Source organism: Gorilla gorilla, chromosome 14 (assembly GCF_029281585.2).
Source record: "Gorilla gorilla gorilla isolate KB3781 chromosome 14, NHGRI_mGorGor1-v2.1_pri, whole genome shotgun sequence".
Classification (NCBI taxonomy): Eukaryota; Metazoa; Chordata; class Mammalia; order Primates; family Hominidae; genus Gorilla; species Gorilla gorilla.
The window spans coordinates 55,735,479-55,792,671 of NC_073238.2; the positions used below are offsets into that span (position 1 = coordinate 55,735,479).

The 57,193-nt window shown below is 43.2% G+C and overlaps 1 protein-coding gene across 4 annotated transcripts; it reads left to right on the plus strand.

The window, feature by feature from the left end:
• Nucleotides 1–12,409: 12,409 nt before the first annotated feature.
• On the plus strand, nt 12,410–25,831 carry RGCC (regulator of cell cycle). 4 transcript variants are annotated; one of them, XM_004054430.4, is made up of 5 exons: nt 12,410–12,744; nt 13,273–13,458; nt 21,812–21,919; nt 23,766–23,828; nt 25,438–25,831. In XM_004054430.4, exons 1-5 carry the CDS (start codon nt 12,696–12,698, stop codon nt 25,443–25,445), a joined length of 414 nt encoding a protein of 137 aa, XP_004054478.1. In that variant the 5' UTR covers nt 12,410–12,695; the 3' UTR covers nt 25,446–25,831. The 4 variants fall into 4 exon arrangements, 3 of the variants coding, with proteins under 3 accessions (XP_004054478.1, XP_063553350.1, XP_018895428.1); XR_008670947.2 differs by lacking the exon at nt 25,438–25,831 and adding an exon at nt 14,035–14,230 and having other exon boundaries at nt 12,429–12,795; nt 23,766–23,797; XM_019039883.3 differs by having other exon boundaries at nt 12,432–12,795.
• The last annotated feature ends 31,362 nt before the right edge of the window (nt 25,832–57,193 follow it).

The window sequence follows — 57,193 nt, forward strand, 5'->3', positions numbered from 1 at the left end:
GAATAATATCACAGGGTGTACATCCCTGTGACACCAGGAGTAACATCCCCCTAGAATATAACGAATAATATCACAGGGGGTACACACCCTGTGACTTCAGGAGTATCACCGCCCTGGAATATGAGGAATACTGTCCCCGGTTATTAACCCCCTGGGACCTGAGGAGTAACATCCCGCTGGAATATTATGAATAATATCACAGTGTGTACACCAACTGTGATATTAGGAGTCCTATTTATTTTTAGGATATTAGGAGTAATATCACAGTAGGTGTACACAAATAGTTTGTACACCTTCTGTGATATTAAAAGTTATATATCCCTAGGGTATTGTGAATAACATCACAGTGAGGGTACACCCACTGTGATATTTGAAGTAATATCTCCCTAAGATATGAGAAAAAATATCAAAGGGTGGACCCCATCTGTGACATCAAAAGTAACATCTCTGTGGATATTCCGAATAATATCACAGGGTGTACACAGCCTGTGACATTAGGAGTAGCATCCCCATAAGATATTCCGAGTAATATCACAGGGTGTACACCCCATGTGACATTAAGAGTAACATCTTCTTAGGATATTATGAACAACATCACAGGGTGTATGACCCCTGTGACTTTAAAAGTATCATCCCCCTAGAGTATTATGAATAACATCATGGGTGTACACCCCATGTGACATTAGGAGTAACATCTCCCTAGGATATTATGAAGAATATCACTGGGTGTATACCCTCTGTCATATTAGGAGTAACATCTTTCTAGGGTATTATGAATAATATCACAAGGTGTACACACACTGTGATATTCGGAGAGATAACTCAATGGGATATAAGGTATCATATCACAGAATGTACACACACGGTGTACACCCACTGTGATATTAGAAGCAATATCTCCCTATGATAGTATGAGAAATAGCAAATGGAGTACACTCTCTGTGATATTAGATGTAATGTTTACCATGGATATTACAAATAATATCACAGGGCGTACACACATGAGGTACGCCCACTGTGGCGTACCCACTGTGGTATTATTTGTACTGTCTTAGAGAGATATAACTCTCTAATATTACACAGAGAGCTATGACTCTGTAATATCTCTGACATATTACAAATAATATCACAGTGGGTGTACACATAGTGTACACCCACTGTGAGATTTACAGCAATATCTCCCTATAAGACTACAAATATTATCAAAGGGTGTACACCCCCTGTAACCTTAGGAGTAACACCCTTCTGGATATCAGGAATAATACCATAAGGCATACACACCTTGTGACATTTTGTACACACTTTGTGACATTAAAAGTCACATCCCCCTAGTATATTATGAATAATATCAAAGGCAGTTGATGCACATGGTGTACACATCCTGTTACATTAGGTATAATCTTTTTCTGTGATTTACGAATAACATCACAGAAGGTGTACACACATGGTGTACACTCCAGGTGACATTAGGAGCAACATCCCCCCAAGATATTAGAAATAATATTACCAGGGTTGCATACACATGGTGTACTCTCCCTGTGACATTAGCAGCAACATTCCCCTAGAATATTACGAATAACCTCAGAGGGGGTGTACACACATAATGTACGCACCTTGTAAAATTAGGAATAGCATCTCCCAACAATGTTATGAATAATATCACAGAATGTGTACACACATGGCGGATACCCCATGTGATGTTAGGAGTTACATCTTTCTAGTATGTTAGGAATAATATCACAAAGGCATTCACACATGGTTAACAGCATAAGGAATATTAGGATTAACATCCCTCGAGAATATTACAAATAACATCACAGGGGCTGTGCACACATGGTGCACATGCCCTGTGACATTAGGAGTACATTTCCCTGACACATTATGAGTAATATCACAGAGTGTGCACCTTCTGTGACATTTGGAGTAAAGTCCCCTAGGATAGTACGAATAATATCACAGGGTGTACATCCCCTGTGACCTGAGGAGTAACATCTTTCTAGGATATTGTGAATAATATCACAAAACGCACAGCCCCTGTGACACGAGGAGTAACATCCACCTAGGATATTAGGAATAATATCACAGGGAGTACACACCGTGTGACAGTAGGAGTAACCTCCCCCGAGGATATAACGAACAAATACAGAGGATGTACACGTGTCGTGACATTAGCAGTAACAACCATTTAGGATATTAGGAATATTATCACAGTGTGAACACCCCCTGTGATATTAGGAGTAACATTCCCCTACAATATTGGGAACCATATCATACGGTGTACACCCCCTGTGACATTAGAGGTAACATTTTGTTAGGATATTGTGAATAATATTACAAGGTGTACAGCCCCTGGGATAATAGGAGTAACATTTCCATAAAATATTATGAATAATATCACTGTTTGCACACCACGGGTGACATTAGGAGTAACAGCCCCCAAAACTATTATGAATAACTTCACAGAGTGTACACCCTCTGTGACATTAGGAGTAACATCTTTCTAAAATATTACGAATAAAATCGCAAAATGTACACCCCCTGTGACATTAGAAGTAACATCACCCGAGGTTATAAGAAATAATATCAGACTGTGTACCCGCATTGTGACATCAGTAGTAATATCCCTTACTACTGATTTTTACGAATATTTTCAGAGTGTGAACACCTTCTGTGACATTAGGAGTAACATCACCCTATAATATTGGGAATAATTCCACACGATGTACACCGCCTGTGACATTAGTGGTAATATTTCTTTAGGATATTACGAATAATATGACAGGGTGTACAGCCCCTGTGATATTAGGAGTAACATATCCAAAAAACTGTACAAATAATATCACTGTACACCACGTGTGACATTAGGAGTAACATCCCCCCAAACTATTATGAATAACTTCACAGATTGTACACCCTCTGTGATATTAGGAGTCAATGTCTTCCTAGAATGTGAAGAATAACATCACAGGATATACACCTCCGTGACATGAGGAGTAACATCACTCTAGGATATTATGAATAATATAACAAAGTGTACACAATGTGTATGGTGGGAGTAACATCCCCCTGGGATACTACAAATCATAGCACAGAAAGCACACCCCCGTGACAATAGGAGTCACATCCCCTTAGGATATTATGAATAATATCACAAGGTGTACAAGCATTGTGACATTAGTAACAATATCCAGCTAGTATATTGTGAATAATATCACAGCGTGTACACATTTGCGATATTAGGAGTAACATCTCCCTAGAATATTACGAATAATATCACAGGGTGTACACATCCTGCGACTTTAGGATAATCACCCCCCTGGATAACTACAAATAATTTCACAGGATGTTAAAGCCCTGTGACAATAGGAATAATATACTTCTAGGATATGACGAATAATATCACAGTGTGTACACCCACTGTGATATGAAAAGTTATACCTCCCTCAGATATTGTGAATAATATCACAGTGGGTGTACACCACGTGTGCACACCCACTGTGATTTTTAAAGTAATATCTCCTTAGGATATTATGAATAATATCAAGGGGTGTACACACCCTATGACATTAAGATAACACCCCTTTAGGATATTCGAAATAATATCCCAGGGTGTACACCCCATGTGACATTACGAGTAACATCTTCCGAGGATATTACGAATAAGATCCCAGGGTTGACACCCCCTGTGATTTTAAAAGTAAAATCCCTGTAGAATATTACTAATAATAACACAGGGTGTACACCCCTGCGACATTAGGAGTAACATCCTTCCAGGATATTACAAATAATATCAGAAGGTGTACACACATGTTGACATTAGTAGTAATATCCCTCTAGTATATTGTGAATAATATCACAGGGTATACACACCTGTGTCATTAGGAGTAACATCCCCCTGGAATATTCTGCATAATATCACAGGGTGTACACCTCTGTGACTTTAGGAGTATCATCCCGCTAAAATATTACGAATAATGTCACAGGGGGTTAGCCTGTGTAATATCACAGGTTGTACACCCCCTGTGACATTAGGAGTAACATCTTTCTAGAACATCACAAGTAATATCACAATGTGTACACCCCCTGTGACATTAAAAGTAAAATCCCCCTAAGATATTCCGAATAATATCACAGGGAGTACACCCCGTGTGACATAGGAGTAATAACCCGTGAGGATATAATGAATAATATCAGACGGTGTACACGTATTGTGACATTAGTCGTAACATCTTGCTAGGATATTATGAATAATACCAGAAGGGGTACACCCCGGGTGACATTAATTTCTGTAACATTCCCCTAGAATATGACCAATAACATGACATGGTGTAGAACACCTGTGATTTATGAGTAACATTTCTATAGAATATTACAAGTAATATCATTCGGTGTGCACCCCGTGTGACATTAGGAGTAACATCCCACGAAACTGTGACAAATAATTTCAAAAGGTGTACACCCTCTGTGACATTAAAAGTAACATCTCACTAGGATATTACGAATAATATCACAGGGTATACAGACCCTGTGACATGAGGAGTAATGTCTTTTTAGGATATCACAAATAATATAACAAGATGTAGACACACTGACATTAGGCGTAACCTTCCTTCGTCTAGGAGACTACGAATACTATCGCAGTGAACACACCCCCTGTGACAATAGGAGTAACATCCCCGTAGGATATTATGAATAATATCACAAGGTGTACACACATTGTGACTTCAGTGCTAATATCCCTCGCATATACTGTGAATAATATCACAGGGTGTACACGCCTGTGATATTACATTAGGAGTAACATCTCCCTAGAGTATTACGAATAATATCATAGGGGTACTCTCGCCTTTGGTTTAGGAGTCATATTGCCCTAGGATATTACAAATAATATCACAGTGTGTACACTCACTGTGATATTAGGAGTCCCATTTTCCTAGGATATTATGAATAATATCACAGTAGGTGTTCACACATAATGTGTATACCATGTGTGTACACCCAATGTGATATCTGAAGTCATATGTCCCTAGGATCTTATGAATAATATCAAAGGGTGTACACCCCATGTGACATTAAAAGTAATGTCCCTTTTGGATATTCCGAATGCTATCACAGGGTGTGATATTAGGAGTGTGATATTAGGAGTAACCTCTTCCTAGGATATTACAAATAACATCACAGAGTGTACACCCCTGTGACTTTAAAAGTAACACCCACCTAGAATATTACGAATAATATAACAGGGTGTACAAACCTGTAACATTAGGAGTAACGTCTCCCTAGGATATTACGAATAATGTCACTGGGGGTACACCCTCTGTGATATTAGCAGCAACATCTTTCTAGGATATTACGAATGATATCACAGGGTGTACACTCACTGTGATATTAGAAGGAATATCTCCCTAGGATATAAGCTATCATATCACAGAGTGTACACACATGGTGTACACCCACTGTGTTATTAGCAGCAATATCTCCCTATGATATTATGAAAAATACCACAGGGTGTACCCACTGTGGGATACTAGAAGTAATGTTTACCATGGATATTACAAATAATATCACAGGGTGTACACACATGGGGTACCCCCACTATGATATTAGGAGTTATATCTCTCTAAGATATTACCAATAATATCCCAGTGGGTGTACCCCATGTGTGTACACCCACTGTGGTATTTAAAGTAATATCTCTCTATAAGATTACAAATAATATCAAAGGGTGTACACCCCCTGTGACATTAGGAGTAACATCCCCCTACAATATTGAGAACAATATCACACGGTGTAGACCCCTGTAACGTTAGGAGTAACATCCCCCCAGAATATTACTAATAATATCACAAGGTGTACACGCATTGTGACATTAGCAGTAATATCCTGCTAGCATATTTTCAATAATATCACAGAAGGAACACACCTGTGACATTAAGAGTCACATCCCCCTAGAATAGGAAGAATAATATCACAGGGTGTACACCTCCTGTGACATTAGGAGTATCATCTTGCTAGAATATTATGAATAATGTCACTGGGTGTTATCTTCTGTGACATCAGGAGTATAGACCCCTGGGAAATTATGAATACTATCACAGGGTGTACACCCTTGTGACATTAGGAGTAACATCTTTCTAAAATATCGCGAATATCACAATGTGTACACCCCCTGTGTCATTAAAAGTAAAATTGCCCTAGGACACTACGAAATAGAACACAGGGAGTACACCCCGTGTGACATTAGAAGTAACATCCCCCAAGGATATAACGAAGAATATCAGAGAATGTACCTGCATTGGGACATCAGCAGTAACATCTCTTCAGGATAATACGAATAATATCAAAGGGTGTACACGTATTGTGAAATGAGTAGTGAACTCCCGCTAGGATATTACGAATTTTATGACAGAGTCTACAGGACCGGTGACATTAGTAGTAACGTTTTCCTAGAATATTACGAAGAATATTAAAGGGTGTACAGGATCTGTGATTCACGAGTAACATTTCTATAGAACATTACACGTAATATCACGGTGTGTACACCCCGGGTGACATTAGGAGTAACATCCCACAAACCTATAACGAATAATTTCACAAGGTGTACACCCTCTGTGACATTAAAAGTAACATTTCCCTAGAATATGACGATAATATCACAGAGCGTACACCCTCTTGATATGAGGACTGACATCTTATGAGGATAATACGAGTAATTTGATAAGGCATACAAACCCTGTGACATAAGGAGCGACATCCCTCCAGGATGTTACGAATAATATCAAAGGGAATACACCCCGTGTGACCACAAAAGTAACCTCCCCTTAGGAGATTAAGAAGGTGTACAAATATTGTGACACTATTATTAATGTCCCTCTATATTATAGTGAATAATATCACAGTGTGTAGAGTCCTGTGACATCAGCATAACATTCCCCTACGATATTAAGAATTATATCGCTGGGTGCACACCCCCCGTGTGACTTTAGTAGTGGCATGATCCTAGAATATAAAAAATACTGTCCCACGGTGATAACCAAGTGTGCCAAGAGAGAAAATATCCTAGGAGTAACTGAGTAATATCTTATAATGTCACACGGGGTGTACTCCCTGTGTTATATTTCGTAATACCCTAGGGCAATTCTACTTTTAATGACACGGGGGTGTGCACATGCAGGCAGTAATATCACCCCCCTCTCCCCCGCTGGATATTATGAGCCACATCGCAGGGGGTCGGGCGCCCCCCGCGATGCAGGGAGTAATATCACTCCCCTCTCCCCCCCGGATATTACGAGCCACGGTGGTCACACAGCCTCTTTACTTTATTGTGAGTAATATCTCCTCCGCCTCTGGAAATTACCAGCTATGTCTCAGAAGGGTGTACATCTTCTGCACTATTGGTAGTAATAACATCCTCTTCCCCCTGGATATGAAGAACAATATCACAGGAGTGTTTCTACCCCCAGCGCCATTGGGTGTAGTATCATCCTCTCTCACGTTGAAATTAGGAACAACATCACTGGGGGCTTGTCCACCCCATGTGATATTGAAAGTAATATCATCCTCTTCTGTCCTGGATCATGGAAAAAATATCACTGGGGTGGTGTACACTTTCCGCGGTTTTGTGAGTAATATCATCCTCTCTGACTTGCAATCTTAAGGGCAATATCACAGGGTGGCTGTACACACCCTGTGCTATTAAGAAGAATATTATCCTGTCCCGCCCTGCATATTAGGAAAAATGTCACAGAGTAGGTGTACAACTCCTGCGATATGGGAGGTAATGTCATCTTTTCTTCTTCTGGATAGTAGGAACAGTATCACATGGGTTTGTACACTTTCTGTGATATTGGGAGTAATATCAACGTCTCCGCCTTTGACCATGAAGAACAATATCACAGAATGGATGTACACCCCCTGTGATATTGGGAGTCATATCAGCCTCTCATCTCCATGGATATTGGGAATAATATCCCAGGGTGGGTGTACACCTCCTGCTGTATGGGGAGTCATATCGTCCTCCCCCATCCTGGCAATTAGGAACAATATCACAGGGTGGGTGTCCACAACCTGGGATATTGGGACTCATATCACCCTCTCCCCCTCCGAATATTAGGAACAATATCACAGAAGGGGTGTACATTTCCTGCGATACTGCGAGTAGTAGCACTCTCTTCTTCCGTGAATATTAGGAGCAATATCACCGGGTGGATGTACACCCACTGCTGTATTGGGAGTAACGTCATACTCCACCCCCTGGATGTTATATTCGGATCAATATAACCGGGTGGGTGTACACCTACTGCGATATTGAAAGTAATATCATGCTCTCTCCCTTCCGTGGACATTAGGAACAGTATCACAGGTGGGTGTACACCCACTGCAGTATTAGGAGTAATATTAGTATGAATTATTATACCTTGATTATTTACATGAATATGAATTACCAATATTAATATTAAGAAATAATTGCTAATAAAAAGTTTTCAGATTATTAATATTAATATTATTAGGAGCTAATATTACTGTTTTCTAATGAATAAGATCAGTATCAGTTATTAATATCAGGTGTTATTAATAATTAATATTAATAATTTATTTTATCATTGGTAGAACTATGTAATAGTAATCATGATTATCAGTATTGACTTTAAAATATCAGTTATTAATATTGATATTATTAATATCAATCAATTATTGATATTATCAATCAGTAATTGATGTTATTAATATCAATAATTGATGTTATTAATATCAATCAATAAATGATGTTATTAATATCAATCAATAATTGATGTTATTAATATTAATTAATAATTGATGTTATTGCGATAAGTAATATTGAGACATTCCTCACAATATTGCAGAAAATGTACACCCCTCTGTGATGTTGTTCGGAATAGTCAGGGGTTAGACGATGGCATTACTCCAAATATCGCACTGGGTGTACATTCCTTCTGTGATCTTGTTGCTAATATCCAGGCTGGGAGAGGATGGTATTAATCCCAATAATCCAGAAGGTGTAGACCTCCCCTGTGATATTGTCCCTAATATCCAAAGGTGGAGAGGAAGATATATCACCCAATTTCGCAGGGGTTGGACACCACCCCTGTGATATTGTTTCTAATGTCCACGGGTAGAGAAAATGACATAACTCACAGTATGGCAGGGGGTGAACACTCCCTCCATGATATTGTTCCTAATACTCGGGGGGAAGAGTATGATATTACTCCCAATATCATAGGGGGTGTACTCCCAATATCCCAGGGGGTGTATAGTATCCCGACCGGTGATAGACTCCGCCACGATGCAGGGAGTAATATCACGCCCCTCTCCTTCCCTGGATATTACGATACACATCGCAGGGGGGCGGGCGACGCTCGTGACGCGGGGAGAAATATCAGCCCCTCCTGATATTACGAGCCACATGGCAGGGGATGGACACCCCCAGTGATGCGGGGAGTAATATCTACCCCCCCTTCCCCATGGATATTAGGAGCCACATCGAAGGCGCGTGGACACCCCCCGCTGATGCGCAGAGTAATATCAACCCCCGTCCCTCCCTGCATGTTAGCAGCCACTGTGGACACACAGTGTATTTACGATATTTCCAGTAAGATTATCTTTTCTATTGAACCTTATGAACAAGATCACAGGGGGGTGTACACATCCTGCGATATTGGGGGTAATATCATTCTCTCCTCCACAGCATACTGGGAACAATATCACAGGGGCGTGTATTCCCCCTTTCTTATTGGGAGTCATATCATACTTGCCTTCCATATATTAAGAACAATATCAAAGGGGGGGTGGACACTTTGACGATATTGGGAGTAACATCATTCTCTCTATCCCTGGATATTAGTAGCAATATCACAGGGGGATGTATATTTCTTGTGATATTGAGAGTAGTATTATTGTCTTCCCCGCTGGATATTAAAAACAATACCACATGGGGCGTCAAACCACCTGCCAAATTTGAGGGAATCTTATCCTATCCCCTGCACCCACCGCGCCCCGGATATTACAGACAATAACACAGGGGTAATGTACACCCACTGCTTTATTGGGAGAAGCATCATCCTCTCCTCCCTTGGATATTAGGAACAATATCATGGGGAGGGGATGTACTGCCTCTGCGATATTGGGAGGAAAATTATCCTCTCTTCCCCTGGATATTAGGAAGGGTATCAGAGGGGGAGAGTGTACATCCCCTGTGATATTCAATGTAATCTTATCCTCTCCCTCCCAGGGTATTAAGAAAAATATTACAGGAGGGTGTACATCCCCTGCAATACTGAGAGTCATATCATCCTCTTTCGCTCTGGATATTAGGAACAATATCACAGGGTTGTGTACTCCCCCTGTGATATTGGGAGTAATATCATTCTCTCTCCCTGTGGATATTAGGAAGAGTATTACAGGGCTCTGTACACCCCCTGCGCTATTGGGAGTAATATCATCCTCTCTCCCTCTGGATAGTAGGAAGAGTTTCATAGGGGTGTGTACACCCCCTGTGATAGTGGGAGTAATATCATCCTGTCGCCCTGAGGAGAGAAGCCACTTCGCTACTGTCTCCTGTCTCTGAAGAGGAGGAGGAAGTAAAAGTTGGAAAACAACAGGAATGAAGTCAGTGTCAAGACCAGCCGGTGGCACTGAGGAGCCGGCCTGAGGTGAAACGATTAACCCCCGTGACTCTAAGTACATGTGCTCTCAATCCATCAAGACCCTTTCACGTGGAACCCCTTAAAGCTGTAAGCCCTTAAACGGGCCAGGAACTCTGTCTTCCTTCGGGGAGCTCGGCTCTTAAGAAGCGAGTCTGCCGAAGCTCCCAGCGGAATAAAAAGAAACCCTTCCTTCTTTAATCTGCTGTCTGAGGGGTTTATGTCCGCCACTCGTCCATGCTCCATTTCTTTGTTCCCTGACCGGGAATCGAACGCGGGCAGCAGCGGTGAGAGCGCCGAATCCTAAGCACTAGACCACCAGGGGAACTGAGAACCTTGTGGGAAATAGATTGCCCACCATTAGAAGTGGGTCGGCCATCAGAAGGAAGCCTGGACAGGTCCCTTGTTTCTAAGGCGTGGCACAAGGTAACTGGTAAAGGATACCTAGACCAGTTCCCATACATAGACACTTGGTGACAGCTGGTGCTAGAACCCCCACAGTGGCTGAGGGCACGCAGCAGCAATACTAGTAGCAAAGGGGCAGATAGCTAAGGAAGGATCCCGCTCCACTCACCCAGGGAAGTCAACTCCTGAAGTTCTGTTTGACCCCACATCAGAAGATCCATTGCAGGAGATGGCACCAGAGATCCCAGTGGTGTCCTCCCCTTACCAGGGAAAGAGGCTCCCCACTCTTGAGCCCACAGTGCTTGCGCCTCCGCAAGACAAGCATATCCCTAGGCCACCCAGAGTAGACAAGAGAGGAAGACTATTCATATGATTAGTGGTCATTAACATATACTGTTTTGTGAGGTGTATGTTTCAATGTTTTGCTCATTTTTAATTTTTACCAGGTTGTCTATTTGTGATTACTTTGTAGATGGGTCTTTCTATATTCTGAAAACAAATCCTGGCTGGGTGCGGTGGCTCACGCCTGTAATCCCAGCACTTTGGGAGGCTGAGGTGGGCAGATCACCTGAGGTCGGGAGTTCGAGACCAGCCTGGCCAACATGGACAAACCCCGTCTCTGCTAAAAATACAAAAACTAGCTGGGAGTGGAGGCTGAATGTTTCACTCCGTTGCATGTTAATTGCTCTACATTTAATTAGCCGTCTGTGGTGAGAGGCGAGAGGCTAGCGCCTAGCTCAGCGCACAGTCCAGGGCGTTCGCCCCCGCAGGCCGCGGGGCAGGGTGGCTCGTTACTCCGTGGACACTGCAAGGCGCCCTGTTCGCGCTGCGTCCACGCAGTAGTTTCTTCCCATAATAAACCCCTTCTAGATAAAGTCAGGCTGGCGGTAGCGCCCTGGACCGTAGTTCAGGCTCCCGCGCTCCGCGGTGGGAACAGTTCAGGACTCCCCCAACTCCTGCCCCTCTCGCCCCCGACCCTTTCCACTCCGCCCGCCCACCATCTCGGAAGTCCCCTTGGGACAATGCGTCCCCTCCGCGTCCCCGACACCCGACTGGGACACGGCCGCGGGCTCCTTCGTCCCTCGCCGCCAGCCAGGGAGGCTCTGCATGCCCACCTCCACTTCACAGCCGAGGAAGCTGCGGCTCGCGGAGGTGCCTGGCACGCGGCGGGAAGCAGCGGAGCTCGCGCCCAGCAGTCAGCTCTGGTGACGCCGAGGACACCGCGTGGGCCGGGTTGTCAGGGCGCGGTGGCGAGAGGCGGGTAAATATTTGGGGCTGTAACCGGGGCTTCGGCGACTCCTCGTCACCGCGGTTCCAGGGCGGGCGCGTGGCGAGGGCGGTGCCTGGGGGCAGGGGCCTCCTCGGAGGGCGGCGGGGACAGACCCGTCGCCCCGGCTCCGCAGCCCCGCCCCGGCCCCGCCTCCGCTCCGGCCGCCGAAGGCTATAAGATCTAGGAGCCCGAGCCGGTGGTAGGGCGGGCGCGGACCGTGCTGGGAGCGGCACGGCTGGAGCGCAGCGCCGAAGGGACTGGCAGGGCGGAAGTGTGCGGGACAGCAAGCCCCCGAATAGCCCCGGCTGCCACCTCGCAGGACCCAAGGCCACGCGCACCGGGCCCAGCTGAGCCGCCTCATGAAGCCGCCCGCGGCGCAGGGCAGCCCCGCGGCCGCCGCGGCCGCAGGTGTGTGCGGGGTCCGGGGTCCCCTTAAAGTCTCGGCTCTGCAGATGGCGGGTGAGAAAGGAGGGGCCCCGTGTCGTCCCTTCACAACCCCCACCCTTCCATCCTCCCCGGCGGGAACCTGTCCCCGGTTTTCCCGCGCGGGCGGCTGCAGCCTCCTTCCCGGCCCGGGTTGGCCCCCATGTCCCACCTTCCCGCCACCACCAGCTCCGCGCGCGCCCGGGGTTGGGGGGAGCGGCGGGGACAGGTAACCGGCAGCGCCTGGGGAGGAGTCTGGCCGCGCCAAGTCGCTGGGTGACCCTGGGCCTGGCGAAGGCTCAGTTTTCTTGTCTGTAAAACGGCCTTGGTAATAGAACGCACTTCGGGGGTGGTGGAGAAGATTACAAGGTAACAGCGACTGCGTGGCTGTCACTTGGCAGAGGCGCCAAGTGTCAGTTATCTTCGGGAACCGTGGCGGCCCCTCCTGGCCCTGGGAGGTGGTCCCGCTGCCCCCCTGACTTCCGTGCACTGAGCCCGTGGCCCTGCCCGCAGCCCCGGCCCTGGACTCGGCGGCCGCGGAGGACCTGTCGGACGCGCTGTGCGAGTTTGACGCGGTGCTGGCCGACTTCGCGTCGCCCTTCCACGAGCGCCACTTCCACTACGAGGAGCACCTGGAGCGCATGAAGCGGCGCAGCAGCGCCAGCGTCAGCGACAGCAGCGGCTTCAGCGACTCGGAGAGTAAGTGCGGCCCCCGCTAGGATGGCGCCGGGATCTCCCAGCTCCCAGGACCTGCCCCGCGAAGGCTGCGGCCTCAGTTTTCTTATCAGTAAACTGAGGAATGGTTTCCTGAAGCTCAGCGCAGTAGGCCGAGTGGTGGCGGGGCCCCTGACGATAATCACGGGAAAGGTCGCTGGAGGGCAGGTTGGTTCACCTGCCGCCCACGGGTGTGTCACCAGGCAGGCGAGTTTAAGCAGCTTGTCCCGACTCAGCCAGACAGGACTCCCTGGACCTGCACCAGGCCTTTCCACAGTTTCTCTCCTCCTCTTCTCCTTTCCGTGCCTCTCCCCTCTCAGCTGTAGCTTTGCAGATGTGGAACAAGTGCCAGTGGAATGAGGGGGCACAGTGGGGACATGGGAGGGCGCAGAATGGAAATATTCATGAAACCAGGAAAGGTTTCATAAGCCCAAACTGCTGTTCTTGGGATTTATGAAATAACTGCTTGCATTGTCTTCTGGCCCTTAGCTCTCAGACTTGTTGCTCCATTGCATGCAGTTATGAAAATCTTTGGCACTGCTGAGTTCAAGTATTTTTCAGCCAGGTCCTCCACCAGGCTGGAGGGGGAGCCAGAGAGCACATGGGCATGAAGGTGGTTCCTGGTGACCTTTCTCACAATGGAGACTACCCCAGGGTCTCTTTGTCCTGAACAACTTTGTCAACAACAGCAACAACAACAAAAACAACAAAAGAGACAGCTTTTTCCAGGAACTCACATGTCCTGGGAGGATTGCAGGTACCTCAAACAGCAAATTAGGTGCCTTTTTAATATTACATGATTGTTGGTTTCAAATCCAGAATTGCTTATTGTTTTTCAAAGTGCAAAGTCAATTTTAAACTCTTCTGTGTTATTCTTCAGGCTTTAATCCTTAGATGGGTTACAGGCATGAATGTCACTCCTTTTGCTGCCCTTAACTCAGGACGTGAAAGTAATGGCCTTTCCGTGTGATTCTCTTATTTTGAAACCTGGAGCTGTTCCTTGTTCCTGGGCTAAGATTCAGGGCTAGACTTGAACATGAGCTGCCCTTCTGCAAAGGGATAAATGCGCTCACCACCCTGGTCAGGGTTTGACTCAGAAAGCTGAGTTCCAGCTTGTTTCCTTGGCAGCACTGCCAAAGAGTTAGACCAAGCTGCAGCTTTTGAGGTGAAAGGGGATGGAAGAAAGTACTGTTACTTTTCCACTTAGAATTTTTGGACTTTGTTCTTAATGAATAGGTTCATTTTCAATTTCAAAGCAAAGTGTTAACATTTTTGAAATTTGTCTCAATTCCTAAGGCCAAACTTAAATATGTCTCCTCCTACTGGGGCATGGAGCAAGTTATTCATCAAATACAGATTCTCCCATGGAAAAGAAAGCTAGGACAGTGTGTCACTGCTGCTCTGTGGCAAAGAACAGCTCCTTTCTAAGCAACAGCTTCACTCTACTAGAATAGGTCTGAGCGTGCCCATTCATGGCTGATTGCAACTTCCACTGGGTGGGATTTCAGATCTAGGATCTGTTTTCAGATGCCTTAAAGAGAAGACATAGAAACATATTCTTAACAGTTTCAGGGGAGATAGTTGGGATAGTTTGTAGTTTTGCTTAGGTTATATGTGTCTGTTTTCTGCTTTTGTTGTTAACGGACTAACCCTTAGTTTGGTGGTTAGAGAAGTGATGAGAAGAACATAAAGAAAGCTCAGATGACATTTGTCTTTGCTTTAAATGTGTAGTTTTTCTCTCACAAGGCTAGTCAGAAATATTGTTGGCAGAAGCTGTGTGTATCTAAATAGTAATTTCTTAAGGAAGCATAATATGTATATCTTAATTGCTGCCAAGAATTGAGTACAGACATTTGTTATCCTCGTTTGTCTGTTTAATGCTTTTCTATGGGAGAGAATGCTTAAGAGAGGTAGATACTACTGAAATTTAGCTCATCAAGAGGGAGACACACCAGGATAAGGATAATAACAGCAGCTCACTTTTAGCAAAAGCTTGTTATGATGATGATGATGATTTATTAGCTGGAATGGGAACCATGTCTTCACGAATAGACTGAAGTCCTTTTGAGCCCAGATCACATGCCTGTTTGTCAATGATGGCTGTTTATGAAGGTGTCTCTTTGAGGTGGTGGTCATCTGGCAGGGTCAGTAGAGCTTAGGTTGAGCCTTGTCAAGGCCCTGGGTGATGAGTGGGATTTAGTTTCTCTAGCTGTGAAATTGAAAGGATGCTATTTAATAGAGCTATTAGGGAGAAAATATTTGCTCTGTTGAATACTTTCAAAATATCATTACAATGTACATGCTGTGCTATACCATATAGATACATTGGAGCCAGTGTCTCGCATGAAAATATTTTGGATGAATATGTAAACCAATGTTACCTTTGTTTTTTGCTCTAGTTTTTACAGCTCTGTCTGAAGGTGCACCAACCTTACCAGGAAGATCAAACAGCAAGCCTGTTCTTTGAAGAATACTTCTTCATTATCATTAAAAAAAAATTTAGGTTGCTTGCACCCAAAGGCAAAAAATAGCCATTCCTCGTACTGAAAGAAACAAGTTACTCAGATAGGAAAGAAGAACAGATATTTAATAAGGAAATATTCCTTCCTGTTCCCACTTTCAGGGAAGCCTCTTAAGACATGAAGAGGATCAAAATAACAATTGCAGTATAACTTCACATGGTGGGGTGGGGGGTGTGGAATTCAAATGTAGTTGATCAAAATAGAGTTGTTACTTTCCTTTAGACTTGATTCCAACATGTAAAAAAATCAGGCACTTTAGTGGGAGTGATTTTAACTTCAGTAGTAAAAGGGCAATGCAATTAAGAGTTAGGGTAGTGTTTCTCAAACTTCATCCTCAGAGGTGCTTTAGAAATTGACTACCTTTGGTTTGAATTTATTTTTAGAAATACATCTTCTTTTCAGTATTTTTAAAACTGTAAAAGGTACACCATGATTTCTCAAATGTGTTAAATGAAATTTTAACTCATTATGTTTCAAGTTTTAACCAGTGTGTTGACTTTATAAGAAGTTTATAATATTAACTTAAACTTTAAAAGGTGGTATGCACTTATATCTTTAATGTATTGGGGTTTCACATAATTTTTCCTTTGAGGTGGGGAGTGTTTTGCTGCTCAATAGAAAAGGTCTGAAGTCTATTGTGTATGCTAGGGTTATTATGATATTGTAGGACCATTTAGGAAATGAGGAACTGGCTTCTTTAGCATCAGCAAGACTTAGAACACCTGCGTATCTTTGCCTAGGCTATTCTGGCCTGGCCCTGGGAGAGGGGACCTTGTGGGCCCTGGAGAACCAGCATGACAGATGGCTTATGTGGCTTAGAAGCCACTGAGGTAGAACCTGAACTTGTTCAAGCCATGAGAGAATAAGGCCAATGAGGAGCCTTCAGGGTTCCCTGGTACTGTGTTAGCAATTCTGCATGGGTGACGGGTCTTGTGATGCTTGGCAAGGCATATAGAGGGACAGTGCGATCCCAGAAAGGGAGCTGGGACAACAGTGGAGAAGTTGAGGAAAGATGCTCTTTCTTATTTTGCCCCCCTTTGGCGAGGCTATCAGAATTTAGATTTTCAGGAGGAGAAGTCAACCCACACCCCAGCCATTCCCTGTGGCAAAAGGGAGGTAGGTCCAAAGCTTTCTTTTTCTCAGTTAATTACTACAGTTTGCTTGCTTTAAACGTGTGGGATCATTCTATATTTACAGGAGCCTTGGGTAAGGTTTACTGTCTGTGGTTTTACTTCCCCCTGGAGCAGCACGTTGACATGCTAACCCTAAATTACCTTTCTCCCAACCCCCCAAGCTAAAAAAACACACCTACCTTTTAAACAAGCCTCTATTTTGCAGCAGTGTTTCTCAGACTCTGTTAGTTGTATATTTCATATGCTTTTCTTTCTTTTGATGGTGCCTTAGAAAACACGGTCCCAGAATTTGAGGTTCCTGACTTCAGTACACTAACTAGACTTGCCAGGGATGTTTCTAATGGGAATTTGAGATACATGTGAGATGGTGCTTTAGAGCTGATTGAAGCCGATATTGTAAGGCCCTCAAATATCCAGCCTTACCACCTGCCAGGGTTCCCCAGATTATCACTGTTCTAGGTCCCTCGAGCCCCTATTAATAGCAGCACCTGATACCCACGTGGGGCAATAATACATGAATATGTGATCAGCCAGCAACACATTGCTGTCATTTAATCAGACTAACTGGCTATTACTTTTGCAAGGAATAGAGTTCCAGGGGAGGGAAAAGAACAGGATGTCCGGCTTTGCCTACCTTGAAATCTGTCTTGCGTGAGATTTTGCCCATTGTATGTTCTTAATAAAACTCTGTGGAAAGAAATTTTATTGGTTAAGGGTAAAGAGAGGTCTAGAGCTTGGGGTACCTCTATGTTGAGAGTTTGTTCTTGGGAGGTTTGTTCTAGGATGCCACTGAAGAGAAAGTTCTCTTAAGAATGTTGCTGCTCTCTCTCAAGAAGAGGGAGAATCTTGATTCTGTTTATTCTCTGTGATTACCTTTTCTCTCTCAGGAGTGCTATTCTGCACTTTACTAGGAACTTTAGAGTTAAATCATTAAAACCACAGGCATTATACACAGAGCACCTAGGTTATTGTTCTTCTTCTAACAAGGAAGAAACAGAGTGACTCTACAGGGTCATGCAGTTTTCACGTGGCCTCTAGACACCCACTCGACAGTGACATAGATGCTAGATGCCCACTCGCCAGTGGTGTAGCTTTGGGGCCTTGAGGGCTCTCTTTTCATCTGTGCCATACACAACATGTAGATATCATCACAGGGTGCGCCTCAGCTGCAGCAGGTTTGGCTCAAGGATGCTGGCGGTCGGCTTCTTCTTGATGGTCGAAGGTTGAACATTTCAAAACTTGGAGTTGGGTCTGTCCCAGATTGTACACCTCATGGAAAGGGAGTGAAGTCATGGTGTGGCAACGAGCTGGGGCGTGAGCTAATGTGTATCTGTGTGTGTGTGTGTGTGTGTGTGGTGGGCAGGGCGGGGGCGGGCAGGAGGAAGTGAGTGTAGCTGTGCTGCCATGCCTCTGTTTGCGTGTGTTTCTATATAAATAGATATTGTAACTAGTATTTTTCCTCCTCTTCCTCCCTCACTGTGGGAGTGGCTGTCAGTTTGTCTGTATATTTTCTCAGTTTGGGAAAAATTCTCACGTCAAGAAGGCATTTAGCCTGTGAACCTAAAGGATCAGAGGACAGTCCTGGCAATATTCTGGATCTACGGCTCATTCTCTACAGATTCTCTCCAGGCCCCATGAGTTACGCTGAGTTTTTCCTGAATCTTTGCTGGATTCCTTTTTTCCCCTGCTAACATCCTCTTTTGTAATGGCCTTTCCATATCTAGATTGTTCCTTCTTCCAACATTCAATAGCGTTTGGCCTCCTTGCCTGTGAGGTGAACAAATTGTGGTGTCTTTCTCCCCTGCAGAGGAGTGTACGTGGATGGAAACTTGCTGGAGAGTAGGGGCAGAAGAGAGCTGAAGTTCAAAGTCAGGGTAGGGCCTGTGGTGCATGCCGGGTGGGTGGAGTGAGCAGTGGTGTGGAAAGTTGCTCTCCCAGGCCAGCTGCTTGTGGGAGATAGAGAGCGGAGGTGTGGTCCCTGCGATCTGGGCCAGCCAGCCTCAGGGCCCAGGGATGGGGGCAAAGCTCTCAGGTATCCTTCATAGCCACGGATAATGTGCCAAGGGCCTGGTATTTTCTGGCTCAGAGTCTAGGCATGAGGCCTGCCTCCTCAGGACCTTCTGTGGTTTTCTTGCCCCTAAATTTTGCCTTATCTTCTCCCCATGAGTTTCTCAGGCTGTATTTGTGGCGATTCTCCTGGTGACTGCATGGTGACAACAGTAAGGCTTCCTTGCAGGTCTGCAGTGGGTGTGGCCAGCTTCCTGTGTGTAGGGGAAAGGGCTTCCCTTGGGAGAATTGGAGAGCTCCTTTGGAGGTGGGCTTGGTTGAGGGAGCCAGCAGGAGGGCTTCCCGAGTAAGGTTCCACGGAGTCCAAGGGTCCTGAGAAGTAGTAGCAGGAGCACCACAAAAAAGTGTCCCGTGGTCAGGTACACCGGGGAAATGGGGCTGGTTTTGTTTAACCGTAAGTCTTTTCAGGATGTTGGAAGTGGGCATACCCACGGGAATGACCAAGGCTGTTTGGTGTTTCTCAGGTGTACCTGATCACACAGCCCTCGGAGGACCAGCACTCTGAGGAATGTATTTTTGGGGAAGTGTAGGTATCAGGTCCAGGGTTTTGGATCTCAGTCCATGTTCATCCTCAAAGCCCAGTGATGGTGGTCGTTTCAGGTGAGCTGGGCTGGACTTCTGAAGGAAGCAAAGATTGTGAGGGTTGCTCTCAAGGGTCTTCTGGGCATGTTTGGAAAAGTGGACAAGATGACGGTGTCAGCGAAAAAGAGCAGGGGGCAGGTGGGCCCCTGGGCAGGAGAGGGTGGGGGGAAAGGGAGCCAGAGTGAGGCACCTGAGAAGTTGTGGCAGCCTCTTAGGGACAAAGCTGAATTTCCCTGAGACTAGAAACCTTCTTCCGAAAACTCTGATACTTTTTGTACTGGGCCTATCTCTTGTCACTTAGGGAAATTCCTTTTCAGTTAATGGGACCAAAGAGAGATGTTTTTGCCTCCTCCTAAGCTGGAGATAATTGGCTTAAAGTGGAAGAATCCCGAGGAGGCGGGGACCTGGTAAGGCCCCCATCATTCAGCTGCCCTCTCACACCTGAAGAGCCACTTCTCTGCTCCAACTGTGGCTGGCTTTGTGTTTTGTTTTAACCAGGAAGGCTGTTCCCCGTGACCTCAGGGGCCACATCCTGCTTCTGCTGCCTGCCTTGCCTTTGCACCCTTTGAGTCAGTGCTGCTCAGCCAGCAGCCCCTTTCTGAGTCACAGCCACACAGCTGGGCCAACCGTGCGTTGGTTTCCTTCCCCTTAGCAGGACTTAGAGAATCTCAGAACTTTAGAGCTAGAAGTGCCTTTAAGGATTATTTAGTCCGCCTTCCCATTCTATTGATAAGTAAGCTAGGCCCAGAGATACCGTCTAGCTCAAAGGCACCCTAGTACTTAGTAGTTGACTGGATGGTCCCCTTGACTCCCAGTTCAGCCTTGAACTTCTGGGGCCTCATCTTGCTGTGGTTCAAGTCTTTGGAGGTATGAGAATAGAGGGAGCCATGATGTCACTCCAAGTGTCTAACAGATGAACTTCCAGGAGAAGATGTCTTTATCTTTGACCTTCTGGCTTATCTGAAGAGTACAGACTCTTAGGAAAACCTCTCTTAAGTAAAAGAGGGGATTATTAAATTATAGGACAGCAAGACAGCAAAGATCTCTCTTGAGCAGGGAAAGAGGCTTAAGTCATGGGATACTGGATGTTTGTATTTTAGGAGGCTCAGAGGGCAGAAGGGACATATTTCACTTGAGATGATTCCTTTTGCCTAAAATCCTTACCCCCACACTCCCACCATCAACCAAGCACTGGTCATGATGATCCTGTCACCCCCTTCCTGTATTGGGGAAGCAAGGGCCTTTGGTATACTTGATTTGACACACACACACTCACACACACACACTCTCTCACTTCTCACTCACACTCTCACACTCACATACTCTCACACACACTCATTTTCTCACACACACACTCCACACTCACACACACGCACACACTCTCACACACTTTCTCACACACACACTCATACACTCACACACTGACTTTCTCACACACACATATTCTCACACACACACCCACACTCACACACTCATGCACACACACACACTTTCACGCAAACACTCACACACACACTTTCTCTCTCACACACACACTCCCTCTCTCCCCTGTCTCGAATCATTTTGGGGGCATAAACATAAAACCTGGAAATCAACCTGTTTTCTAATCTTTTTTTTTGAGACAGAGTCTCACTCTGTCACCCAGGCTGGAGTGCAGTGGTGTGATCTTGGCTCACTGCAAACTCCACCTCCCAGATTCAAGCGAGTCTCCTGCCTCAGCCTCCCAAGTAGCTGGGGCTACAGACACACACCACTATGCCTGGCTAATTTTTGTATTTTTAGTAGAGATGGGGTTTCACCATGTTGGCCAGGCTGGTCTTGAACTCCTGATCTCTGGTGATCCACCTGCTTCAGCTTCCCAAAGTGCTGAGATTACAGCCGTGAGCCACCCCATGCCTGGCTGTTTTCTTTACTATAGATTTGCAGCTTTGGCTTATTTTGAAGACAAATTGTTGGTTATCAATAGACTATAAAGTGCTAAGTCTATAATCTCATGAGTACTATTTCCAATGAGTATATTTTCCTTCCTGAAAGGTGCAGATTCACTTTATAGGAACAGCTTCAGCTTCAGTGATGAAAAACTGAATTCTCCAACAGACTCTACCCCAGCTCTTCTCTCTGCCACTGTCACTCCTCAGAAAGGTAAGGTCATTAGTTGGAATTTGAGTTTTTTGCTTTTTTATTCCTCTCCCCTTCTCAATCCCTTCTCTGTCCCTTTTATCCCTAAACAATCTTTCTCAAATGTACAAAACAAATAGGTAAGACTAATGTCTTAATACTGTAGAGTATACAGTGGAATTTTTTATTTCTCAGGATTTTAATCAGTGTGAACATGAAATCAGATAATTTGGGGCAGAAAACCTGAAGTCACAGGGAGAAAGAAAATTTGGAGACTAGACTGTTCTCTCTCATGTGATGTAATCAAGACTGTGCAAATGACAGTGTTTCTTAGGAGTCTCCTCCCAGACTTGTTGGTTCTAGAATTTAAAACTCAGCAGTTTGCCTTTGCAGATAGTGGGATTCTTTTTATTGCATTAATTATTTAACCAATGCTTTCAGATGACCAATTTAGCAATTAAATGGGGTTGTCATTATTAGATAAGCTATGATCTAACATGATTTAAAATAGCAGCTCCAGCCTGTCTCTACTGTGGTATTAATAGACCTAAAATGTCTTTAAAGATGCATGAGCAGTTTCTTATTTTTTGGAACTGGTAAAATGTCTCCAGCTAGAGAGTTGAATGTTCTGTTACATTGGACAAGTGCCTTTTTTGAAAACAAAAGGAGCTTTTTTTCTTAAGAAAAGTTATACTTGCTGAAAATAGTTGCAGAATGCAATAAAAATGGAACATAGTTAAAAAGAAATGACAATTCCATCACTCTTTTCACTTTGGCAATAAGACCGGACTTCACTCTTTTTTCAAAAGAGGCATTTGAAAGTTCCCTTCTCAACATAGCAACGTTAGCACCCACTGGGAATTCTGCCACTATCCAGCCCTCAGTCTGTAATGAATCGGTTGAATTCAGAGACAGAGCAGTCTAAAAAGTGGCTTAAAATGTGCTCAGATTTGTTACCTGATCCTCAAGAGGTAGGAATTAAAGAGGGAAAAAAAGCCCCTAGTGGCAAATTGACTTAAAAAGCTAAGAACAATTAGCCATTTGTAGCCAGCAGGTGTTAATTAATAAAACTGTCCAGTACTGCATTTCAGGGAAGGCATGAATGATGTGATGAACTCTACAAAAATAAAGTCAGCTATATGAAAAAAATCTCTACATCTCAGGCTCTAGAGAGAACCAAATCAGAATGAGGACTCGTTTCCTTGTGTGGGCACCTGGAGGGGATGAGGCTGTCCTGGACCCAGAAGACTCATGGCACCTTCCCTGTACCATTTTGATAAGAAACAGTGAACTCTTCATTCATTTCATATTGGAGGAACTCTGAGGGCTGCAGCGTTGCCTTGGGGGGACAGCACAAGCAAGAATGCATCAGAAGGCTAGTGCCGCAGGAATGACACAATCTAGGTGTCTGCTCTGCACAGTGCTATGCTTACTGAATTTTTTGACTAATAACTCATATTCTACACAATACAAAAACCAGACTCCTTTTATCTTCCCTTCCTGCTCCTCACTCTCCTGCAAACATTTAAGACAGTGAAGGAAGATTCCTCTTCTAGGTGAGGGAGAAGTGGGGTGGGATGTTTGGAGAGGGTGGTGATGAACTAAAAAATAAAGAAACACTTAGGCTAGTCTTCAGAATCAGTTTCTGAGTTTACTGTATCAAAACACTGTAGCACACACTTAGGGTTGGCCCAGGACACTCTTCAATAAAAGTCTCTGAAGATAAGGAGGTAGATGTAAAATAGAAATAATCCATTCTATAACTCTGGAAGTTCCAACTTCCTGGAAAACTCAATATGGAGTCATCAGCTGTCTTTGTTATGGAAACTGAACTCTCTCTCTCTCTCTCTCTCCCTCTCCTGTTTCACAGCTAAATTAGGAGACACAAAAGAGCTAGAAGCCTTCATTGCTGATCTTGACAAAACTTTAGCAAGTAAGTACATGTCTGATATTAAAAACAAAAAAACAAAAAACTAACAGACACTTCTGATAAAGTGTTGTAATGTTAACCAGCTTGCCCTGGGGCAGAAAGTTTCATCCTAAGGCTTCTATAGGTTTAGAAACAGGACCCTAGGCCGGGGCAGTGGCTCACGCCTGTAATCCCAGCACTTTGGAAGGCTGAGGTGGGTGGATTACCTGAGGTCAGGAATTCAAGTCCAGCCTGGCCAACATGGTGAAACCCAATCTCTACTAAAAAATACAAAAATTAGCTGGGCATGGTGGCGCACACCTGTAGTCCCAGCTTCTTGGGAGGCTGAGGTAGGAGAATCACTTGAACCCGGGAGGCAGAGGTTGCAGTGAGCCGAGATTGCGCCACTGTACTCCAGCCTGGTGACAGATCAAGACTCCGTCAAAATAGTAATAATAATAATAATAAGAAGAAGAAGAAGAAGAAGAAACAGGACTCTAGTGGCTAGGAATGAAATTCTGGGATAAGCTTGTGTTAAAGTAGACCATGTGCGTTTCCAAACAGTGAGAACTGGTCACTAGCAAACAATGGCATTTTGTTTGAGAAATGGAGAGCGAGCAAGACTGGAGCATTACCATCATGATGGCCTGTCAGGCTTTTCAGAGAAGAAATGAACTGATTAACCACAAGTGCATTATTCCAACAAGCCAAAAGTCTTCCATCCCATGGGCCAGGGTAATTTTCCCAGGTTAGATCCAGGGTTTGGGTGAAATTTAACTTTAAGATGTGGGTGCCAAAAGAGAGAATTGGCTTGTGGGGCCTTTCACCAGAGACCCATGCCAGTGACTGAATGACCTGGATTAGGTATGCATACTTGCAAGCCTCTTATTTGGGAATTACACTAATGGTTACCTGTTTTGTGTGACCAAAAATGTTGAGAACTGAAGACATCAAATTATAACTGCAGTATAGGGGCCCAGAAGAAGGGACCCTCACAATCTATCTACACACTCTATTTCCAAAGGATAAGATTGCAAGAGCCAGGAGGACCAACTCCAGCTTCTGGGATGGAAGGTTCAGCAACTCTACTACGGGGGGTCCTGTTTAGTCACAGAGTGGGCTAGGAAAATTTTGTCCCAGCCCCTTAATTTTCCAGGGTAAGGGTTGATTTTCTGTGAGAAGTATTTAATGCTATTCTTTGCTAAAGAGCCAGGTAAACTCTGAAAAATTAAATCCAAAGCTGGTTATTTAAAAATAACTATGTTCTTAACACTCTTGCAGACAAACCTAAATATCAGATAGAAAGTCCTTGTATCATTTCTATTTGAAAATTGAAGATTTTATTGCCTCTTTTCTTGGGTACTGCACCATCTTACATCAGAAGACCAGGGCTTGTTTTGACAGGGATTATTATAATTGCAGCATAATTTGTATTAGACCCATGTAACAAGCCTGTCTACTTCATGGAAATTGCAGTGGGTTGCCCAGTCATTCCAGTTAATCAGACACTCATCGTGTGGGAAGCCCGGCATTGAGTTTGGTGCTTTGATGCACGTCTGAGACAGTGTGATGTGGTTAAGCATAGGAATTGTGAGCCTCTGAGTGGATAACCTTACCTATGTCTCATTTACAGGTATGTGAAACAAGAAGTTCTGGGTCCTTTCATCATAACGGAGAAGCTTCAGAAAGTTCCGAGGACCTGCTAAAATCAGCTACTAGAATCTGCTGCCAGAGGGGACAAAGACGTGCACTCAACCTTCTACCAGGCCACTCTCAGGCTCACCTTAAAATCAGCCCTTGATCCCATTTCTGGGCAATTTAGACAGTGAAACTGACTTTGTTTACCTGCTTGCAGCATATTAGAACAGACGATCCATGCTAATATCGTATTTTCTCTTAAAACATAGCTTTCCTGTAATTTAAAGTGCTTTTATGAAAATATTTGTAATTAATTATATATAGTTGGAAATAGCAGTAAGCTTTCCCATTATAATATATTTTTGTATACAAATAAAATTTGAACTGAAGTCTGCTTCCTTTTCTTTTTCTTTATTTTTAAAAATATATTTCCATTCGAATAATATTCTAGTGGGAGTAACATGCCTCTTGTTTCCTTAGCAAGGCCCCTGGGTGCTGTCTGATTGCACGAGACAAGAGGACAGTAAACTTAAAGTGTTCCTTTAGCTCATTCAGTGCTCTGGAAGGAAATGCTGGCAGACGGCTGCTGGGAAATTTTAATTTCAGGATTGTGATTTCATTGGAAGTTAGGTTTCTATTCTGTCTCTGCCCTCCTTCTCATATCTTGGCACCATTGCAGGTGGCATGGACTCTTTCTTTGAATTAAGGGAAGTACCAGTTCTTAGAATCCAGGACTTAAATACGAGGGAAAGTTGAGATAGCTGGAAGACTTGAAAATGATGGTGCTTTTCTAAGATCTGTGTGGAGGAAGATTGATGGTGCTGGTGTTCATGGAATGTCCAGCCAGCCTCTGGTGTGAAGAGTTTGACGGGTGGGCTTTGCACATAGAAGCCACTGACCGCTTCTCCCACTTGCCTTTGTGGGGGCTGGAGAGAGGCATAAAAATAAGAAAGCTCATAATTTTCTTATCTATGCTTTTCTGTCTTTAAAACCTCCTCTAAAATAACCAGGCATTACTTTCATAATCAGAATAAAGTTATTTTAAAACTTGAATCCCTATATTCCTAAAGGACATAAATCCAAAACATAACTACTTATAATTTTACTTGTATCTTCAAAAGCTGACTACTATATTTGATCTGTTTTTTAGGGAATCGGGAAACTAAATTGCTTTTCTTTAACTTTTTTCTTTTCCTCAAGCTTCCAGGAAAACTTTTGGGTTGAACTCAAATATTTTCTTTATTTCTTTTTTAAAAATTGAGATCTAATTCACATACTATAACACCCAGTTCAGCGGTTTTTAGCATATCCACAGGTACTGCAGCCATCACCACTATCTATCTACTTCTCTGTCTCCACGAACTTGTCTATTCTGCATCTTTCATATAACTGGAATATGTAATCTTTTGTGTCTGGCTTCTTTCACTTAGCATAGTATTTTCAAAGTTCATCCATGAGTAGCATGAATCAGTACTTCATTTCTTTTCACGGCCAAATCATAATCCACTGTGTGGATATGCCACCGTTGTTTATCTGTTCATTGGTTGGTGAAGATTTGGGTTGTTTCCACTTTTTAGCTAACAAATAATATTGTTATGAATACCCATGTATTAGTTTTTGTGTGGACATATGTTTTCATTTCTCTTGGGTATATAACTAGGAGTGGAATTCCTGGGTCGTATGTTAATTCTGTTTAACTTTTTGAGAAACTGTCAAACTTTTCCAAAGCAGTTTGGAAAAACCATTTTACATTCCCACTAGCAATGTGTGAGGATTCCAGTTTCTCTAAATCCTTGCCAACTTGTTATTGTCTGCCTTGTCATTCTAGCAGGTGGGAAGTGGTATCGCGTTGTGGTTTTATTTTACATTTCTTTTTTTTGTTTTGTTTTGAGATGGAATCTTGCTCTGTCACCCAGGATGGGTGCTAGTGGCGCGATCTCGGCTCACTGCAAGCTCTGCCTCCCGGGTTCACGCCATTCTCCTGCTTCAGCCTCCCGAGTAGCTGGACTACAGGCGCCCGCCACCACGCCCGGCTAATTTTTTGTATTTTTAGTAGAGACAGAGTTTCACCGTGTTAGCCAGGATGGTCTCAATCTCCTGGCCTCGTGAGCTGCCCTCCTCGGCCTCCCAAAATGCTGAGATTACAGGCGTGAGCCACCACGCCCGGTCTATTTTGCATTTCTCTGTGACTAATGATGTCTTTTCATGTGCTTACTGGCCATTTGTATATCTTCTTTGGAGAAATGTCTATTCAAATCCTTGGCCCATTTTAAAATTAGGTTGTCTTTTTAACTTTTTTTATTTTTAGTTTTTGTGGGTACATAGTAGTTGTATGTATTTATGGGGCACATAAGTTGTTTTGATATGGGCATGTAATGTGTAATAATCACATCATGGAAAATGGGGTGTCCACTCCCTCAAGCATTTATCCTGTGTCACAATCCAATTATACCATTTTAGTTATTTTTGAATGTACAGTTAAATTATTATTGACTATAGTTACCCTGTCATGCTATCAAATACTAGGCCTTATTCATTCATTCCAACTATATTTTGTGCCCATTAACCATGCCTACCCTTCCCAGCCTCTGGTAACCAACCTTCTACTCTATAATTCCATGGGTTTAACTGTTGACTTTTGGATCCCACAAATAAATGAGAACATGCGATGTTTGTCTTTCTGTGCCAGGCTTATTTCACTTAACATAATGACCTCCAGTTCAATCCATGTTGTTGCAAATGACTAAATCTCATTCTTACGACTAAATAGTACTCCAGTTTGCGTAAGTACCACGTTTTCTTCATCCATGCATCTGTTGATGGACACTTAGGTTGCTTCCAAATCTTGGCTATTGTGAATAGAGCTGCAACAAATATGGGAGTGCAGATATCTCTTTGATATACTGATTTCCTTTTTTGGGGGACATATACCCAGCAGTGGGATTGCTGGATCATATGGTAGGCTCTGTTTTTAGTTTTCTGTGGAATCTCCAAACTGCCCTTCATAGTGGCTGTAGTAATTTACATTCCCACCAACAGTGTACAAGGATTCCCTTTTCTCTACATCCTTGCCAACATCTGTCATTGCCTGTCGTTTGGATAAAAGCCATTTTAACTGGGGTGGGATGATATCTCATTGTAGTTTTGATTTGCATTTCTCTAATCAATAACGTAGAGCACCTTTTCATATGTCTGCCATCTGTTTGTGTTCTTTTGAGAAATGTCTATTCCAATCTTTTGCCCATTTTTAAATCAGATTATTAGATTTTTTTTCCTATAGAGTTGTTTGAGCTCTTTATATATTCTGACTATTAATCCATTGTCAGATGGGTAATTTGCAAATATTTTCTCCCATTCTGTGGGTTGTCTCTTCACTTTATTGATTGTTTCATTTGCTGTGCAGAAGCTTTTTAACTTGATGTGACCCCATCTAGTCCATTTTTGCTTTAGCTTCCTGTGCTTGTGGGGTATTACTCAAGAAATCTTTGCCCAGACTGATGTCTTGGAGAGTTTCTCCAATGTTTTCTTTTTGTAGTTTCATAGTTTGAGGTCTTAGATTTAAGTGTTAAATCCATTTTGATTTGATTTTTGTATATAGTGAGAGAAGGAGGTCTAGTTTCTTTCTTTGCATATGGATATCCAGTTTTCCCAGCATCATTTATTGAAGAGACTGTCCTTTCCCCAGTGTATGTTCTTGCCACCTTTGTTAAAAATGAGTTTACTGTAGGCGTGTGGATTTGTTTCTAGGTTCTCTGTTCTGTTCCATTGGTCTATGTGTCTGTTGTTATGCCAGGACCATGCTGTTTTGGTTATTATAGCTCTGTAGTATAATTTGAAGTCAGGTAACGTGATTCCTCCAGTTTTGTCCTTTTTAAAATTTTTTTTATTATACTTTAAATTCTGGGGTACATGTGGAGAACACGAAGTTTTGTTACATAGGTATACATGTGCCACGGTGGTTTGCTGCACCCATCAACTCGTCACCTACATTAGGTATTTCTCCTAATGTTATCCTTCCCCTACCCTCCCCCAACCCCCAATAGGCCCCGGTGTGTGATGTTCCCCTCCCTATGTCCATGTGTTCTCATTGTTCAACTCCCATTTATGAGTGAGAACACGCGGTGCTTGGTTTTCTGTTCTTGTGATAGTTTGCTGAGAATGATGGTTTCCAGCTTCATCCATGTCCCTGCAAAGGACATGAACTCATCCTTTTTTATGGCTGCATAGTATTCCATGGTGTATATGTGCCACATTTTCTTTATCCATTCTATTATTGATGGACATTTGGGTTGGTTCCAAGTCTTTGCTATTGTGAATAATGCTGCAATAAACATACGTGTGCTTGTGTCTTTATAGTAGAATGATTTATAATCCTTTGGGTATATACCCAGTAATGGGATTGCTGGGTCAAATGATATTTCTAGTTCTAGATCCTTGAGGAATTGCCACACTGTCTTCCACAATGGTTGAACTAATTTACACACCCACCAACAGTGTAAAAGCGTTCCTATTTCTCCACATGCTCTCCAGCACCTGTTGTTTACTGACTTTTTAATGATTGCCATTCTAACTGGTGAGAGATGGTATCTCATTGTGGTTTTGATTGCATTTCTATGATGACCAGTGATGATGAGCATTTTTTCATGTCTGTTGGCTACATAAATGTCTTCTTTTGAGAGGTGTCTGTTTATATCCTTTGCCCAATTTTTGATGGGGTTGTTTTTTTCTTGTAAATTTGTTTAAGTTCTTTGTAGATTCTGGATATTAGCCCTTTGTCAGATGGATAGATTGCAAAACTTTTTTCCCATTCTATAGGTTGCCTGTTCACTCTGATGATAGTTTCTTTTGCTGTGCAGAAGCCCTTTAGTTTAATTAGATCCCATTTGTCTATTTTGGCTTTTGTTGCCATTGCTTTTGGTGTTTTAGACATGAAGTCTTTGCCCATGCTTGTGTCCTGAATGGTATTGTCTAGGTTTTCTTCTAGGATTTTTATGGTCCTAGGTCTTATGTTTAAGTCTTTGATCCATCTTGATTTTTGTATAAGGGGTAAGGAAGGAGTCCAGTTCCAGTTTTCAGAATATGGCTAGCCAGTTTTCCCAACAACATTTATTAAATAGGAACATTTTCCAAATTGCTTTTTTGTGTCAAGTTTGTCAAAGATCAGATGGTTGTAGATGTGTGGTGTTATTTCTGAGGCCTCTGTTCTGTTCCATTGGTCTATATATCTGTTTTGGTACCAGTACCATGCTGCTTTGGTTACTGTAGCCTTGTAGTATAGTTTGAAGCCAGGTAGCATGATGCCTCCAGCTTTGTTCTTCTTGCCAAGGATTGTCTTGTCTATGCAGGCTCTTTTTTGGTTCCATATGAAGTTTAAAGTAGTTTTTTCCAATTCTGTGAAGAAAGTCAGTGGTAGCTTGATGGGGATAGCATTAAATCTATAAATTACTTTGGGCAGTATGGCCATTTTCATGATATTGATTATTCCTATCCATGAGCATGGAACATTTTTCCATTTGTTTGTGTCCTCTCTTATTTCCTTGAGCAGTGGTTTGTAGTTCTCCTTGAAGAGTTCCTTCACATCCCTTGTAAGTTGTAATCCTAAGTATTTTATTCTCTTTGTAGCAATTGTGAATGGGAGTTCACTCATGATTTGGCTCTCTGTTTGTCTATTATTGGTGGATAGGATGGCTTGTGATTTTTGCACATTGATTTTGTATCCTGAGACTTTGCTGAAGTTGCTTATCAGCTTAAGGAGATTTTGGGCTGAGATGATGGGGTTTTCTAAATATACAATCATGTCATCTGCAAACAGAGACAATTTGACTTCCTCTCTTCCTATTTGAATACGCTTTATTTCTTTCTCTTGGCTGACTGCCCCAGCCAGAACTTCCAATACTATGTTGAATAAGAGTGGTGCGAGAGGGCGTCCTTGTCTTGTGCTGGTTTTCAAAGGGAATGTTTCCAGCTTTTGCCCATTCAGTATGATATTGACTGTGGGTTTGCCATAAATAGCTCTTACTATTTTGAGATATGTTCCATCGATACTCAGTTTATTGAGAGTTTTTAGCATGAAGGGGTGTTGAATTTTGTCAAAGGTCTTTTCTGCATCTATTGAGATAATCATGTGGTTTTTGTCATTGGTTCTGTTTATGTGATGGATTCCGTTTATTGTTTTGCATATGTTGAACCAGCCTTGCATCCCAGGTATGAAGCTGACTTGATCGTGGTGGATATGCTTTTTGATGTGCTGCTGGATTTGATTTGCCAGTATTTTTTTGAGGATTTTCATATTGATGTTCATCAGGGATATTGGCCTGAAATTTTCTTTTTTTGTCATGTCTCTGCCAGGTTTTGGTATCAGGATGATGCTGGCCTCATAAAATGAGTTAGGGAGGATTCCCTCTTTTTCTATTGTTTGAAATAGTTTCAGAAGGAATGGTACCAGCTCCTCTTTGTACCTTTGGTAGAGTTAGGATGTGAATCCATCTGGTCCTGGACTTTTTTTGGTTGATAGGCTATTAATTACTGCTTCAATTTCAGAACTTGTTATTAGTTTATTCAGACATTAGACTTCTTCCTGATTTAGACTTGGGAAGGGTGTATGTGTCCAGGAATTTATCCATTTCTTCTAGATTTTCTAGTTTATTTGTATAGAGGTGTTTATAGTATTCTCTCATGGTAGTTTGTATTTCTGTGGGATCGGTGGCAATATCCCCTGTATAATTTTTTATTGCGTCTATTTGATTCTTCTCTCTTTGCTTCTTTATTAGTCTGGCTAGTGGTCCATTTTGCTGATCTTTTTTAAAAAAAACAGCTCCTGGATTCATTGATTTTTTTGAAGGGCTTTTTGTGTCTCTACCCCCTTCAGTTCTGCTCTGATCTTAGTCTTCTGCTAGATTTTGAATTTGTTTGCTGTTGCTTCTCTAGTTCTTTTAATTTTGACGTTAGGGTGTCAATTTTAGATCTTTCCTGCTTTCTCGTGTGGGCATTTAGTGCTATAAATTTCCCCCTACACACTGCTTTAAATGTGTCCCAGAGATTCTCATACATTGTGTCTTCGTTCTCGTTGGTTTCAAAGAACATCTTTATTTCTGCTTTCATTTTGTTATTTGCCCAGTAGTCATTTAGGAGTAGGTCATTCAGTTTCCATGTAGTTGTGCAGTTTTCAGTGAGTTTCTTAAACCTGAGTTCTAGTTTGATTGTACTGTGGTCTGAGAGACTGTTTGTTATGATTTCCATTCTTTTGCATTTGCTGAGGAGTGTTTTACTTCCAATTATGTGGTCAATTTTAGAATAAGTGCGATGAGCTACTGAGAAGAATGTATATTCTGTTGATTTGGGGTGAAGAGTTCTGTAGATGTCTGTTAGGTCTGCTTGTTCCAGAGCTGAGTTAAAGCCTGGAATATTCTTGTTAATTTTCTGTCTCGTTGATCTGCCTAATATTGACAGTGGGATGTTAAAGTCTCCCACTATTATGTGTGGGAGTCAAAGTCTGGGAGTCTTAAGTCTCTTTGTAGGTCTCTAAGAACTTGCTTTATGAATCTGAGTGCTCTTGTATTGGGTGCATATATATTTAGGATAGTTAGCTCTTCTTGCTGCATTGATTCCCTTACCATTATGTAATACCCTTTGTTGTCTCTTTTGATCTTTGTTGGTTTACAGTTTGTTTTATCCGAGATTAGGATTGCAACTCCTGCTTTTTTTTGCCTTCCATTTGCTTGGTAAATATTCTTCCATCCTTTATTTTGAGCCTATGTGTGTCTTTGCATGTGAGATGGGTCTCCTGAATACAGCACACTGATGGGTCTTGACTCCTTATCCAATTTGCCAGTCTGGGTCTTTTAATTGGGCATTTAGCCCATTTACATTTAAGGTTACTATTGTTATGTGTGAATTTGATCCTGTCATTATGATGCTGGCTGGTTGTTTTGCCCATTAGTTGGTGCAGTTTCTTCATAGTGTTGATGTTCTTTACAATTTGGTATGTTTTTGCAGTGGTTGGTACCAGTTGTTCCTTTCCATGTTTAGTGCTTCCTTCAGGAGCTTTTGTAAGGCAGGCCTGGTGGTGACAAAATCTCTCAGCATTTGCTTAACTGTATAGGATTTTATTTCTCCTTCACTTATGAAGCTTAGTTTGGCTGGATATGAAATTCTGGGTTGAAAATTCTTTTCTTTAAGAATGTTGAATATTGGCCCCATTCTCTTCTGGCTTGTAGGGTTTCTGCAGAGAGATCTACTGTTAGTCTGATGGGCTTCCCTTTGTGGGTAACCCGACCTTTCTTTGTGGCTGCCCTTAACATTTTTTCCTTCATTTCAACCTTGGTGAAGCTGATGATTACGTGTCTTGGGGTTGCTCTTCTCGAGGAGTATCTTTGTGATGTTCTTTGTGTTTCCTGAATTTGAATGTTGGCCTGTCTTCCTAGGTGGGGGAAGTTCTCCTGGATAATATCCTGAAGAGTGTTTTCCAACTTGGTTCAGTTCTCCTCGGCACTTTCAGGTACACCAATCAAACATAGATTTGGTCTTTTCACATAGTCCCATATTTCTTGAAGGATTTGTTCATTCCTTTTGACTCTTTTTTCTCTAATCTTGTTTTCTCTCTTTATTTCCTTAAGCTGATCTTCAATCACTGATACCCTTTCTTCTGCTTGATCGATTTGGCTATGGATACTTGTGTCTGCTTCACGAAGTTTTCGTGCTGTATTGTTCAGCTCCATCAGGTCATTTATATTATTCTCTACACTAGTTATTCTAGTTAGCAATTCATCTAACCTGTTTTCAAGGTTCTTAGCTTCCTTGCATTGGGTTAGAACATGCTCCTTTAGGTCAGAGGAGTTTGTTATTACCCACCTTCTGAAGCTTACTTCTGTCAATTAGTCAAACTCATTCTCTGTCCAGTTTTGTTCCCTTGCTGGTGAGGAGTTGTGATCCTTTGGAAGAGAAGAGGCATTCTGGTTTTTGGAATTTTCAGCCTTTTTGCACTGGTTTCTCCCCATCTTTGTGGATTTATCTACCTTTGGTCTTTGATGCTGGTGACCTTCGGATGGGGTCTTTGAGTGGATGTGCTATTCCTTTCTGTTAGTTTTCCTTCTGACAGTCAGGCCCCTCTGCTGCTGGTCTGCTGGAGTTTGCTGGAGGTCCACTTGCGACCCTATTTGTCTGGGTATCACCAGCAGAGGTTGCAGAACAGCAAAGATTGCTGCCTGATATTTCCTCTGGAAGCTTCATCCCAGAGGGGCACCTGCCAGATGCCAGCCAGAGCTCTCCTGTATGAGGTGTCTGTTGGCCCCTACTGGGAGGTGTCTCTCAGTCAGGATACATGGGGTCAGGGACCTGCTTGAGGAGGCAGTCTGACCCTTAGCAGAGCCCGATCACTGTGCTGGGTGGTCCACTGCTCTCTTCAGAGACATCAGGCAGGGACATTTAAGTCTGCTGAAGCTGTGCCCACAGCTGCCCCTTTCCCCAGGTGCTCTGTCCCAGGAAGATGGGGGTTTTATTTATAAGTGCCTGACTGGGGCTGCTGCCTTTTTTTCAGTGATGTCCTGCCCAGAGAAGGGAAATCTGGCAGTCTGGCCTCAGCAGCCTTGCTGAGCTGCAGTGGGCTCTGCCCAGTTCGAATTTCCCAGTGGCTTTGTTTACACTGTGAGTGTAAAACCACCTACTCAAGCCTCAGCGATGGAGGATGTCCCTCCCCACTCCAAGCTCGAGCATCCTGGGTCCATCTCAGACTGCTGCTGTGCTGGCAGTGAGAATTTCAAGCCAGTGGATCTTAGTTTGCTGGGCTCTATGGGGGTGGGACCCACCGAGCCAGACCACTTGGCTCCCTGGCTTCAGCACCCCTTTCCAGGGGAGTGAACGGTTCTGTCTCGCTGGCATTCCAGGCACCATTGGGGTATGGAAAACAAGAACTCCTGCAGCTAGTTTGGTGTCTGACCAAATGGCTGCCCAGTTTTGTGCTTGAAACCCAGGGTCCTGGTGGGGTAGGCACCGGAGGGAATCTCCTGGTCTGTGGGTTGTGAAAACCATGGGACAAGCAGGAGCAGACTCAGTCCCTCACGGCTTCCCTTGGGTGGGGGAGAAAATTCCCCAACCCCTTGCACTTCCTGGGTGTGATGACGCCCCACCCTGCTTCAGCTCGCTCTCTGTGGGCTGCACCCACTGTCCAACCAGTACCAATGAGATGAACCGGGTACCTCAGTTGGAAATGCAGAATTCACCCACCTTCTGCATCGATCTCGCTGGGAGCTGCAGACCGGAGCTGTTCTTATTCGGTCATCTTGCCAGCGCTATTCCCAGTTTTGTTCAATTTGCTCAGGATAGCTTTGACTGTTCTGGGTCTTTGGTGGTTCCAAAGAAATTTTAAGATTATTTTTCTATTTCTGCAAAGAGTATCATTGGTATTTTGATAGGGATTGCATTGAATCTGTAGATTGCTTTGGGTGGTACAGACATTTTAACAATATTGATTCTTTCAATCTATGAACATGGAATATTTTTCCATTTTTTTGGTGTCCTCTTCAATTTTTTTCATTGGTGATTTATAGTTTTTGTTATACAGTTCTTTCACTTTGGTTAATCCCTGTGTATTTAATTTTATTTGTGGCTATTACAAACAGGATTACTTTTTTATTTCTTTTTCAGATTGTTCCCTATTGGCATATAGAAATGCTACTGATTTTTATATGTTGATTTTGTATCCTGCAACTTTACTGAATTTGTTTATCAGTTATAATAGTTTTTTGGTGGAGTCTTTAGGTTTTTCAAATATAAGATATCATCTGCAAACAAGGATAACTTGACTTCTTCCTTTCCAATTGGATGCTGTTTCTGTCTTTCTCTTGTTGCTCTAGCTAGAACTTCCAGTACTATGATGAATAACACTGGTGAAAGTGGGCATTTTTGTCATGTTCCAGATCTTAGGGGAAAGGCTTTCAGTTTTTCCTCAGTTAGTATGATATTAGCTGTGGATCTGTCATATATGGCTTTTATTATGTTGAGGTATGTACCTTTTATACCCAGACTTTTGAGGGTTTTTATCATGAAGGGCTGTTGATTTTATCAAATGCCTTTTCAACATCAAATGAAATGATCTTATGGTTTTTGTCCTTTGATCTGTTGATATAATGTACTACGTTGATTGATTTATGTATATTGAACCATTCTTGCATCCCTGGGATAAATCCATTTGGTTATGATGAATGATCTTTCTTTTTTAAATTATCATTATACTTCAAGTTCTGGGGTACATGTGCAGAATGTGCAGATTTGTTACATAGGTATATGCATGCCATGGTGGTTTGCTGCGCCCATCAACCCTCATCTACATTAGGTATTTCTCCTAATGCTATCCCTCCTCTAACCCCCAACCCCAACAGGCCCCAGTGTGTGACGTCCCCTTCCCTGTGTCCATATCTTCTCATTTTTCAACTCCCACTTATGAGTGAGAACATGCAGTGTTTGGTTTTTTGTTCTTGTGTTAGGTTGCTGAGAATGATGGTTTCCAGCTTCATCCATGTCCCTGCAAAGGACATGAACTCATCCTTTTTTATGGCTGCATAGTATTCCATGGAGTATATGTGCCACATTTTCTTTATCCAGTCTGTTATTGATGGACATTTGGGTTGGTACCAAGTCTTTGTTATTGTGAGCAGTGCTGCAGTAAACATACGTGTGCTTGTGTCTTTATAGTAGAATGACTTATAATCAAACTGAATCCAGCAGCACATCAATAAGCTTATCCAACATGGTCAAGTTGACTTCATACCTGGAATGCAAGGCTGGTTCAACATATGCAAATCCATAAATGTAATCCATTACATAAACAGAACCAATGTCAAAAACCACATGATTATCTCAATAGATGCAGAAAAGGCCTTCGATAAAATTCATCACCCCTTCATGCTAAAAACTCTCAATAAACTGGGTATTGATGAAATGTATCTCAAAATAATAATAGCTATTTATGACAAACCCACAGTCAATATCATACTGAATGGGCAAAAGCTGGAAACATTCCCTTTGAAAACCAGCACAAGACAAGGATGCCCTCGTTCACCACTCCTATTGAACATAGTATTGGAAGTTCTGGCTGGGGCAATCAGCCAAGAGAAAGAAATAAAGCGTGTCAAATAGGAAGAGAAGAAGTCAAATTGTCTCTGTTTGCAGATGACATGATTGTATATTTAGAAAACCCCATCATCTCAGCCCAAAATCTCCTTAAGCTGATAAGCAACTTCAGCAAAGTCTCAGGATACAAAATCAATGTGCAAAAATCACAAGCCATCCTATCCACCAATAATAGACAAACAGAGAGCCAAATCAGGAATGAACTCCCATTCACAATTGCTACAAAGAGAATAAAATGCCTAGGAATACAACTTACAAGAGATGTGATGAATGATCTTTCTAATGTATTGTCGAATTCAGTTTTCTAGTATTTTGTTGAGGGTTTTTGCATCAATTTTCATCAGAGTTATTGGTAGTTTTCTTTTTTGTTTATGTGTCTTTGTCTGGTTTTGGCATCAGGGTCATACTGGCCTCATAGAATGAGTTTGGAAGAGTTCCCTCCTCCTTTATTTTTCAGAATAGTTTGAGTAGGATTGGTATTAGATCTTCTTAAAATGGTTGGTAGAGTTCAGCAGTGAAGCCATTGGGTCCTGCGCTTTTCTTTACTGAGAGACTTTTTTGTTATAGCTTTGATATGGTTACTTGTTATTGGTCGTTTGCATTTTGGATTTCTTCATGGTTCAATCTTTGTAGACTGTATATGTCTAGGAATTTGTCCATTTCTTCTATATTTTCCAATTTATTGGTATGTAGTTGCTCATAGTAGCCACTAATGATCCTTTGAATTTCTGCAATGTCAGTTGTAATGTCTCCTTTTTCATTCTCTGATTTTATTTATTTGGATCTTCTCTCTTTTTTAATTAGTTACTCTAGCTGAAGGTGTATTTTGTTTAACTTTTCAAAAAACCAACTTTTCATTTCATTGATCTTTTGTATTACTTTCTTCATTTCAATTTTATTTATTTCTCCTCTGGTCTTTATTATTTCTTTTCTTCTACTAATTTTGGGTTTGGGTTGTTCTTGCTTTTTTTGTTCTTTAAGATGCACTGTGGATGGGCACGGTGGTTCACACCTGTAATCCCAGCACTTTGGGAGGCCGAGCTGGGTGGATCACCTGAAGTCAGGAGTTGGAGACCAGCCTGTCCAACATGGCGACACTCTATCTCTACTAAAAATACAAAAAATTAGCAGGGTGTGGTGGAGGGTGCCTGTAATCCCAGCTACTTGGGAGGCTCAGGTAGGAGAAATGCTTGAACCCGGGAGGCAGAGGTTTCAGTGAGCTGAGATCGTGCCATTGCACTCCAGCCTGGGCAACAAGAGCAAAACTCTGTCTCAAAAAAAAAAAAAAAAAAAAAGATGCATTGTTAGATTTTTTTTGGTTTTTCCTCTTTTTTGATGTAGGCACTTACAGCTATAAAATTCCTTCTTAGTACTGCTTTTGCTGTATCCCACAGGTTTTGGTATGTTATGTTTCCATTATCATTTGTTTCAAGAAAATTTTCAATTTCCTTCTTAATTTCTTCATTAACCCACTGGTCATTCAGGACATATTGTTTAATTTCCATGTATTTGTGTAGTTTTCAAAATTCTCTTGTTATTGATTTCTAGTTTTATTCCATTGTGGTCAGAGAAGATGGTTGATGTTATTTCAATTTTTTAAATGTTTTAAGACTTGTTTTGTGACCTAACATATGGCCTGTCCTTGAGGATGATCCATGTGCTGAGGAAAAGAATGTGTATTCTGTAGCCATTGGATGAAATGTTCTGTAACTATCTATTAGATCCATTTCTTGTATAGTGCAGATTAAGTCCAATGTTTCTTTATTAATTTTCTATCTGCAAGATCTGTCCAATGCTGAAAGTGGGGGTGTTGAAGTCTCCAGCTATTATTGTATTGAAGTCTATCTCTCTCTTCAGCTTTAACAATTTTTGCTTTATATATCTGGGTGCTCCAGTGTTGGGTGCATATATATTTAAAATTGGTATATCTTCTTGCTGAATTGACCCCTTTATCATTATATTGTGGCATTCTTTGTCTCTTTTTATAGTTTTTGTCTTGAAATCAATTTGTCTGATATTAGTATAGCTACTCCTTCTGGTTTTTTTTGTTTTGGTTTCCATGGGCATGGAATATCTTTTTCCATCCCTTTATTTTCAGTCTATGTGTGTCTTTATATGTGAAGTGTGTTTCTTGCAGGCAACAGATAAATGGCTCTTGGTTTTTCATCCATTCGACCAGTCTATGTCTTTTGATTGGAGAGTTTAGTTCATTTACAATCAAGGTTACTATTTTGTTTTTTTTTTTTGAGACAGAGTTTTGCTCTTGTCATCCAGGCTGGAATGCAATGGTGTGATCTTGGCTCACTGCAACCTCCACCTCCTGTGTTCAAGTGATTCTCTAGCCTCAGCCTCCTAAGTAGCTGGGATTACAGGCACCCACTACCACAGCTGGCGAATTTTTTTTCTATTTTTAGTAGAGATGGGTTTTCACCATGTTAGCCAGGCTGGTCTCGAACTCCTGATCTCAGGTGATCCACCCGCCTTGGCCTCCCAAAATGCTGGGATTACAGGTGTGAGCCACCACACCTGGAAAACAATCAGTGTTACTACTGATAAGTGAGGACTTCTGCCATTTTGTCAGTTGTTTTCTGGTTGTTCTGTGGCCTTCCTCTCTGTCCTTTCTTTCCTACCTGTCTTCATTTTAGTGAAGGTAATTTTCTCTGGTGATGTGATTTAGTTTCTTGCTTTTTATATTTTGTGTTTATGTTGTATGGATTTTAGTTTGAGGTTACCTTGAGGCTTGCAAATACTATCTTATAACCCATTATTTTAAGTGGATAACAACTTAAAACTGTTTGCATAAGAAAACAAGCAAGCAAAAAGAAAACTAACAAAGATGCTATGCCTTAACTTTGTCCCTCCACTTTTAAACTTCGTTGTTGCTGTTTATATCTTATTGTATTGTCTATGTCTTGAAAAGTTGTTGTAATTATTATTTTTGATTGGTTCATTGTTTAGTCTTTCTACTTAAGAGTAGCTTACACATCATAGTTACAGTGTTATAATATTCCGTGTTTTTCTGTGTACTTACTATTACCAGTGAGTTTTGTACCTTCGGATGATTCCTTATTGCTCATTAATGTCCTCTTATTTCTGATTGAAGTCCTCCCTTTAGCATTTCTTGTAGGACAGTTCTAGTGTTGATGAAATCCCTCAGGTTTTGTTTGTCTGGGAAAGTCTTTTATTTCTCTTTTAGGTTTGAAGGATAATTTTGCTGGATATACTATTCTAGGGTAAAAGTTTTTTCCTTCAGCATTTTAAATACATCATTCCACTCTCTCCTGGTCTATAAAGTTTCCACTGAAAAATCTGCTGCCAGACATGTTGGAACTCTGTTGTATGTTATTTTTTTCTTTTCTCTTGCTGCTTTTGGCATCCTTTCTTTAACCTTGACCTTTGGGAGTTTGATTGTTAAATGCCTTGAGATAGTCTTCTTTGGGTTATATCTGTTTGGTGCTGTATAACCTTCTTGTACTTGGATATTGATATCTTTCTCTAGGTGTTGGAAATTCTCTGTTATTATCATTTTGAATAGACTTTCTTCTCCTCTTTCTGTCTCCTCTTTAAGGCCAATACCTCTTAGATTTGCTCTTTAGAGGCTATTTTCTAGATCCTGTAGGCATGCTTCATTCTTTTTCATTCTTTTTTATTTTGTCTCCTCTGACTGCATTTTCAAATAGCTTGTTTCATTCTTTTTTATTCTGTCTCCTCTGACTGTACATTTTCAAATAGCCTGTCTTCAAGTTCACTAGTTCTTTTTTCTGCTTGATCAATTCTGCTACTAAAAGACTCTGATGCATTATTCAGTATGCCAATTGCATTTTTCAACTCCAGAATTTCTGCTTGATTCTTTTTAATTATTTCAATCTCTTGTCAAATTTATCTGATAGAGTTCTGAATTCCTTCTCTGTGTCATCTTGAATTTCTTTGAGTTTGCTCAAAACAGCTATTATGAATTCTCTGTCTGAAAGGTCACATATCTCTGTTTCTCCAGGATTGGTCCCTAGTGCCTTATTTAGTTCATTTGGTGAGGTCATGTTTTCCTAGATTGTATTAATAGTTGTAGAAGTTCGTCTGTTTCTGGGCATTGAAGAGGTAGGTATTTATTGTAGTCTTTATGGTCTGGGCCTGTTTGTACCTATCCTTTTTGGCAAGGTTTTCCAGATATTCAAAAGGACTTGAGTGTTATAATCTAAGCTGTATCTGCTTTAGGGAAGACCCCAAGCCCAGTAATGTGGTGGTTCTTCCAGACTCATAGAAGTACCACCTTGATAGTCTCAGACAAGATCTGGAAGAATTATCTGGGTTTCCAGGCAGAGACTCTTGTTCTCTTCTCTTGTTGTTTCCCAAACAAATGGGCTCTCTCTCTCTCTCTCTGTCTTTGTTCTGAGCCACCTGGAGCTAGGAGTGGAGTGACACAAGCACTCCTGTGGCCACCACCCCTAGGACTGCTCTGGGTCAGACCTGAAGCTAGCACAGCACTGGGTCTTGTCTGAGGCCTGCTGTAACCACTCCCTCTCTACTGCCTATGTTAGTTCAAAGCCTGGGGGTTTTACAATCAGCAGGTGGCAAAGCAGCCAGGCCTGTGTCCTTCCCTTCAGGGCAGCAAATTCCCTCAGGCACTGGGTGGGTCCAGAGGTACCTTCTGGGAGTCAGAGACTAGAGGCAAAAACCTTAGAAGTCTACCTGGTGTTCTATTTTCCTGTCACTCAGCTGGCACTCACACCATAAGACACAGTCCTTCCCACTCTTCCCTCTCCATTCCAGAGGTAGAGGAGCCTCACTCCATGACCACTGTCACCTCAGGCCCACATGGAGTACTGCCAGACTACCACTGATGTTCCCTTAAGGCTGCCTGAGTCAGCTCGTGGTGAATGCTGCCTGGCCTGGGACTCACCTTTCAGAGGAGTGGACCCTCTAGACAGGTCTAGAAATGCCATCCAACAGCCAAGTCCTGGAATAGGGAACCCCAAGAGAATACTTGGTTCTCTACCCCACTGTGGCTGAGCTGATATCTAAGTTGCAAGACAAAGTTCCCTTTACTTTTTGCTCCACTTTCTCAAGCAGGAGTCTTGCCCCATAGCCACCAGAGCTGGGAAAGTGCTGAGTCTCACCTGAATCCAGCAAGACTCAGTGTCTCACCCAAGACCCTCAACCTAGTACCTGGGTATTGCTGCTGGTATTGAGGACCTAAGGGCTCTTTAGTTAGCAGGTGATGAATCTTGCTAGGACTGGGTCTTTTCCTTCAAGGCTGCAGATTCTCTTCTGGGTCAAGGTGTGGCTAGAAATGTCCAGCGGCTAGGGCCTGGAATGGGGGCCCCATGACTCTCACCAGTGCCCTATCCTGATGTGGCTGAGCTGGTATCCGAGATGAAAGACAAAGTCCTCCTAACTCTTCCATCTCCTCTCCTGAAGCAAAAGGAAGGGGTCACTTTTGGAGCCATGAGCTATGCAACCCCGGGTGGGTGGGGGGTGATGCCAGCACTCCCTTAGACACCCCAACTGGTGTCTCAGTAGGTCACGTGCTTCCCCTAGTCCACTGTTTCTGGGCCCAGTTCATCCCAGGAGTTGCCTAGGTGTTACAATCCTTGTGACCTAGACTGCCTTTCAAGTGTATCTGGGGCTCCAGAGTACTTTAGTCCAAGGTGATGAGGCTTGCGGGAACTCAAGTTCGTACTGCTGGGATCAGAGATTCCCCTCTGTCTAGGGTTTAAATGTTTCCTCTGTGGGCAGGTGTCAGCTTAGTTTGGTCTGGTTTTGCTTTCTCTTATAACAAGGGTAGCACTGAATTCAATGCCTCACAATTGCTGGTTTCAGTGCCTCTCTCAGAGACATGAAATTAAAACCAGGTACTGTGAGAATTCACTTGATTTTTGGGTCTTACAAAGGTGCTTTTAAATTGTTAATAGTTGCTTTTAAAGCAAAGTAAAAGTGCTTTTAAATTGTTTAATTGTTGTTAAATTGGTGTCCTTGTGGGAGGTGATGATCTGTGGAGCTTTCTATTCCATCTTGCTCCACCTCTCCCTAGGTTGTCTTCTTTCTGTTTAGTTGTAGGAGCTTTCTTTTCTTTTCTTTTTTTCTTTTGAGATGGTCTCACTCTGTCACCCAGGTTGGAGTGCAGTAGTGCCATCACGGCTCACTGCAGCCTCAACCTCCTAGGCTCAAGTGATCCTCCCACCTCAGCCTAATGAGTAGCTGGAATTACATGTGCATGCCACCATACACGCCTAAATTTTGTATTTTTTTGTAGAGATGAAATTTTGCCGTGTTGCCCAGGCTGGTCTCTAACTCCTGGACACAAGCAATCCACTTGCCTCAGCCTCCCAAAGTGCTAGTATTACAGGCATGAGCCACTGTTCCTGGCTAAGTTGTAGGAGTTTACAATGTATTCTGGATACAAGTTCCTTACCAGATATAGAATTTGCAAATATTTTCTTGTATTTTGTTGGTTTTCATCACTTTTTTGTTCTTTGAAAGATAAAAGTTTTAAATTTTGGTGAAGACTAATTTATTTTTTATTTTGTTGCTTGTGCTTTTGGTATCATACCTAAGAAACCATTACCTGATCCAAGGTCACAAAGAGTTACTCCTATGTTTTTTTTTTTTTGAGACGGAGTCTCCCTCTGTCGCCCAGGCTGGAGTGCAGTGGCACAAACTCGGCTCACTGCAAGCTCCGCCTCCCAGGTTCACGCCAGTCTCCGGTCTCAGCCTCCCAAGTAGCTGATACTACAGGCGCCTGCCACAACGCCCGGCTAATTTTTGTATTTTTAGTAGAGATGGGGGTTTCACCACGTTAGCCAGGATGGTCTCGATCTCCTGACCTTGTGATCCACCCGCCTCGGCCTCCCAAAGTGCTGGGATTACAGGCGTGAGCCACCGCGCCTGGCCACTCCTATATTTTATGAGTTTTATAGTTTTAGCTTTTATATTAGGTCATTGATGTACTTTGTGTTAATTTTTATATATGGTGTGAGATGAGGTCTAACTTGGTTCTTTTGCATGTGAATATCCAGTTATCATAGAACTATTTGTTAAAAAGACAATTTTCCCCACTGAACTGTATTGGTACCTTTGTTGAAAATCAATAGACTATTCATAGGTTTATTTATGGATTCTTAATTCTATTCTATTGATGGCCATATGTCTATCCTTATTCCAATACCACAGTCTTGATTTCCCTAGCTTTATAGCAAGGTTGAAATTGGAAGTGTGAGTCTTTCAACTTTATTCTTCTTTTGCCAGATTATTTTGGCTGTTCTGGGTCCCTGCATTTCCATATACATTTTACTTAACTTATTTATTTTATTTGATTTTCGTAGAGATGGGGGTCTTGCTTTGTTGCCCAGGCTGGTCTCAAACTCCTGGCCTTGAGCGAGCCTCCCACCTTGGCCTCCCAAAGTGTTGGGATTAAAGGCATGAGCCGCCACACCTGGCCTCCATATTAATTTCAGTATCAGTTTATTAATTTCTGCAAAAAAGGTAGATAGGATTTTTCACAGAGATTGCATTGAATTTATAGATCAGTTTTGTGAGTATTGCCAGCTTAACAATATTAAGTCTTCCTTGCAATTCATTAGCATGAAATTTATTTAGGTCTTTAAATTAATTTAGGTCTTCTTTAATTTTTTTCAACTGTGTTTTGTAGTTTTCACAGTATAATTTTTGCATACTTTTGGTTAAATTCATTCCTTTTTTGATGCTATTTTAAATGGAAGCATTTTCTTAACTTTATTTTCAGATTTTTCATTGCTAGCATAGAAATACCATTGATTTTTGTATACTGATGTTGCATTCTGTACCCTTGCTGTACATATTTATTAATTCTATATTAATTCTAATAAGTTTTTTTTTTGCGAGGGTGGGTGTGTGGATTCTATACACATCATATTATTTGTGAATAGGAATAATTTTACTTCTTCTTTTACAGTCTGAACGCCTTTTATTTCTTCCTCTTCCCTTCTTAACCTAGTTAGAACTTCCAGTACAGTATTAAAAAGAAGTGGTGAGGTGACACATCCTCATTCTGTTCCTGATCTTAGAGGAAAAGCTTTTAGACTTTCACCATCAAATATGTTAGTTGTGGGAATATTTTATTTGTTAACCAAATAAGCTCTTGACTTGTTTTCAAAACTTAATTTTTCCATTACCTGGATCTGGTTCTTATTCATGCTTGGGAAACTGTATCTGCTTTGGGCAATTTTTTTTTCATCGTGGCACCAGCAGCTGTTCATTTTCACTGTAACTTTTATTATTAGTCTCTTCTGGAATGGAAGATCTAACTGTGTTTGGCTGCTGTTTCTTTACGGGCTCCTGGGATCTGGACTCCCCAAGTCAGAAGTGTAGGGTGTGAAGCTTTGTGGCTTGTTGTGAAGAGAAAGTCAGTGGTTTTGGGAAAAGAAGGATCTCTTTACATAAGTGTGTGTGTGTGAGAGTGTGTGTGTGTGTGTGTGTGTGTGTGGAGTGGGGGAGGGGGCGCAGGTAGTTTGTACTCCATAAGCTTCTTTTGGATAATGACTTAAGGGCAAGTGGGCTGTGGACTCAGTCACAGTTTGGGGTTCTGGGAATGTTGAAAAAAGTGTTTTCAGAGTTTCCCAAGATATGTTTCAAGGAGAACAGTCCTAACTCGTTTTGCAAAAATTGCTGTTAAGGTCACATGTGCTTGAGAAATGCTGCATGCTATAGGCTCCACTTGGAGATTCATTATGCATATTAGTGCTTACATTACTCAGGGGCCAGTCTAAGTTCTGGATCAAAGACCCCAAGATACAGTGGCTCAAACAAGATGGAAGTTTCTTTCTAACAATCCAGAGATGATTAGTACAAGGCTGAGTAGGTGGCTTTCTGGTCCAAAGTGGCTGCTCCTGCGCTTGTCATCACATTTACATCCCAGCCAGCAGAAAGGAGAAGTGGCAAGTCAAGCACAGGCTTATTTCTTTAAACAACATGACTAGAAGAGACACCTAACTTCTGCTCACATCCCCTTATTCAGATCTTACATCCTCATTCCCAGCTGAAAGGGAGGCCAGGAAAGAGCCTCTAGCTGGCATATATGTGTTCAGCTAAAATTTAAGAGTTTTATTATTAAAGAAAGAGGAAGAGAATGACTATTGGAGAACAACTAGTTATCTCTGCCACAGCATATTGAAGGCTTTGAGAAATCCTGCAGCTAAGAGATTTGGTCTGTTTTTGGTTTTTGTTTCGTTTGTTGATGAAAAAGCTACCAATAATCCACAGAGTCATTAGCGTTCCTTGGAACATGCCTTGGGAAACGCTTTTATAGGTAACCTCAAGTCAGCGGGGTCTATTGCACTCCCCTTCCTCCAAGATCTCAGTGCTGAGACCATGGCCTTGCAAACTGCCTGATTATTATTTGGAGAGTGTCAGCTAGTGGGCTTTTCTGGAACAGAACGAGACTGGATATTGTATATGGAAAGCTGGTAGAATATTGTGCATGCAAAGCTGGTATGTTTTTGAGTTTGGAAATTCTCTGTTCTAATTTCAGGGACGAACAGTTAGAGCAAAACAAAATGACAAATACTGCACACACCCAAGAGTAAGAGGCTCTAGTGCCAGCCCAAATATTTATACACCAGCCAGCCTCCAGAATGGGACAGAAGAACCAATGAATACCTTTTCCCTGGGGGATCATGACAGAGGTAGGCTACATTGCATGTTCCACGTGAGAGGCATGTCTGAAATGAGGAGCAGTAGATGGGCGGCCATTGGCAATTAGTCAAGGTTGGGAATCCTGAGGAGGCTTCTCCATGGGAACATCCCCCTGGGTCTGGGCTGAGGAAAGGAGGAGAAGGTATGAGCTTTCAGGCTAGACAGGGTTCAAATCCCAGCTCTGCCTTGTAGTAGCTGGGTGACCTTGAGCAAGCTCTTTAACCTCTCAGAGGCTCTGTTTCCTCATTTGTAAAGTGTAGGTGTGAGTCACTGTCTCCTAGGGTCATTGCAATAATCAAATATAGAAAAGAAAAAGTGTCTGGCACTCCTCCTCCTCCTTTTCATACCACAAGGACATTGGGCTCCTGTACCCAAGGTAAAATTAAGCTTTGCCTACAGTGGCTGCAGAGGGCAGTTCTAGCTCCATTGTTCCTTGTCTGATAGAAGAAAGTGGCAAATCTGGCCTAATGCAATCACAGCAAAGAAGGCAGAGAAAAAACACTGGGCAAAGAGGCAGGAGAGAGGGTGAAAGCCCCAGTCCTGCTGTGAACTGGATCCCTTCCCCTCTCTGGGCCTCAGATTCCTCCAAGTTAATCGGACTAAATGGCCTGGGGTCTGTTCAATTCATACAGTTGGTGGGCTCTGGCCTTGTCCTCAGACTGGTAGCTCTTCTCTGAAAAATAGATGGAATTTTTCTTGAATTTTCAGTATGTGCAAGAAGCACATACTTCTCCAAAATGCCTTCCTGTGTTAATTTATTTGACTAAGAAGGTTTGCAGTGACAGACACCAAACAGGAAACGGCTGTCATAGCTGCTGTCTGCAAGTTTTGTTTTTTTTAAGGCTTTCTCCTGCACAACTCACCTTCTCTTCATGGCTTGGTATCAAGTGCTGGGGTGAATGGAAGGGAAAGGGAAAGGGAAACACATTTTTAGAAGGGAACATTTTCCTTCAAGTTCAGGGTCTACTGAAGGTTAAGGAGTATGACTATCCACAATGGCAGCGTTAGGTGGCTCCATTGCAGGGCCTTTGCACACTCAGTTCCCTCTGCCTGGAATGTCCACTCTGCTCGGTTTTTCTAGTTAATTCTACTTCTTTAGGATCAGCTCAAGCATCACTTTCTCAGAGTCTTCCAGATCTGTCTAGATTGTTTGTTGGTGCTGTGTTCTTGTAGAACCTTCCTTCAGTGCACTCATCTTGGTTTGCAATGGCATGTTCAGTAGTGTGATGTTTTGGTTAATGTCTCCCTACCCTCCTGTAACTGGACCATAAGCCCCACAAAGACAGGAGCCTTGTGGCTTGCCACCACATCTCTGGCAGCGAGCATGGTGCCTGGTACATAGTAAGCACTCAGTCCATGTCCATTGAATGAATGAGAAAACTCCCACCCCTTCCACAGCCCAGGTAGGCTGGCCACGACACAGTGTCTGTGGGATACATCTTGGCCTTGTCCCCTCGCCTGGTCAGACTCGTCATGCAGGCCTTTTTTGCTTTCCATTCTCCAGGACTTTGTTTCCACTCTACCAAAGCATCTGATAAATTAATCCAGAGCCAACACTGGTGCCGGAGGCCCATGACAGCCCCTTCCCCAGCTACTTATAACGAACTTGGGGAGCAGGGGCCTCTGAAGACTGCGAGAACTTTGAGGCCAAAAGGAATGAGTATCTAATGGTGGAACTTCAGGTACCCCAAATGGCAGTAGAGGAAAAGGCTAACCCTGATCTTAACACTGTATCAATACCTTTTCTTGGAACTCATAGACTCTAAGTCAGCACCGTCTTCCAAGCCACATTGAGGGCATTGTATAGCACACTGTGGGCACGTGCATGTGTGTGTGTGTGTCTGTGTGTGCACACGTGTGCCTGTGTGTGTGTGTGTGATGAATTAGAGGGAACAGAAGACAAAGACATTGGTCTTGATTGGCAGACCTATAGGAGAAGGCAGGGCCCCCAGATGATCTCGTGTTGAACAACTCACCAGACTGTCCTGCTGGCAACAGCACGACGGCCTCTGGAAGCTCACCCTTGCTTGTCGACATTACAGAACAGGATTATGTTCCTAACTGGGGTTTCATGCAGCACATGGGAAGGGCCCATTCCCTTGGGCTCCTGGGAGGTGTGTGACCTGCTGTCTTAGGCCCAGAGCCAAAGCCTGTTCTGGAACCAGAAGAGTCAGGGCTTGGCTGTGGCTTCGGAGCCAAAGGAAGCCCCCACCCAGCCAAGATCAGGTCTGGGAGGGGCAGGACCAGAATGTGACCCTTCCCTTGAGGGTATCTTGAAGGTGAGGCCTGGAGCTGCAGGAAGGAGGCCCTGAGAGCCCTGGGTGGGGAAGGGCGCAGCAGAATTACCCACTGTCATAGAGGGGATTCTGCGGGAGGGCCTCCAGCTTCTTAGGAAAGCATGAGTGTAGAGTAAGTTCCTGGGATAACTTGGGCAGTAGAAAGGAATTTGGGAAACAGGATGGGTTTTTTGGGAGTTTTCTGGGAGGTAAGTAGACTTGAAGGAAAGCAAACTTAAAGCAGAATGGAGTTCAGGATCCTGGAAGGTGAGTTGGCAGCACATCTTCCAAAGATGAGAGCTGTTGGTGCCTGATCCCAGTGCTGCCTCTAATGGGCTGATCCAAAAAAGCTCACTCTAGTTAAGCTGCCTCATTTCAGAGACAAGAAAACTGAGGCTGGGGCCGAAGGATTAAGTGATGAAACATTGCATCTCTCAAACAAAAACGTTTCAGGAAGGTGAAATCAGAGATGTGAATGTGCCATGGGGAAAATAGCTCCACAAACCCAAAATATAATCTGCCACCATAATCTCAAGGGGACCTAGGACCGATTGAGAGATTAGTTGTGTCCAGAAGGCTGTTCCCTTACCAAGCACGTGTGCACAGATAAGAGAGGTTATATAAGATGGGAGGCCAGGGAGCCAGGAGCATGCAGACAAGAAAAACATTTGTGCAGGGAGGTCACCTTGATCCGAGGAAGCCCATTGTGCTAAGATTAGAGCTGGCCCTCACAGAGGTTACAAAACAAATCAGGGCCACGGCCCTGTGGGTCCTAAGGCACATGGGAAAACAAAATCTGGATCCTTTAAACACTTTAAAATCTGGATTGAGAAAGTGAAGAGATTGCTCCTCTCTGGCAGGCTGCTCACTGGAGGTTTTTCAAGCTGAGCCAGACTGCACACAATTGTTAGTAATGTGTGATCCTGAGATACCAAATTAGTTAATTTTCCTGCATGTGAATTTTCCTTTTTTAATCCCACCTCATCTTTAGGTCCAGAATTCAGCTCCTGCTGTATTAAATCCTGTTTTTAAAGGCAAAACTGTTTTTTTCTCCTGGGAAGAAAAAAGAGACAGATGCATTAACATGATCTGAAAGGCCAGATTAGCATTTTCTCCTGATAATTAAGATTCCGCACTAGACAATCACTACCTTATTTCTCCTAAGATGATAGACACCTGGCTTATGTTTCTTCCCTCGGAGATTAGACACTTGTTTTCTGAGTCTCTTACTGGCTGCACAATCCAAGACAGACATGGAAAATGTGGAGACAGAGGGGTTTGGGTAATAAGACCTCTTATTTCAAAGAGGACTGGGGTTTTGCAGGCTGGAGAACAAAAGACTGAATGGCAATTTAATGCTACTCAAAAAAGGTCACCTGGCAGGGTGCAGTGGCTCATGTCTGTAATCCTGGGATTTTGAGGGGGCTGGGGTGAGAGGATTGCTTGAGACCAGGAGTTTGAGGGCAGTCTGGGAAACAAAGTGAGACTCCGTCCCTACAAAAAAATTAAAAAATTAGCTAGGTGATGGTGTGTACCTGTAGCCCCAGCTACTCAGGAGGCTGAGGCAGGAGGATTGCCTGAGCCCAGGAGTTCAAGGCTACAGTGAGCCGTGGTGGTGTCACTGCACTCCAGCCTGGGCAACGGGCTCGCCATCTCAATAAAAAAAATAAGGTCACCTGCTTTCATACGAAGCAAGGGACCCCAGGGTTAAGGGACAGCACAAGACATTTAAGTTGGACACACTTATCTGGTGGGGAGTGTGTGGGAGTGTTGGGGTTTGCTTTCTCCTGTGGCTTTTTCATTTCAAAAGGATAGATTATCATTTGCTCTAACGGATGTAGGGAAGTCCATTTCTGAAGGCAGAGGGTGGACCTGGAGCCTGTAAGCTTTTCCTGTCCCGTGGCTGCTCCCCCCAGGTCTCTGTTCTTCACTGCCCCCCTCTTGAGCTCTTCTACTTTAAGGAACCAAATGCCACTTCCACGGTGGAACTGCGTGAGCTGGCGCCTCTGTGCCCAGAGGCTGCAGGGCAGGCTAAAAAGAGAATGTGGCCTGGGATCACCTAACGTCGCCGTTTCAGCTCCATCTCATCAATGCAGTGGAACAAGGTGACTGTCAGTGAAATGTACCCTTTTCTGGGCAGCAAGATCACCTCAGAGCTCACACAAGTTTCTGAGGGCAAAGACATCCTGTCCTGGGATTTAAATAGACAAGTCTAGCATTTAAGGAGCATGAGATCATTTTCAAAGAGGGCGGCCTAAAGAGGGATGTTTATGTGAATGTGATGCCAAAGGAATCCACTCCAGCTTTTAGAGAAGCTCTGACCATCTCCTCATGGTGGGAATGCAATACCAATGGGTAACAGCACCACGCACGAGGCATTTCACGTGGGAGCTCTCATTTCATTCTCAGAGGAGCCCTGTGAGGCAGGCATTATTATCCCCAGGCAGCAGATGAGGAGAGGAAGACTTGGGTCACAGCGGTGGTGAACGGCAGAGCCAGCCTGCACCTAGTTTCGCTGCGGTTATGCACATGCTCTTTCTTTCATACTAGCAGCCCCCATGGAAAGATCTGGGTCAGTTGATCTCCTGCCATTCAGGCTCAAAGGTTGGCCTCTTTGGGACTATGATCAGGCAGAAATCTCAGAGCCTTGCACTTTGTCAATGAAATCCAGTGTTTTCCTTCATCTTCTAGCCAATGCCCGACAACCTCAGAAGGAACCAGGGTCAACGTCACCACAGTTAACACATGCCTTCCAAAAAAGGAGCTGGGTAAAGCACCAGGGCTCCCTCGGTTTCCCAGGCTGGGCCATGGGAAATGCATAGAACCAGTTTCCTCAGGAGCTGAGCCACAGGGATAGCTGGTGTGGCAGCCACCCAGCTTGGTCCTCTAGATAGTTGAGTATCCTGGGAATAAGATTAATGCCAGCTGAAGCCATGGCTGCCTCATTTGTCTTCACATCGCCCCTCGTATCTCCTACATAGCACCTGTGTCATACCCTGCTTCCACCACGCCCAGACTAGCACACAACCTGTCTCCTCCATTAGACCATGAGGTGTTGAAAAGTGCGGCTGGTATGCCTACACCATGTTGCCAGGAACACGTGGTAGACAGAGGCTTGGATGAACTGAGTTGAAAGGAGTTTGTGTTAGAAGCAGGTAAGAGGTGCTTCTTCCCTCTTTGCACAAACTTTGATCTTAAATTCCTGCGGTTAGAATATGAAATTAATGACTCCAGGTTTTTAAACTAGCTTGGAATAATGAGAATAAAGCTGGAGTAGGAGCTAGCACAACTCCCTCAAATCCTGGCTTTGCTACTTTCTAAGATTTGGGCAAGTTATCTAACCTATTTCAACTTGAGTTTCTGGCATCAAATATGAGTCCTAGTTAATCTGAGTTTTAAGAGAAATGAATGAGATCACAAAGATGAAAACACTTGTAAACGGGAAATACAAGGTGAATAATTTTTTGTGTTGTGGAAAAAATATAATGAATAATCCAGTTGTCTTAGCAGTTCTAGAGTTTTGTTTTGTCTCATTTTATGACATAGCCCTCAAGACACACACACACACACACACACACACACATACACACACACACACACACACCTGTAACTACCTAAATCAAAATATAGAATATTAGTACCATCAGAGGCTCATTTTGGGGCCCTTCATAGTCAATATCCCCCAAAAGTAACCCTAGATTTGACTTTCCTGTTCTTGCATTTGGGATTTTACCTGAAACGTCTTCGTTGTTTGGGGTTTCCCCAACATCCCAGCTCCTCCTCCCCTGCCTTCCAGTTCTGCAATGCCCCCTGGGTTCTCCCACTCAAGAGAAGTTACACCGTGAGATGATGGCCACGAGGCCAGCCTCAGGGCCCACAGACCATGGAGGAGCCCAAGGCTGGAAGCCACTCCCGGCCTCTCAGGCTGGATGTACCTCACAGGCCTCTGTTACCACATTTCCATAACTTCATACCCATCTGCCTCAGAGTCATTCTCTCCCACCAGCCAGTGAGCTTCCTGAGGACATGGATCATGTTCTATCCATTCTACATTCCTTGATCCCTGCTGCAGAGCAGGTGTTTGCGTAACCCACCTGAGTTGTAGAGTGTGGTATAGGACAGGATATTAAATTTGGCAGGTACCAAATTCATTACCCAAATCACTAATCAGGTAACGAATTCACCTTCTTGGCTGAGCTCAGTGGCTCGTGCCTGTAATCCCAATAATTTGGGAGACTGAGGTGGGAGCAACACTTGAGGCCAGGAGTTCACGACTAGCCTGGGCAACATAACAACACTCCATTTCTATAAAGAAATGAAATAAAAAAGAATTAACCTCTAGGGAGTTTGCCTTTTCAGCACCAAAACATGGAGAAAGTTTCCAAGGTTCTTGCAACCGGGGAAACTAACTTGCAAAATATCACCCTCTCCTTCAGTGGGAGACATCCCAAGGATACAAAAATAGCTTTTAAATGTGTGCAATTATTTATTAATTTTTTAAAATGACAAAATGTCAAGAAGCCCCAAAGCCAGCAGCCAACGTTACACAACCCAGGTTGCTAGGAGTGGCACTGCTGCTGGGACAGCTGAGGCAAGAACCTTGAAAACTTTCTTCAAGTTCTGTTGCTGAAAAGACAAACACCCAGGAGGTGGATCCCTGAGCCAGCGGCATGACTGACCCAGCGACTCCTCAACTGCACACAATCGGACAAGAAGCAGGCCTCGCACTTCTTATGTCCTATGCAGGTTTTGCTTGGCCAGCTTGGTAGATGGGGTTTTACAGGGAGAGCGGCTAAGCTGGTTCTGTGCCTTCTCTATTTTTTCCACATTTGACCCAGTGTTAACTCTAGGAGATTTCCCCTCCCCCAGCTACTCACTAGCCCAGCTGAGCCCCATTGGTAAAAATGTGGAGCTGTCACCAAGTCCATCACCATCTCCCCTTGCTTCCACCTTCCTGTCCTGTCTCAAGTCCACGTGTTCTCTCCATCCCAGCCACCCCTGCCTTAGCTCAGCTCTGGGTTAAGTCTCACCTGGGTCACCAGTCTCTGTTCTTCTCACTGCTGAATCCACTGATGACATCACCACCAGTGTGACACCTGATGGCCTCACCATCACCTGCTTAAAACTATTCCATGCTTTCCCATTGGCTTAAAGATAGATTTTAAAACAACAGCTTCACTGAATATCTTCATTAATATATAATTCAAATATCACAGAGTCCACTCTTGAAAAGTACAATTCAGGCCGGGTACGGTGGCTCACGCCTGTAATCCCAGCACTTTGGGAAGCCTAGGTGGGTGGATTGCTTGAGTCCAGGAATTCGAGACCAGACTTGGCAACATGGGGAAACCCCGTCTCTACAAAAAATACAAAAGTTAGCTGGGTGTGGTCATGCACGCATGTAGTCCCAGCTACTCAGGTGGCTGAGGTGGGAGGATGGCATGAACTTGGGAGTCTAAGCCATTGTAAGCTGACATCACACCACTGTACTCCAGCCTGGGTGACAGAGAGAGAGAGACCCTGTCTCAAAAAGTATACAATTCTGTTGTCTTTAGTGTAGTCACTTGGTTGTATAATCGTCATCACTAGCTAATTCCACGTTTTCACCACGTCAAAAAAGAAACCCTTCATCCATTAGCACTCACTCCCCAGTCTGCCTTCCCCCCAGCCCCAGACAACCACGAATCTACTTCTTCCTCTACGGGTTTGCCTATTCTGCATATTTTATATTAGTGGAATCACACAATATGCAGTCTTTTGTGTCTGGTTTCTTTCATTTAGCACAATGTTTTCAAGGCTGGTCTGTGCTATAACATGTATCCGTATTTTATTCCTTTTCATGGCTAATTGGCATTTCATGGTGTTGCTATGCCGCATTTTGTTTATCCATTCATCAGCTGATGAACATTTTGGTTGTTTCTGCTTTTTGGTGATTATGAATAGTGCTGCCATGAACACTTGTGTACAGGTTTTTGTGGGGGCCTACATTTTCGTTTGTTTTGTGTAACTATCTAGGAGTGGAGTTTCTGGGTATCTTATGGTGTTTAAGGATCCATTTCAACGCCTTACTGTGAGGCCAGGGCCCTGCCCGTTCAGAGCCTGCCACACCCTGGCCCAGACTCCACTCCTGTCTTGCCAGAGCAGATGACTGCAACACTCAGAACATACCACACCCGACACTTCCTGCCATCCACCCCCTCGGCATGGCCTGCCTCTCTCCAGCCTCTGCACCTGGATAACTCCTTCAAAGCTCAGTTCAGGCATCATCACTAACTGGGGATTCTCCAGTGAACAAAGCAAAATCCCTGCTCTTGTGGAACTCTTGTTGGAGAGAAGTGAAATAGGTAAAAAGAAATAAAACTATGTATTAACGGGCATACATGTTATGCACCCAACTATTTACCAAAAATGTAAGCTTCCCTTTCCACAGTGTGGAATTGTTGCTATCCCAACAGGAATAAGGTTTATATTTTCCAGCCTTCTTTCTAACTGGATGTGACCACGTCATGAATTCTTGTTAGTGGGATGGAAGTAGAGAGATGTGTGTCACTTCTGGGATTGGGCTTTTAAGAAGTGGGTGGGTTTTTGCCGTACTCTCTCTTCTATTCTGCAGTTTGGGTGCAGGGGACTTTGAGGCACTAGGAATGGCAGGTCTGCAGGATGGCAGGAGCCTGAGTGCCTGAATCACCATGTGGAAGCCAGCCATATGCTCACCAGGAGCACCACATCAGGCTGATGGAGGATGAGGATCCAACTTCTATTGTCTTGAGCCACTGAAGTGTTGAGTTCCTTTCTGAAGGCAGTTAGTGTTTCCCTCATACAATTAAAAATGAAAGGATTTTTCCATCAGGTAGTCAGACATAGTTCATCTTTTCTGGAGCAGAAAAGAGGATGTGAACTTTTACTTGCTTCCTGCTTTGGTGCCTTTTGTGTGAGGGTCCGCTAAGTCAACCCTGAAAAATTTTCCACCTGTCAAAAATATTCCCAAGCCCGGTGCGGTGGCTCACGTCTCTAATCCCAGCAATTTGGGAGGTCGAGGCTGGCAGATTGCTTGAGCTCAGGAGTTGAAGACTGGCCTGAGCAACATGGCAAAACCCTGTCTCTACAAGAAAATACAAAAATACAAACATTAGCCAGATGTGGTAGTGCACATCTGTAGTCCAGCTACTGGGAAGTCTGAGATGAGAGAATTCCTTGAACTCAGGAGGTCGAGGCTGCAGTGAGCCATGATGGCATCACTGTACTCCAGCCTGGGCAACAGAGTGACACCCTGTCTCAAAAAAAAAAAAATTCTCAAGGTACGCTCAGCAGATCCAGTCAAATGAGAGGAAGCATGGATTTTTGGGAAGGGGAGAGAAATGGGGTTTCTGCCTTTTATAGTAATGACCCCCTCCCACCAGTTCCCAAGTCTCCTCACCTAAACATATACAATTTACTCATGTAACTGTCTGCAGGCCGAGGCATATTTTCTACACCAGAGTTTTGGAAATGAGCTCTCAAACCCTGTGATAGCAGAGCTCTAGGTAAATGAAAACATGGCCTGTGCCCCAGGCCTGCTGTTCTCTCCTTGAAGCTCATCTCTGCACATTGCGCATGTTCAACTTGCTGAGCAGGAAAAGAAGATCCCAGGTGGAGACACGGGAGGGGGTTACATCTCACTCGAGAGCACAGCGTCCCCACTCT

Excerpts from the sequence above, each read along its gene's own strand:
- RGCC (XM_019039883.3), top strand. The coding sequence starts at position 12,696 with ATGAAGCCGCCCGCGGCGCAGGGCAGCCCCGCGGCCGCCGCGGCCGCA. Across the intron at positions 12,796-13,272 it reads CTCGGCTCTGCAGATGGCGG|CCCCGGCCCTGGACTCGGCG; the intron begins GTGAGAAAGGAG and ends CCCTGCCCGCAG. Across the intron at positions 13,459-21,811 it reads CGGCTTCAGCGACTCGGAGA|GTGCAGATTCACTTTATAGG; the intron begins GTAAGTGCGGCC and ends CCTTCCTGAAAG.